At 50.5% G+C, this 71893-nt stretch overlaps 4 pseudogenes; all 4 read left to right on the plus strand.

The window, feature by feature from the left end:
• The first annotated feature begins 4926 nt into the window (after nt 1-4926).
• Nucleotides 4927-5592, plus strand: LOC132369345 (cytochrome c oxidase subunit 2-like; annotated as a pseudogene).
• A 249-nt stretch (nt 5593-5841) lies between these two features.
• On the plus strand, nt 5842-6513 carry LOC132369346 (ATP synthase subunit a-like; annotated as a pseudogene).
• A 1960-nt stretch (nt 6514-8473) lies between these two features.
• On the plus strand, nt 8474-11748 carry LOC132368843 (NADH-ubiquinone oxidoreductase chain 5-like; annotated as a pseudogene).
• Nucleotides 11749-12321: 573 nt separating this feature from the next.
• LOC132369347 (cytochrome b-like) lies at nt 12322-13453 on the plus strand (annotated as a pseudogene).
• The last annotated feature ends 58440 nt before the right edge of the window (nt 13454-71893 follow it).

Raw genomic sequence — 71893 nt, forward strand, 5'->3', positions numbered from 1 at the left:
CAAAGATGAGGTGAACTTAACCTTCAGTTACATTAGAACATCTGATAGACAGACTGGGACAACTTCTTCCGTCATGATCAGCAGTGACACGCATTGTGCATTCAATGTGCATTCGGCACAGTGCTGAGCGTTCTCCTTGCATGTTAAATAATCAAACCACCATGGGAACTGCAAGTAAACCTCAAGGAAGTATGAATAAACAAAGAGAGAGAACATTCTGGATTAACATAAAAGTCTTTCCTAAAAAGAGAAGAAAAAAAGCAGTGAGTTGGAACCTACAACCAGCAACCATACTCTCAATGTTTCTCCGACAAGGATAGCTTGGAGGATGGGAATAATTTACCTGGAAGAGATGCAGGCATGTCTGACGGCAGCTAAACAGCAGAGTCTGGACCCCAAAGGTGCCTCATCGGAGTACCATAGTCGTTACCATCAGCATGAGAGGCATGCAAACCAAGCTGACAGCACCGACACCTCGGTGAGTAAAACAAAAGATAAACTCAGACAATGGACCCAGAACAAAAAAGAATAAGAATACATTCAAACACAGGAGCGGGGTTCTGGAGAGCCCTGAGACTAGAGCCTAGAAAGCAGCGCCTTCAAAAGAAGCCAAACAGCACAGAAATCGTGGAGCCATCGTTAAAGGACATTTCTGGAACTGGAAAAACAATCAAGATTGGAAAAAGCAGAGTCACACAATCTCTATGATGCTGAGTCAGCACTGAAGATGTGATAAGATGCTTCCTTGTAAAATGTTCAACATCAGAGAGAATCTGCCAGAAGCCAAGTGCAGTGAACTGGCCCCCGGAGGCTGCCCTCGCCCACCCAGCCCACCGCTCCACACACCTTTGCTCCATGAACCCTTGTGCAGTGAGTGAGCGAACCCAGCAGAAGGTCTGCAGCTTTCTGGTGAAACAAGAGCCAAAGGTGGCGGGATGCTGTGTGTGGAGAAAGATGGTCTGCCTGCAGGGGTGTCGTTCCAAATGCCCCCCCAGATCCCCTTCCCCCTGGGAGCACCGCAAACTCCCGGGGGGGTGGCACTGCCACCGATGAGGTGATGGGCAGTGACGTCAACCACTCTGGGCAAACGACCGGGACCTCAAACCGAACGGGATGTGACGGCGCTCCACAGAGCCAGGCGAAGGTGAGGAGACAAGCACGGCTATCCGAGCGCCGGGAGAGGCGCGATGGGGAGACAGTTTCTCATGAAAAGCAGGCTGAGATATTGTGTTCCTTTTAATTAGAATCTATGTCCACAGAGAGAGAACTGAGGAAGCCTGCAGAATACTTTGTGTCCTCACCAGCAGAGTTACAAAGAGTATTTACTTTCTAAGTTCAGGCAACAAATGCAAAAACACAGAGACTCTGTAAGAATGGAGGGAAGGCAGCAGCAGGATGGGGCCAGGCAAGGATCAAAGCCCAAGCGGGGACCCTGCCCCAGGTCGGGGTGCCAGAGAAGCAGGTAGGTGACAGGACGTTGCCAAGGCCCCAGTGGCTGACGTACCCTGTGCCTGGCCCAGCCAAACCACACGGCCTCCCCCTACCCCAGCCTGGACGGGTCCCTTCACAGCAGGACTGGCCTGGGTTCACGGGGCTCATCATGCTTGGATGGACCTGAAATCCCCCGGGATTGGAAACAGGCATCATCCATGAACAACCAACAGAAGGAGAAAAGCTGAGCTCGGCCCGGGGAGTGCTGAGGGAACCCCGCGGAGGCAGCCCCATGGCTGGTCCTGATGCTGGAGACTGGCTCCCACTGGGGTGAGCCAGGATGCTTGGGCGGCCTGGGACTCAGTCCCCCAGGCGGGGCCACAGGCCTGGAAGGCAGGGAGCACGTCCTCCAGGTCAGGAGGACGGGGCCCAAGACACCTTCGCTTCCTTCCTTTCGCTATTGATATCCAGAGAGTTGCTGCCAACCTGTTTTCCAAATGCGAGAACACACTGGAAGATTTATTTTCTGCAGAAAGGCAGAAAACAAATAGGAAATATTATTTCAGAGAACTTGCACAGGGTAATTATTTATGAATGTGTTACCGACCATATGGTCTCCTACGCTGGTTTGAGGGGGTAATGATTTTTATAATTACCTGTGTTTAGAAATACCTTCATGCAAAGAAGTAAACATGCCTCCTGCTGAGAACAGAAGCAGTCTCTCCTCTTCCATAATGAGTGAGCTTTTCTTCAGCCAAAGCCTGAAATTACTTTTGGTTTCTCAGGGCCAACGTGGGACAGAGGCCCCGGGCCGGGATCCAGCCTGTGGGGCGTCAGATCTCTCCCAAGTGTCTTCCATATGCTGCCCTCTGGTGTGACAAAGGTGACCATGGGGGGGCGGGTCAGGCATAGACCTGCGCTCAGGGCACAGGTCCCCCTCCCCTGTCCACATGAGAGTCTGCCGTCCCCGCCTCTCCGGTCACCTGCCTCAGGTCTGTGTCCCGTGTCCAGAGCCATCTCCTGTCACATGTGACCCGTCACTTCCCTGACTGGAGCCCCACCCCCTGCCCCCATGGTCCATGGTGGGAAACCCCCAGAGCCAGCGGGATGAGACGCGGGCAGACCAGGACAGAGCGGTGAGGTGATGAAGAGAGCAGGATGATTTGAAAGCTCTGTCCTTTATTCTTGGATGATGTCTTTCCTACTTTTGGGGGCTAAAATCTTTTTTTATGGATCGACGGGCATTTGTGCTTTGAATAGTCATTTCTTGTCCCTTCTCCCAAAGTCTTGTGTTAGTTTTCTGAATCAGCAATGTGTGTGCATGTGTATGCGTGTGTATGTGTGTGTGTGTTGGGGGGGTGATGGGTGAGAGGGAAGTGGGAGGAGGCCTGGGGCCTGCAATTGGCTGGACTTGAACTTGGGACCACAGGCCCATCACTGGACCCCTGACTCCACGGCCACTGCCAGGCATCAGCTGTGTGGAGCAGCGGTGGGGACCCCGTGCGGCTGGGCAGGCCCCTGGATTGTCCTGTGTCCCCACGCCTTCACTGTGAAGCAGGGTGATGGTAGCGGCAGCCTCCTTGGGAGGAGGAGACCTGCGCTCGTGTCTGTAAGAGGTCTGGCCGCGGTGAGTGCTACGTGCGTGCACGCTCACACGTATGCATGTGTGCACACGTGCCCGTGCACGCCTGTGGGAGCAGGGGTGCCCTTGAGGAGGGAACTGCTGCTTTGCCTGGGAGTCCGCTCTGGATCACCTGAAGGGGAGAAAGGGGGAGGGGGGGAGCAGAGAGTTCTTGGGGCCCAGCAGCTCCAGGTTCCAGCGTCTGCCCTTCCTCTGCCTCCTGGCAACCTGGGGCTCGCAAACATTTTAGTGGCTCCTGCTAAATATTTCAGGCTCGAGCTCTGACGCTGCCTGGTGCTAAGCCACGCCCCCTGTGGTGATAGAAAGCATCTCTCCAGAATTTCCAGAAATGCCTTTCAGTTCTGGGTTGACATTTTTATTTTCCAGGAGCTGCTTGCGATGACCTGTGAGCCAGTGCCTTTGGCGCCTCCTTTGGCCACGATGCCTGGTTTCGTGCAGTTAAAACACCTGTTTTCTCTGGTTGTGCCACATAAGCTTATGAGTTTTACATGGAAATGTGACCTGCTTTCTTTAGCGAGTCTGCCCCTTAGGGGGCTCCCAGTGAACAGGTCCCCATCGGCCTGCAGCTCCCGCTGGGCAGGAAACGGGGCGCCCGCTCTGTCCTGTGCCCCGGTAAGATGTGTCGGGCTTAGCGAGACCAGTGGCTCCCAGGTTGGATTTAGAGCTCCTCACTTCTGTTGAGTGAGCCCTGTTACAGGGTCTCCCACACTTACACTCACGCTGGGAGCATCTACTGAGCGCCTACTGTGTGCCAAGCATGGTGTGAAGGGCAGTAAAGGGTGATTTCCATCAGTGCCCAGGCTCTGGCTGCAGCAGTGTGCGTGTGTGCCATATCTGCACGCATGTAAGGACCCCTGCTTCTCACTCCAGCGTGTGACCACCCAGCCCTAACCCGGCCATTCTCAGGGCTCACCGAGCAAGGCCTCCACCCGGAGCCCCAGGTCTCGGTTCTGCTACTTCTGATTCAAGGCCAGTTAACATAGAAGCTTCAGTCCAGCCCTCATATCACCACTGATGAAGCATCTGCTCGACAGGCCCTTTCCAAGACCCTGTGGTGTGACAGGCATCTGTTGGCTTCGAAAGATCCAGAATGTCCTAGACTCGACTCCTCCCTGCGAAGGACTCACTGCTTCCTGCTGGAATCGGACAAACGCAAATAACCCCAATCTAATGAGATAAGAACACAGATGGCTTAGAGCTAGGTTCGGGGTTAGGCATAATTAAGGCAGCAGATGGGGAAATTCAAGTGAAAATTCAGTAAAATTTTAATTGAAAGATGATGTATTTCCACCCTAAGATCCTTTGAAGGTGAGCTCACATTTCACGCCCCTGCCCCCATCCCCAGCAAACACACAATCCCAATCAAGCCTGTTCCAAGCTATGTGGTCGTCTCTCCTCCCCCTCAGCCTGAGGAGCTTGACCTGGTCACTCTTCCTGTAACTCTTCCCTGTTGCTGGGCCCAGGAAGAGATGCACACGTCCCTCTTAGGGTGGGCAGTGAGGGCGGGACGCAGAGGAGAGAGGAGGGTAGTTGGAGGGCGCCCGGTGCAGCAGAGGCAGGGACATGGTCTAGATAGCTACCCCTGCTCGGCCTCCCGGGTGGCCCCATACGTCCTAGGTCTCGGGCTGTCTTCCTCTTGGATGTGCTGGGCTGTCCGTCTCTGCCATCGTCTTGGGGATCTGCCCCCAGCCACCACCGGGAAGCTCTCTTCACCCTGGAGGGGGAGGTCCCCAAGGTCCTTGTCCGTAGGGGGACACCATAACCACTATGTCTTTCTCCATAAACGAGGTATTAATAAAATTTTATGTAACTTTGTCAAAGTTAAGTCACAGATGGTAATCCTGTATATCTCTATGGCATATCCTTTCTAACTAGGGTTTCAAGACGCAACATCACCCATCATGGAAGAATTACTACACTTTCACGACCACATACTAATAACTGTCTTCTTCATTAGCTCTCTGGTTCTTTATATCATTTCACTAACGCTAACAGCTAAGCTAAAACATACCAGCACAATAGACGCACAAGAAGTAGAAAGCATCTGAACCATCTTACCGGCCATTATCCTGAGTTTAATTGCCCTGCCATCGTTGCGAGTCCTCCACATGGCAGATGAAATCAACAACCCGTCTCTTACTGTAAAAACTACAGGCCACCAGTGATACTGAAGTTATAAGTACACTGACTACAAAGACTTAAATTTTGACTCCTATATAATCCCAACATCAGACTTAAAACCAGGGGAGCTACGGCTGCTAGAAGCAGATAACCAAATAGTGTTGCCCATAGAAATAACAATCCGAATAATAATCTCCTCCGAAGATGTATTACACTCAGGAGCCGTACCTTCCCTAGGCCTGAAAATGGACGCAATCCCAGGGCGCCTAGATCAAAGAGCCCTAATATCAACACGACCAGGTTTGCATTACGGACAGTGTTCAGAGATTTGTGGGTCAAACCATAGCTTCATGCCAATTGTCCTTGAGTTAGTATCCCTAAAATACTTTGAAAACTGATCCGCATCAATGTTGTAAACTCATTAAGAAGCTAGGTAGTGTTAACCTTTTAAGTTAAAGACTGAGAGCTAAGACTCTCCTTAATGGCATGCCACAATTAGATACATCAACATGATTCACTACCATTTCATCTATGTTTCTAACACTGTTTATTATATTTCAACTAAAAGTCTCAAAGTACACTTACTACCCCAACCTAGAGTCAACACACACCAAAGTGCAAAAACAGTCCACCCCTTGAGAAACAAAATGAACGAAAATCTATTTGCTTCTTTCGTAACCCCAACAATAATAGGTCTTCTGGTAGTCATTTTAATTATGTTTCCAAGTATTTTATTTCCAACATCAAAACAACTAATTAATAATCGCATAATTTCCCTTCAACAATGACTAGTCCAACTTACATCAAAATAATAAGCACCCACAATCACAAGGGACAGACTTGATCACTAATGCTAATATCATTCATTTTATTTATTGGGTCAACCAACCTTCTGAGACTACTACCCCACCCGTTTACACCCACCTCACAGCTCTCAATAAATGTGGAATAGCCGTTCCCCTATGAGCCGGCACCGTGATTACAGGTTTTTGAAACAAAACAAAAGTATCTTTAGCTCATTTCTTACCACAAGGCACACCCACCTCCCTTACCCCCATACTAGTGATTATCGAACTATCAGCCTGTTTATCTAGCCGGTAGCACTAGCTGTGCGATTAACAGCCAATATTACAGCAGGACATGTATTAATGCATCTAATCGGAGGGACAACTTTAGCACTAACAAGCATCAACACTGCCACAGCTTTTATTACATTCATCATTCTCACCCTACTCACTGTCCTCGAATTTGCCCTTGCTATAATTCCAGCCTATGTGTTTACCCTCCTAGTAAGCCTATATCTGCATGACAACACATAATGACCTACCAGACCCACGCATACTACATAGTAAACCCCAGTCCTTGACCTCTTACAGGAGCCCTTTCAGCCCTCCTCATAACATCAGGCCTAATCATGTGATTCCACTTCAACTCAATAATACTACTAATATTAGGCCTACTCACTAATACTCTAACAATATATCAGTGGTGGCGAGATGTTATTCCAGAGAGCACCTTCCAAGGCCATCACACACCAATCGTCCAAAAAGGGCTTGGATATGGGATAATCTTATTTATCATCTCAGAAGTTCTCTATTTTTTTACCGGCTTCTTTTGAGCCTTCTATCACTCAAGCCTCACCCCTACTCCTGAATTAGGCGGGTGCTGGCCACCAACAGGCATTCGTCCTCTAAATCCTCTAGAAGTGCTGCTCTTCAACACTTCCGTGCTATCAGCCTCTGGGTGTCTATCAACTGGGCCCACCACAGCCTTACGGAAGGAAATTGCAAGCACATACTCCAAGTCCTCTTTATGACAATTGCCCTGGGCGTATATTTTACACTCCTACAAGCCTTGGAGTATGTGAAGCTCCATTTACAATCTCAGATGGAGTATATGGATCAACTTTCTTCATGGCCACAGGGTTCCATGGACCGCACATAATCATTGGGTCCACCTTCCTTATTGTCTGTTTTCTACACCAATTAAAATTCCACTTCGCATCCAACCACCACTTTGGCTTTGAAGCTGCTGCTTGATACTGACATTTTGTAGATGTTGTATGGCTATTGCTTTACGTATCTATCTATTGATGAGTCTCATAATTCTTTTAGTATTAATTAATGCAACTGACTTCTAATCAGTTAGTTTCGGTACCCCCCGAAAAAGAATAATAAACTTAATACTGACCCTATTAACACATACTGCACTGGCCTCATTGCTCATACTCATCGCCTTCTGACTCCCCCAGCTAAACACGTACGCAGAGAAAACAAGCCCTTATGAATGCGGATTTGACCTTATAGGATCTGCCCGCCTGCCTTTTCCCATAAAATTTTTCCTAGTAGCAATCATATTCCTCCTTTTCCACCTAGAAATTGCCCTCCTACTGCCCCTCCCCTGAGCAACTCAAACAAGTAATCTAAAAACAATACTCACCATGGTTTTACTTTTAATCTCATTATTGGTAATTAGCCTGGCCTACCAGCGAACTCAAAAAGGACTGGAGTGGACTGAATATGGTATTTAGTTTAAAACAAAACAAATGATTTCGACTCATTAGATTATGACTAAACTCATAATTACCAAGTGTCTTCAGTGTACATAAATATTATTATAGCTTTCACAATATCCCTTGTAGGGCTGCTAATATATCGATCCCACTTAATGTCCTCACTATTATGTCTAGAAGGCATAATATTATCACTATACATCCTGGTGACCCTAATAATCCTAAACTCACACTTCACCTTAGCCAGCATAATACCCATCATCCTACTGGTGTTCACAGCCTGTAAAGCCGCACTCAGATTATCCTTGTTAGTAATAGTATCAAATACGTATGGCTCCGACTACGTACAAAACCTTAACCTCCTCCAATGCTAAAATTTATTATCCCTACGATTATACTAATACCACTGACTTGATTATCAAAAAACAATATAATCTGAATTAACGCTACAACCCATTGCCTGCTAATCAGCCTCACAAGCCTGCTTCTTCTTAACCAGTTTAATGATTATAGCCTTAATTTCTCATTAATATTTTTTTCCGACTCCCTATCTGCACCTCTACTGATCTTTACAATATACTCCTACCTCTGATATTAATAGCCAGTCAATCTCACCTGCTCAAAGAATCACTGACCCGAAAAAAGCTATGCATCACTGTACTAATCATATTACAAACATTTTTAATCATAACATTTACCGCCACGGAACTAATTCCATTTTACATCATATTCGAGGTCACACTAATTCCTACACTCATCATCACTCGATGAGGTAACCAAACAGAACGCCTCAATGCAGGGCTCTATCTTCTATTCTACACACTAGTTGGATCACTCCCGCGGCTAGTGGCATTAGTATATATCCAAAACACCACGGGCTCTCTGAATTTCCTCATACTTCAATATTGAACCCAAGCATTACCCAACTCCTGATCCAACGTTTTTATATGACTAGCCTGCACAATAGCCTTTATGGTAAAAATACCCCTCTATGGCCTCCACCTTTGACTACCAAAGCACACGTAGAAGCTCTGTAGTCCTTGCAGCCGTATTACTAAAATTCGGGGGCTACGGCATGGTATGAACTACAAAAATACTCAATCCCCTGATAGAATTCATAGCATACCCTTTTCTTATGCTCTCCTTATGAGGGATAATCATAACCAGTTCAATCTGTCTACGCCAAACAGACCTAAAATCACTTATCGCATATTCTTCCGTCAGCCACATAGCACTTGTTACTGCAGCTATCCTCATCCAGACTCCTTGACGTTACATAGGAGCCACCGCTTTAATAATTGCCCATGGCCTCACGTCATCTATATTATTCTGCCTAGCAAACTCAAACTATGATCGAGTTCATAGCCAAACTATAATTTTAGCCCGAGGCCTACAAACCCTCCTCCCACTAATAGCCACTTGATGACTACTGGCAAGCCTGACAAACTTAGCCCTACCTCCAACTGTTAATCTAATCGGAGAACTGTTCATAGTTTTTTTTTTTTTTTTTTTTTTTTTTTTTTTTTTAAATTATTTATTTATTTATTTATTTATGGCTGTGTTGGGTCTTTGTTTCTGTGCGAGGGCTTTCTCTAGTTGTGGCAAGCGGGGGCCACTCCTCATCGCGGTGCGCGGGCCTCTCACCGTCGCGGCCTCTCTTGTTGCGGAGCACAGGCTCCAGACGCGCAGGCTCAGTAATTGTGGCTCACGGGCCCAGTAGCTCCGCGGCATGTGGGATCTTCCCAGACCAGGGCTCGAACCCGTGTCCCCTGCATTGGCAGGTGGATTCTCAACCACTGCGCCACCAGGGAAGCCCCAGAACTGTTCATAGTTATATCAACCTTCTCATGATCACATTTTACCATTATCTTAATAGGAACTAACATTGTAATTACAGCCCTATATTCTATATACATATTATGACACAACTCTGTAAGTACACACACCATATTAATAATATTACACCCTCCTTCACATGAGAAAACGCCCTTGTAGCCCTCCACATTCTACCCCTCCTACTCCTGTCACTAAATCCCCAAATCATCCTGGGCCCTCTGTATTGTAAATATAGTTTAAAAAAAAACACTAGATTGTGAATCCAGTAACAGAAGACTGAGACTTCTTATTTACCGAGAGAGTACTGTAAGAACTGCTATTTCATGCCCCCATGCCTAACAGTATGGCTTTTTCAGGCTTTTAAAGGATAGTAGTTATCCATTGGTCTTAGGAGCCAAAAAACTGGTGCAATTCCAAGTAATAAACCTATTTTCCTCTTCTGCTCTGGTCACACACTAATACTAATTAACCCAATTATAATAACTAACACAGGTTTCTACAAAAGTGACAAATATCCATCATATGTAAAAAAATACTGTCTCATGTGCTTTTATTACCAGCCTAGTTCCAACGATAATATTCCTCCACACAGGCCAAGAAATAATTATCTCAAACTGACATTGAATCACTGTCCAAACCCTTAAATTAACACTTAGCTTCAAAGTAGATTACTTCTCAACAATATTCGTACCAGTAGCATTATCTGTTACGTGGTCCATTATGGAGTCCTCAAGATGGTACATACACTTAGACCCTTGCATTAATCGGTTCTCCAAGTACCTACTCCTCTTCCTCATCACCATGCTAATCCTCGTTACTGTCAGTAACTTCTTCCAGCTTTTTATTGGATGGGAAGGGGTTGGAATTATATCCTTCCTACTCATTGGGTGATGATATGGATGAGCAGACAAAAACACAGCTGCTCTTCGAGCAATCCTATACAACCGCATTGGGGATATCTGGTTCATTATATCAATAGCATGATCCCTGTTTAACTCAAACACGTGAGACCTGAAACAAATGTTTATACTAGACCTAAATCCCTCGAACCTCTCCCTTATAGGACTCGTACTAGCCGCAGCCGGAAAATCAGCCCAATTTGGACTCCACCCTTGACTCCCCTCAGCAATAGAGGGCCCCACCCCTGTATCACCCCTGCTCCACTCAAACACGACAGTTGTGGCAGGAGTCTTCCTACTTATTCGATTTTACCCTTTAACAGAAAACAAGAAACTTATTCCAGCAATAGCGCTGTGCTTAGGAGCCCTCACCACCCTATTCACAGCTTTATGCGCTCTCACCCAAAATGACATTAAAAAAATTATCACTTTCTCCACTTCAGGCCAATTAGGCTGAATAATGGTAACGATCGGCATCAACAAACCCTATCCAGCATTCTTGCACATCTGCACACATGCTTTTTTTAAGGCCATGCTATTCATATGCTCCAGATCCATTAGTCACAGGCTGAACGACGAACCAGATATTTGAAACATAGGAGGCCTATTCAAGGCTTCACCCTTCACCACAACAGCCCTCATTATCGGGTGTCTGGCATTAACAGGAATGCCTTTCCTCACCGGCTTCTATCCTAAAGACTTGATCATCGAAGCTGCTAACACGTCTTACACCAACGCCTGAGCCCTGTTAATAACTCTAATTGCCACCTCCCTCACAGCTGTCTATAGCACCCACATCACCTTCTTCGCTCTGTTAGGACAACCCCACTTCTCTCCCTGAACCCCCATCGATGAAAACGACCCCTTATTAATTAACTCCATCAAACGCCTACTCATTAGAAATGTCTTTTCTGGGTTCATTATCTCCAACAACAGTCCCCCTAATAACCATACCCTTAAATCTAGAACTAACTGCCCTTGCAGTAACCATCCTAGGCTTCGTATTGACACTCGAAATCAACCTTAACACACATTCATCCTCAAATACCCTTAAATTCTCTAGTCTCTTAGGATATTTCTCCACCATCATGTACCGTCTTCCTCCTTACCCAAACCTAAGCCAAAAGTCAGCATCTTCCCTTTTGGACTTAATCTGACTAGAAAACATTTTACCAAAACCCACATCCCTTACTCAACTAAAGTTCTCCACACTAATCTCAAGCCAAAAAGGCCTTATCAAACTATACTTCCTAACGTTCCTCATTACTCTCACCCTTACCATGTTTTTATTTAATTACCACGAGTAATCTCCATAATAACCACAACACCAATAAGCAACGACCAACGAGTAACAATCACCAACCAGGTACCATAACTATATAATGCCGTAGTCCCTATAGCCTCCTCACTAAAAAAGCCAGAGTCACCAGTATCATAAATAACTGTCTCCCAACCCATTGAACTTGATCACAACTTCCACCTCCTCATCCTTTAAAATATAAAATACCATCAAAAATTCTATTATCAACACTGAAAGAAACGCCCCCAAGACAGTCTTATTAGAAACCCAAACCTCAGAATACTGCTCAGTGGCCATAGCCGTCGTATAGCCAAACACAACTAATATCCCCCCTGAATAAACCAAAAACACTATCAAACCTAAAAATGAACCACCAAAGTTCAACACGATCCCACACCCAATACCACCGCTCACAATCAACCCAAAGCCCCCATAAATAGGCGAAGGTTTTGAAGAAACCCTCACAAAACTGATCACAAAAATAACACTTAAAATAAATACATCATCATCATTCTCACATGGATTCCAACCATGACCAATGACATGAAAAATCATCAGTCATTCAACTATAAGAACACCAATGACCAACATCCGAAAAACACACCCACTAATAAAAATCAACAATACATTTATTGACCTCCCAACCCCATCAAACATTTCATCATGATGGAATTTTGGCTCCCTACTAGGCTTTTGCCTGATCCTACAAATCCTAACAGGCTTATTCCTAGCAATACACTACACACCAGACACAATAACTGCCTTCTCATCAGTAGCACACATCTGTTGAGACGTTAACTATGGATGAATCATTCGATATATACATGCAAACGGAGCTTCCATATTCTTTATCTGCCTTTATATTCACGTAGGACGTGGCCTATATTATGGGTCCTGTGCCTTTCTAGAAACGTGAAACATTGGAATTATTCTACTGCTTACAGTCATAGCTACTGCATTCATAGGCTATGTACTACCATGAGGATAAATGTCATTCTGAGGGGCAAGAGTCATTACAAACCTGCTCTCAGCAATCCCATACATTGGCACTACTCTTGTCGAATGAATCTGAGGCGGCTTTTCTGTAGACAAAGCAACACTCATGCGATCCTTCACTTTTCATTTTATTCTCCCCTTCATCATTACAGTGCTAGCAACTGTCCACCTACTATTTTTCCACGAAACAGGATCCAACAATCCGAAAGGAATCCCGTCTGACAGACAAAATTCCATTCCACCCCTATTATACAATCAAAGACATCCTAGGTGCCCTACTACTAATCCTAGCCTCACTAATACTAGTCTTATTTTCACTCAACTTGCTAGGCGACCCCGACAACTACACCCTAGCAAACCCACTCAACACACGACCACACATTAAACCAGAGTGATACTTTCTATTCGCATATGCGATTCTACGATCAATCCCCAACAAACTAGGAGGAGTCTTAGCCCTATTGCTCTCAATCCTAATTCTAGCATTTATCCCAATACTCCACAAATCCAAACAATGAAGCAGAACATTCCTACCCCTTAGCCAGTTCTTATTTTGAGTGCTAGTGGCAGACCTACTAACACTAACATGGATTGGAGGACAACCTGTAGAACACTCCTTCATCATTATCGGACAACTCGCATCTATTTTATACTTTCTTTTAATTCTAGTGCTAATACCAGTAACTAGCATCATTGAAAACAATTTCCTGAAATGAAGAGTCTTTGTAGTATATCACATTATCCTGGTCTTGTAAACCAGAAGAGGAGAACAACACACCTCCCTAAGACTCAAGGAAGAAGCCCTAAGCTTCGCCGCCAGCACCCAAAGCTGAAATTCTACTTAAACTATTCCCTGAAATTATAAGACATTTACAAAATTATTAAGTACTATATCAGTATTAAAACAGTCCATTTTATCACAAACTACTATGTACATCATGCATACTTGTACTACCACATTAACAAGTACATATACCTTGTATGTACATATTACATTATATGTATAATTGTACATTACACTATATACCCCATGCTTATAGGCATGTACATCTTATTATTAGTACTGCATAGTACATATAGATTATTAATTGTACATAGTACATTGAGTCAAATCAATTCTAGTCAACATGCATATCCTGTCCATTAGACCATGAACTTAATCACCAGGCTGCGTGAAACCATCAACCCGCTCGGCAGGTGCCCCTCTTCTGATAAACCTCACCAGCCCTTGCTAATTCAGTCTATATACTACCATCTTCAGCGAACCCTAAAAAGGAGCAAAAGTAAGCACAACTATAACACATAAAAATGTTAGGTCAAGGTGTAACCCATGGGATGGGAAGAAATGGGCTACATTTTTTACACCAAGGACACTCTCTTACCTGCATGAAAGTTTTTATGAAGCCTAAAAACCAAAGGAGGATTTAGTAGTAAATTAAGAATAGAGTGCTTGAAAACCATAATTCAAAAAGGGTCATGTACCACAATGTTCACGGCATCTCTATTTATAATAGCCAGGACATGGAAGCAACCTAGGTGTCCATCGACAGATGAATGGATAAAGAAGATGTGGTACATATATACAATGGAATATTACTCAGCCATAAAAATAAATGAAATTGAGTTATTTGTAGTGAGGTGGATGGACATAGAGTCTGTCATACAGAGTGAAGTAAATCAGAATGAAAAACAAATACCGTATGCTAACACATATATATGGAATCTAAAGAAAAAAAAAAAGGTTCTGAAGAACCTAGGGGCAGGACAGGAATAAAGATGCAGGTGTAGATAATGGGCTTGAGGACATGGGGAGGAGGAAGGGTAAGCTGGGACAAAGTGACAGAGTGGCATGGTCTTATATATACTACCAAATATAAAATAGATAGCTAGTGGGAAGCAGCCGCATAGCACAGGGAGATCAGCTCAGTGCTTTGTGACCACCTAGAGGGGTGGGATAGGGAGGGTGGGAGGGAGAAGCAAGAGGGAGGGGATATGGGGATCTATGTATATATATAGCTGATACACTTTGTTATAAAGCAGAAACTAACACACCACTGTAAAGCAATTATACTCCAATAAGATGTTAAAAAAAGAAGAATAGAGTGCTTAATTGAATAAGGCCGTGAAACAAGCACACATCACCCGTCACCCTCCTCAGGTACTATGACAAAACCACAATTTATTAACAAATGCTAGTTAATTATATGAGAGGAGATAAGTCAGTCGTAACAAGGTAAGCATACTGGAAGATGTGCTGGGATAAACCAAAGCATAGTTTAAATAAAGCACCTAGTTTACACCTAGAAGATTTCATAGCCTATGAATGCCTTGAACTAGACCTGGCCCACACCCCTCCCACCATACTAGCATGAACCAATCAAATAAAACATTCACCTAACATCTAAAGTATAGGAGATAGAAATTTAAATACTAATGGTGCCATAGAGAAAGTACCATAAGGGAATGATGAAAGAAAAATTAAAAGTAACAAAAAGCAAAGCTTATCCCTTGTACCTTTTTTTTAAATTTATTATTTATTTATTATTTATTTTTGGCTGTGTTGGGTCTTCGTTTCTGTGCGAGGGCTTTCTCTAGTTGCGGCAAGCGGGGGCCACTCTTCATCGCGATGCACGGGCCTCTCACTATCGCGGCCTCTCTTGTTGCGGAGCAGAGGCTCCAGACGCGCAGGCTCAGTAGTTGTAGCTCACGGGCCCAGTCGCTCCGCGGCATGTGGGATCTTCCCAGACCAGGGCTCGAACCTGTGTCCCCTGCATTTGCAGGCAGATTCTCAACCACTGTGCCACCAGGGAAGCCCCCTTGTACCTTTTGCATAATGATTTAACTAGCAATATTTTAACAAAGAGAACTTAAGGTAAACTACCCAAAACCAGACGAGCTACTTATGAACAGTTACTAGAACAAACTCATCTATATGGCAAAATAGTGAGAAGATTTACAAGTAGAAGTGACAAGCCTAGCCAGCCTGGTGATAGCTGGTTGTCTAGGAAAAGAATTTCAGTTCAGCATTAAATAATACTAAGAACCTCTTGTAAGTTTCAATGTATATTTAAATGTTAGTCTAAAAAGGTACAGCTTTTTAGAAACGGGTACAACTTTAAGTAGAGAGTAAAAACAAACAGCACCATAGTTGGTTTAAAAGCAGCCACCACAGAAAGAGAAAAACAAATACAATATGCTAACACATATATATGGAATCTAAGGAGAAAAAAAAAGAAAAGGTCATGAAGAACCTAGTGGCAAGACGGGAATAAAGACACAGACCTACTAGAGAATGGACTTAAGGATATGGGGAGGGGGAAGGGTAAGCTGTGACAAAGTGAGAAAGTGGCATGGACATATATACACTACCAAACGTAAAATAGATAGCTAGTGGGAAGCAACCGCATAGCACAGGGAGATAAGCTCGGTGCTTTGTGACCACCTAGAAGGGTGGGATAGGGAGGGTGGGAGGGAGGGAGATGCAAGAGGGAAGAGATATTGGGATATATGTATATGTATAACTGATTCAGTTTATTATAAAGCAGAAACTAACACACCATTGTAAAACAATTATACTCCAATAAAGATGTTAAAAAAAATGCTAAAGAAAAAAAAAAGCAGCCACCAATTAAGAAAGAATTCAAGCTCAACAATAAATATATCTTAATTTCAATATTAAATAAATCAGCTCCTAGTCTTATTACTGGACTAATCTATAAAATTATAGAAGTGATACTGTTAATATGAGTAACAAGAAGTATTTCTCCTTGCACAAGTTTACATCAGCTACTAATAATATACTGATAGTTAACAGTAAATAAATATAACCTAACACTAGACTATTTATTAAACATACTGTTAATCCAACACAGGTGTGCACCCAAGGAAAGATTAAAAAAAGTAAAAGGAACTTGGCAAACACAAACCCCGCCTGTTTACCAAAACCATCACCTCTAGCAGCACTAGTATTAGAGGCACCGCCTGCCCAGTGACAGCTGTTAAACGGCCATGGTATCCTGACCGTGCAAAGGTAGCACAATCATTTGTTCTCTAAATAAGGACTTGTATGAATGGCCACACTAGGGTTTTACTGTCTCTTACTTTTAATCAGTGAAATTGACCTCACCGTGAAAAGGCGGGGATAACAAAATAAGACGAGAAGACCCTATGGAGCTTCAATTAATCAACCCCAAAACACACAGTCAAACCACCAAGGCGTAACAGAATTTCACACGGGTTGACAATTTTGGTTGGGGTGACCTCGGAGCACAAAAAATCCTCCGAGTGATTAAAGCTTAGACCCACTAGTCAAAGCATAATATCACTTATTGATCGAAAAACTGATCAACGGAACAAGTTACCCTAGGGATAACAGTGCAATCCTATTCTTGAGTCCATATTGACAATAGGGTTTACAACCTCGATGTTGGATCAGGACACCCCAATGGTGTAACTGCTATTAAAGTTTTGTTTGTTCAGTGATTAAAGTACTACGTGATCTGACCTCAGACCGGAGCAATCCAGGTCAGTTTCTATCTATTATGTATTTCCCCCAGTATGAAAGGACAGGAGAAATATTGCCCACTTTAAACAAGCACCCTCAAAGCAATTAATGATATAATCTCAACTTAATAAGCAAACACTAAACAACCACCCGAGACCAGGGTTCAGTTAGGGTAGCAGAGCCCGGTAATTGCATAAAACTTAAGCCTTTATACTCAGAGTTTCAAACCCTCTCCCTAACAAAATGTTTATAATCAACATCCTAATGCTTGTTATTCCTATTCTTTTAGTCGTAGCATTCTTTTTTTTTAAAATAAATTTATTTATTTAATTTATTTATTTTGGTTGCATAGGGTCTTCATTGCTGCTTGCGGGCTTTCTCTAGTTGCGGCGAGCAAGGGCTACTCTTCATTGCCGTGTGCAGGATTCTCATTGTGGTGGCTTCTCTTGTTGCAGAGCATGGGCTCTAGGCAGGTGGGTTTCAGTAGTTGTGGCACACGGGCTTAGTTGATCTGCAGCATGTGGGATCTTCCCGGCCCAGGGCTTGAACCCGTGTCCCCTGCATTGGCAGGCGGATTCTTAACCACTGAACCACAGGGAAGCCCAGCCGTAGCATTCTTAACATAAGTAGAGCAAAAGTTCCTAGGCTACATACAATTCCGAAAAGGACCAAATATTGTAGGACCACACAGCCTACTTCAACCCGTTGCCGACGCAATCAAACTATTCACTAAAGAACCTCTACGACCAGCTACATCCTTCACCTCCATATTTATTATCACACCAGTCTTAGCTCTGACTCTAGCCCTAACAATATGGATCCCCCTACCCCTGTGGGAGGGCAATGCCCGACTGATGGCACAGGGGACAGGGGAGCAGTGAGGGGCCACCTCCCCTGGGGCGGTGGTCCTCTGGGCCAAGCTTACTGGAGAGGGTGCATGAAATTGCCCCTTTGGGGTTTAGTTGCTGTTGTGTGGTCCTCTCTCCACAGGATACGGACATGAGTTCACAGAGCATCCACTCCCCTCTGTGTCTGTCCTTGCGTTTGGACCAGTCTGTGCTCCTCAGGTCTGCCCTTCACAAGGCTCCTCTGTCCCTCCTCCAGGCCAGTGTCCATCTGCCCTCAGGAACTCTTCATGCTGGGGCCTGGACAAGAGGCAAAAAGGCATGTTGAGATCAATTGATTAATCAATTGATCAGTTGATCAATCCATCCAAACATCTGTCCATCCATCCATCCATCCACTCACCCAAACTTTCTTCAACAAAGATTGGATTTATATAATACCTCAAAAAAGTGGTAGGCTGGTCAGCCATGAAATCTCTCGCCACATCTTCAAACAAAATTGTACTTTTTTTTTTAAGATCAAGGGCAACCATGTGAAATATTAGTTGCCTTTTATTGGATGACTATTGTGTGTCTCCATTATACTGAAACATTATATTCTTTTTTCATGTATTAATGATGGGTGTGTCAAGATTTGAACATGGGTCAGCTTTCTCCCCTACCCCACCGCCTGCTGGAGAAGAAATCCCAATCGGAGCACACCTTTGAATAATACGTTTGAGGAGGGTTAGCTGACACTGTAATGGTAGTGTTTGCTCTTTCAATACTTTGGCTCTGGTGGTTCCACCATGATTTTGTTGGCGGGTGATGCTGAGATGTCCCTGACCTTTTGGGGCTCTTTTCTGGTGGACACAGACACTTCCGGGAAGCTCATTAGGCAAGCTTGGTGGGACCCTCCCTCAGAGGAGAGAGGTCACCTGCAAAGCACAGGAGGGATCCTGGTTGGAAGTGGGACATGGTCCAGCTCTACTTAGATGTGTCTTTTTTAAAAATTATTTTATTAGTTATTGATTGCTGTGTAACAAATCACCACAAATATAGTGGCTAGAAACAACAGACACTTGTTTTCATGGGTCAGGAATCTGGGTACAGCTCAGCTGGGCCCTCATCTCCGGGGCTCACAGGCTACAGTCAAGGCCAGGGCTGGGGTCTTATCTGAAGACTGGACTGGGGGTGGATCTACTTCCAGGTTCCTGAGGTTGTTGGCAGCATTTTGTTCCTGTGGACTGTTGGACTGAGGGCTTTGGTTCCTTGCTGGCTGTTGGCTGGGGACTGTCCTCAGTTCCTGGCCATGTGGGCCCCCCCCCCAACTTGGAGCTTGCTCCATGGAAGCATGAAAACAGAGAAAGCAATAGAGAGAATGCTAGCAAGTGGACGTTGGTCTTATGTAGAGTAATTGCAGACATGCCAGCCATCTCCTGTGTTGTGTTCTCCTGGTTGGAAGCAAGTCATGGGTCCCCTCACACTCAAGGGGAGGGGGGCACAGAAGGACATGAACACCATGGGGGTGGGGGTCATTGGGGGTCGTCTTGGAGACTGCCAACCACATTTTTCATGTGCAAGTTTTCTTTCAATATTAATGATCTTAAACCTGTCTTTGTTATGTTTGTTGAAGATATTTTTTTCCTAGATTGCTCTTTGCATTTTTATTTAATTTAGTTTTGAAGTAATGATTTTTTGTCATTATGTAGCTGGGTTTTTTAGTGTTTCCTTTTTTGGAGTTTGTGCAAACAAAAGCTTTTCTCTCCCTTAGGTCAGGTGGCTACTCATCCACATGCTATACACGTTCACAATTAACCTCCTCATCTATCTGGGTTTATTTTGCTGTCTCTGGATCTACCTTTTTTCCCAAGTAGTAAACCAGTTTTCCCAGCACCAGGTTTGAATAAACCATCCTTTCTCCCACTGATTTAAGTTGCCAGTTTTCTAAAGAGTGAAATGTTCTTTATGTTACAGGTAGTTAAGAAGGTAGGTATTAAATATTGAAGCTAGACCTACTCTCTGAAGGACTTCCAGGAAGTGGATGGTTAAGGATGGCTGGATGATCCTTTGACCCCTCTAGTGGAGCAGTTTTTGGAGCTGCTGCTGTGGGCTTGGAGCCCTCCCCAGCCAAGGGGTGGGGCATTGGAGGGCATCTCAGAGAGCTCAAGTGCGTCCCTGCAGTTGGGGGTCAGAGTGATCCCTCCCAAGGCATATAAAGGGTAGTGAACAGGCTGGGATCAAAGGAGGAGCTGGTGCTGAGCTGGGGGACAGCCTGCAGGGGCACGTTAGGGGGTGTGGAGGATGGCTGTCTGCTGCTCCTGGGACCACTGACTGTGAGGTCCACGGACCATATGTTATCCTTAGGGTCATCCTAGGGCCTTAGGATTATCCTTAAGCCCCCTCGGTGGGCAACATCCCCAACAGAGAGAAGTTGGAGGTTCTGTGGGAATTTGAGGGCCTGAGGGACAGGGAGGGCCTCGTCAGAATAGAGACATCAAATAGCCATTCTTGACCCCCGCCTGTTCTCAGACCAGTGGTATCTGTTTCCTTGGCCCCCTAACAAATGACCACACGCCAGTGGCTCACAACAACAGAAATTTACCCTCTCCCAGCTCTGGAGGCCAGAAGTCCTCCATCAAGGTGTGGACAGGGCCGTGCTCCCTCCAGAGGCCTCCCTCCTTCCTGCCTCTTCCAGCTTCCAGGGGCCCCAAGTGTTCCTTGGCTCGTGGCCCCATCATTCTGGTCTTCTCGTGGCCTCTTCCTCATCTTGCTGTGTCTACTCTTTTGTTTTTTCTAAAGGATCTGTCCTTGGATTTAGGGCTCACCTGGGTCAGCCAGTAGGACTTCATCTTGAGACCCTTAGTTACCTCTGCAAAAACTCTTTTTGCAAACAAGGTCACATTCACAGGTTCTGGGGCTTAGGGCTTGGACACATCATCTTGGGGCCACCACTCAACCCACTACACCACCTTAGGAAGAAGTCACTCAGAGGTTTCCCTGCCCACCTCACCTTCTTCCCTGTCCACCCAGAGGGAGAGAAACGGAAGGTGGAAAATTGGGGGAGGAGGAGAAGGAGGCTTCCTGGCTGCCCCCTGGTTTCAGTGCTGCTGACGTGCTCATCTGGGACTTTATGAGACTAACATTAACACCTGGTGCTATTCACATCACTTCTATTCATCCCTCCTAGCCTGAAGTTTTGTTTCTTGGCCAATCTTGCTTGTTTATTATTTTCAAATAAAATTTGGAATTATTTTGTCAAATTCTCCCCAATATTTGATTAGAATCTTTATTGGAATAGCACCAAACGTATCCATTAATTCCGGGGGGATAGATATTTTCTCAACATTGAGCCCTCCTCTGCAGGAACCAACAAGTCTCCATTTAGTCACATGTTCTTCACGTGCTTCAGTGCAGTTTGCCTGGATTAATAGGTTCTGCTTCATTTCTGTTAGATTCGCTCCTTGTTGTTTTGCTACTTTTCAGTAATAGAAATTTGTTTTAACTTTGCTAACTAATAGTTGCTGATATACAGGAATGCCCATGATTTTTTATTTTATTTTATTTATTTTTTATTGGGGTGTAGTTTTCTACAATGTTGTGTTAGTTTCTACTGTACAGCGAAGTGGAGTTCCCTGTGCTATACAGCAGGTTCTCATTAGTTATCTCTTTTATACATATTAGTGTATATATGTCAATCCCAATCTCCCAATTCATCCCATCCCACCCCCTTCCCCCCTTGGTGTCCATACGTTTATTCTCTACGTCTGTGTCTCTATCTCTGCCTTGCAAACCAGTTCATCTGTACCATTTTTCTGTGTTCCACATATATGCGTTAATATACAATATTTGTTTTTCTCTTTCTGACTTACTTCACTCTGTATGACAGTCTCTAGATCCATCCACGTCTCTACAAATGACCCAATTTTTTTCCTTTTCATGGCTAATATTCCATTGTATATATGTACCACATCTTCTTTATCCATTAGTCTGTCGATGGACATCTAGTTTGCTTCCATGACCTGAATGCCCATGATTTTGATGTTTTTTAGTTTCTTAGTTGGCATACTTATTGGCTTTGAGAATTTTTCAATTTACTATTTGGGTTTTTTGGGGGGTTGATAATGATATCACCTGGTTCTTCTAGACAGTGATGTTGGATTTATTTCCAGCAGAGTCTTTGCCTCCTTGCTGAAGCATTGAATCCTCTGTAAGGAATTATTGGTAACATTTGTGCATTGTGCAGCCATGTTTGTAGTAAATATTTAGACTTAGACCCGTGGTCAGATGGTTTCAGTGCTTCCTAGCAGAACTTTTATTCAAAAACTTTCCACGCTCAAGTTTTAAATTGTGATTGCACTTTGAGTATGTTTGCATATGCCTCTGGAAAAGTCTATGTTTAGGAAGGATTCCTGGGTATATACTTGAAGAAATCTTGCGTATATGAGAATGCCCTTCTGTTGAATGAAAACGGCCCCTGCAGAATCCCGTAAAAGAGACTCCGCAATCCTGTCCTCACGTCCACGTTGTCTGTCCTGATGTCAGAGGCTCCTTTTTGTCCTTTGCATCTTCTGCCTTGTGGTTTCTCTTAACACAAGCCTTTTTTCCTCTTTATGTTCTCACCGTGAGGATCCCATCTCTGCTGGCTTCGTCCCTGTGGCCATGTGTCTGGGAGGCCTGGCAGGCTGTCTTTCTGTCTACTGCCTGTCCTGCGCCTCAGAGACGGGGTATCAGTGGGGCGCTGCTGAGGCACCCTCCTTCTAACTCTGAGCCACGTTGCTCTTTCAGAGACTGGTTGGCTGTGGATCAGTCCCTTTTCTCTCACTGACACAGTCGTACCTCAGTCTTTCTAGCAGAGATTCCCAGAGCGCATGGCATTCATTTCTGTGTGATGCAGGCATCCCCAGCTTCAAAATTATTTCCACTGACTCTGTGAGCTAAATACCTGCTCTTCCTATACCATTTACGTAAAAGTCACCAAGGGAAGAGTTTCGTTTTGTTTTTAATAGATTTTGTTTTTTAGAGCGTTTTTAGGTTCACAGCAGAATTGTACAGAAGGTACAGAGAGTTAGCTCCCAAGTGTCTCCACCCTCCCCCCACAGCTTCCATTATTAACAACATGCATTAGCGCAGGACATTTGTTACAACCGATGAACCAATATTGATAGCGTATTATTAACTACAGTTCCGAGTCTACTTTGAGGTTCACTCTCTGTGCCGTAAAGTTCTGTGGTTTTGACAGAGGCAGGCTGTTGTACATCCACCGTTAGAGCATCATACAGAATAGCTGCTCCTTCCTAAAAATGCCCTGTGCCACCTGTTCTTCCTCTCCCCCTGCCCTGAACCCTGGTGGCCACCGATCTTTTTCTGTCCCTGTAGTTTTGCCTTCTTTGTTTGTTGTGTAGGACGGGAGAATGTATTGTACGTATAGGATGAGGGGATACAGCCATGAGAAGAGAGCCTGGAGATGTCAGGAGAGAGAGTGTGCTTGGAGGAAGAGGCCCCTGGGAAGCCAGGAGACGCGGGGCATGAAGCAGAGGCGCGGAGGAGTCTGCAACGGAAGGGAGAAAGACTTCGTCTCAGAGACAGGAGGCTTTGGGGAGGCTGAAGGCCCCGCCGCAGCGGTGTGGAGGCACGGGATTGTCTGCGGGGGGAGGGGGAGAGTGAGAAGAAGCAGATGATGAACACGGAGACGCCGGGCTGGGCAGCAAGGGGCGCGGATTAAGGCTGGGAACCGTGGTCCACAAGTGACTGAAACCCACGGAAATTCAGAGCCGCGTTGGCAAGGCTTGTGTGACCGAAGGACAGGGGCAAGAGGGTCACGGATGCTGGTGGTCGATGGGGAGATGAGGCCTGTGAGGGGCTGGCAAAAAATAAGAAAGGACCCAGCTGGGAGCGTGGCCTCCACTTCTGAGGTCTCCAATGTCACTAATCCTGGTCACACCCGGACAACGCAGGAGAATCAGGTGCCACTTCCACTTTGGGGAAAGTGGGATTTGCTCTACGCTTCTCTAAGCTGGAGATTTTAAAGAACCAGAACTAATGTGGATGACTCCCCTCCAAGTGCTTTCAATCCCCTGAAATATGTGCTCAGGACAAATGTCTCTTTGCAAAACATCTCTTTCCAAAGAAGTCTTTAATTCTTTTTTTTTTTTTTTTTTTTTTGGTAACATTTTGTGTTTTCATAAAAGCCATATTCCATCCGTGATATTCTGTAGCACTCTTTCAGAGCCAGATCTATTTTTTAAAAAGCATTTGGCACTCTGAAGTGTTACATGTGGCTTAGTGAAAACAGCAATATGCAGAGATTCAAAAGATGTCACTCCATGTTAGGTACAAAACGTGATCAGCCTTAGTTATCACCCAGCACAAACACGGAATTCAGACGTGATGCTGTGAGCAGAGACCTCCTTCGCACATGGCCCTTAGGGCTTGAATTCTCAGCACTTCTGAACTGCTCACCAACAGAAAGAGCGAGGGACGTAAGGCCCTCTCTTGGGCACGTCCTGAGGTAAGAATAGCCTCTTAGGGCAGACCAGTTGGGGTAGGGAGGATTCCCTGAATGCAGCCTTGCATCTGCCAGACCACACCAACCAGCCACGGCACGTCTGCTGCCTCGTAGATGGTGTTGCCTTGAAGTCAGGAGTCTTGGTGGCCTCCCTCCCCCTGCCCCTCTGGCTAAGCCCTCAGACATTTGTCGCCTGACTGAATCTCTGCAACAGTCCCAGCAGAGAGTCATGTGATTGCCGCCATCTACAGATGAGTAAACTGGGTTCCAGGGGTTAGAGCTGAACTGAGGTTTTCTTCCCAGAGTCCATATGTATGTTCAGCCACATGTGGCCGCCACCACAACAATAAGGAAAATGCTAATCATCATCACGGCTGTCACCCGGCCCAGGTATGCACTAGCCCAACGCATCTCTTAGGATTTCGGGTCAAGGTCACTCACAGTTGTATCTGGGAGCTAGGTAGGCAGCCTATGATATTCTTGCGGGAAGCCTGTGTGTGAATCGGAAGAGCCTGTCCCTCTAGGGAAATACCACTGCTGTTCTGGCCACAGTAAAACATTAGCCATCAGGTCTGTATTGAAACTGAACCTAGTAGGTTAACAGCTTCCCACCAGTACACAGTGCTTCGGAAAGCCAGCCAATCAGTGGCAGCTTACCCTTCTGAAAACCAACCAATCAGTGACCGCTCACCCTTCTGAAAGCCAGCCAATCAGTGACAGCCACACGGCTATAAGCGCCAGCCCATGAAAACAGTCTCACTTTGGTAACTGAGACGCCACAGCTGCAGGTCATCCTGAATCTACCCATTGTGGGTTGGGCTCTTCGCTGGCGGGGAGGCTGCCTGTTCTTCCTTGCTTCATGCAGGTGTTTGTGCCATGCTGAGGCCCTACTGCAAAAAGCCTCCCCACCAGGCAGCAGCTCGGGCTGTGCAGTGGGGCCCGGCACTCAGGTGGACCCGGCACTCAGGTGGGGACCGAGACAGGCCACAGGGAGAGCACCTGTGTCCTGGCGCCTGTGGCTTCCTGAGAGGGTGGGGGAGGATCTGTCTGAGCACCTCCCGTGCAAGGAAATCCACCAGGTCAGGCACTCTAACTTTATCAAATCTGGCCAAGGGAGTAATTGCAGATGATGAGGGAACACTCCATCAAAGCCGAAACAACAGACACCCCCTCCACCCTCTACGCACAAATGTCCTGGAGCTTCCGGTTTGTGAAGAGTCTTCTCACGGTTGTTCGCTGCAGCAGCTCCAAAGGGTCCAGCAGCTCAGAGAGCTCAGCACAGCGAGCAGCCGGGAGAGGACCCTGAGGGACGATGCCCAGGCTGAAGCGGGTGCCGTGGCCGCCGGAGTTGCATCGTTTGGTCTGGAAGCCACAGCTGTTGACTTGAGTCTCGCTAGGACGGAGGTCCAGGAAACGGCTGAACCTCCAGCATCCCAGCCGAGTCCCCGTGCACCTGACCCACTCTTAAGGCCTTGGGTGCCCCCTGGACCAACCTCTATACTGGAGACCCCACACATCTGCTGCATCCCCCACGCCTGCGGTCTTGACCTCTGACCTGTAGCCTCACCCTTCTGTCCTCAGCCTGCTCCCAGCACCCTCTTCCTGCAGGCCCATCACCCATCCCACGGGCATACCACCACCTGTTCCACCTGCATCCCACATCCATGGTGAGGGTCCACCAGGCAGAGAGTGCAGGGTCCTCTGCAGCTGGCGATTAGCTGTACAGACATCCAGTGTCATTGAGGCTGTGACACTGACGTCCCCGCTGGGAACTGTGAGGGTGGCAGAGGGCGTGTTCTGTAACACAGGAGGAAAGCAGGCCTGGAGAGCAGCCGGGTGTGTCCAAAGGCCGAGCAGGAAGGTGACGGAACCCTGCAGACTCAGCTGCTCCGGCCCAGCCACCTCCAGTTTCCCGGCTGGCGGTCCCTGTGTGACATAAATGTACACGATGCGAGGGCCTTCAGGAATTACTTAGGTGGAACCCGCCCGCCCGGCCCAGTGCAGGGCTCCACTGTCTCAGCCCATCACTGGCTACTGATGGTTGATCCGTAAAAAGGAAAACTTAAGGGCAGCCTAAATGATTTAACTAAGCAGTCATTATTAATGCAGTTAAGGCCGAGTTGGATTCTGCGTATGTTTACGGAACACCTGTGATGCGTGAGGCCCCGCGTTGGGTTCTGAGAAAAATCCGGATATGATTACAAAGTAGTTTAGAGCAAGGTTTGAAGAAATATAAACTCCTAGGTGTGACTGATACATTGCTCACTTGTGTGTTGCCGGCACCTCTGTGTCCACCTTGAAGGAACACTTGTGCTACATGGAGGGCGGGCCCGAGGGGGCTCTGAGGGTCGGGACCCAGTGTCTGGACCACGGGAAGCAGAAGGGTGACCCATTCTGCTGACCACACAAAAGGGCAGCGTGAGGGAACCCAGGAGGGACAGGCCCCCAGGACCCTGTTTGAGCGGGAAGCAGGACGTGCCAGAGCCCTGGTTCCCTGGAAACGACACCAGGCTGTTCTTCTGTCTCCTCTGCAGCTCAAGGGCAAGGCTCAGTCGACCTGCTGATGTTGGTGTGAAAGTTAATGACTCCTGCCCTTCATCTACCCCTACAGGCCATGTCTGGGATCCCCAGCTTGGGGTCTAAATGGAAGGATCCCTAGTCTCCAGGTGGAGAGGACTTAGGACTCAGAGGAATGATGAGTGGCTTGGTATGCCGTCTTGGTCTTTATTTCTACAGCACTGATCGAGTTACTCGGAATTTGGTGGGAATTGGTGCAAATAAAACCGGGACAAGCCGTGGTTGGGTCTAGAGCCCCCGTCTCCACTGGATGCTCAGGGAACAGATACAGCAGCAAGCTTCAGGGAGACAGCCTGGGACGTAGTTATGCTGGCTGTCTCAACCCAGCTTCCTTCCCTTGGGCACAGGTTGGGGGGGGGACTCAGTTTCCCTGTCTGAAGCATGAGGTTGGTGGGATTGAGACACGCAAGGTCTGCCCCAGCTGTAAAATTCTCCTTCCATGAGTCTTTGGCAAAACAGGACCGTGGACTGTCAGGAGCCTGCCAGAAGCCAAGATCTGGACGATGATTCTGGAATGGCTCCGGAGCCAGGTGAGGCCAGCATCTCTCCAGAACCTTCCAGCATGGGGGACGGAAAGGGGGGCCAGGGCAGCTGCGCTCGCCCCTGTGGTCCAGCAGGGCCTGGCTGCCTGCTTCACTTTCTCCCTCCTCCTTGGGTTTCAGTCTCTGACTTGCTAGCAGTTGGCTCTGGACCGGCCAGCTGTATATGACAAGGAGCTGGGTATGGCCCTGCAGAGATGGAGGGAGAATGACAGGCACTGGGTACCAGCCAGGAAGCTGGCCTTTTCAGCTTCGTCTTAATTTGCCAGAAAGCGCTCCCCTTCTCACCCCAAGCATCTCACTAAGACGCTGAAAACCTGATGCCCTAATGTAGTGGATTGCAATTATTCTAAATTAGGCAAACGAGCACATTTCTGAGAGTTTTTACCCATCTGTCTAACTTGAAGATTCTGCTGTTTATAATGAGTCATTTCTTTAGCACAGAAGCCTGGCCCAAGAAGAATTTTTACATTGAATCTTTGCTCTTCCATTGTCTGGAGGCTGAGACCTTTCCTGCCCTCTCCCAGGGCCAGGGCGTTAGCTTTGAGGATGGATGCTGGCTGAGTGTGACCCAGGACTCCCGGGCCGCGGGGTCCTGCTGGGTCTCCAAGGAGCTCTGCCTGGAATGTGGGCCCTTTCTGGGCGAGTCGTGTAGTGGGGCAGGCTGGTGGAGGGAGGGAGGGGAGGTGGGTGGGTTTAAGGCATGCTGTCACCACTCCTGATGTCCTCACGTCACAGGTTTTAGGGACGTTCACAAGTGATATGGCAGCTCACGCCCATCAGGACAACTCAGTGAGGTGCCCGCTCTTCTCTCCCGGGAGTCTGGGACCATGTCACTTGCTCTGGGTCAGGGCTGGACGGTGGCGGGATGACCCTCAGGGAGCCCTGGACCCCATGATGAGGTTGACCTCAGGAGCCCACAGAAGGCCTTCTCACCTGTTCCCTTCCCCAGGAGCTGGCTGTCCATCCTTTCAGCCTGCCAGTGTAGAGACAGCTCTCCTGGGATCCTCACAAGTCACTTGACCCAGAGACGGGAGGAAACCTGGGGGGCAGGCTTCTGCCAGGTGACACCAGGAGCTGGGTCACTTGCCCTTCCTGTGACTGACTCACCCAGAAGGTGGGTTCACAGCACACATGAGATTCACCCTCATTGGCATCTATTGACATCACCCTGATTTCCCGCAGAGCCTTGGGGCACAGGTGGGGGCAGGGCAAGGACAGCTTTGGAAAGGGGAGAGGCAAAGTCTGACCGTGGTGGTTCTTCTCCCTCCGTGTGGGAAGGATGTCCCGCTCCCCCAGAACTCAAGCTCCTGGGTGCAGGCGTGCATTCTGCTCTGCCCATGGCTGCAGCCCTGGGCTGGAGCAGGGCCGGGGTGTCTGGGTGAATGCATCCCCGGGGGGGGGGGGTCTCTGAAGTTGGCCCCATTCCATCCCAGCCAGGACTAGCCCAGACGGGAGATGTGGTAGCAGGATGCCAGCCCCTGCAGAGAGGAGGGGCCGGAGCCCACCCATGGGAGGGTGGTGGGGTCTGGGTGGGCAGAGGGCCAGGCTGGGCCATTGCGGCCAGGAGCTCTGAGGGGGCACCAGGTGGGTGAAGGGACAGGTGTCCATTTTCTAGTGGGATGGCAGGAGCTGGGTTGGAGTACTGGCCAGACGGGTGCCAAGATGGGCTCCCACCTCAGACCGAAGTGGGTCTCACTGGTACCCATGCAGGAAGCCCTGGTGTGAGACTCAGGGCCATCAGTCAGCCAGCTGTGACCTTGAGGTACTGGACGCCTGTGTCAGTGAGCGTTCTCCAGAGAAATAGGACTGTACATATATATATATACACACACACACATGTTATTATATATATGTTATAATATATATATTACATACACATATATACATATATTACACACATGTATAAGATACATGATATATAATATGTGATATTTATTATAAGGAATTGGCTCATGCAACAGTGGCGTCCAAGCCCCCCGATCAGCAGTCTGCAGGCTGAACACCCAGGAGAGCCCACGGTGTAAGTTCCAGTCCAAAGGCTGGAGGTTCAAGACCATGGAAAAGCTGATAGTTCAGTTCAAGTCCAAAGGCAGGAAAAATCTGCTGTCCCAGCTGGAAGGCAGTCAGGTGGGAGTAATTCGCTCTTATTTAGGGAGGGTCAGCCCTTTCTGTTCAGGCCTTCAACTGATCGGATGAGTTCCACCACACTGGGTAGGGCAATCTGCTTTCCTCTGTCTACTGACTTAAATGTCAGTCTCACCCAAAACCCTCACAGAAACACCCAGAGTCATGTCTGGTCAACTCTCTGGGTGCCCGTGGCCTGGTTGAACTGACATGTTCAGTTAACCCTTACACCCCCATCTGTGCCCACCCCTGCTGGTCCCCTGGCCGCACCCCACTCTGGCGTGGAGCGGGGAGGTCAGGGGTGGCAGACTCATGGCGTGTTGCGCTGGAACGGCCCCAGGTGTCCACAGATCTATCCCAGAGAGGCCCGTGTCCTGCCTGAGTCCACACAGCCAGTGACCCGGAGAGCTGGTGCTGCCCGAGAGGCTCTGACTTCACTATGCCCCACTGCCCACATGGTCCCTCAGGTTGGATTTCTTTGCCAAAGAAAAGTTCTGTTAAGATGCGAGGGTTTTCTGTGTCTCAGAAGCTTGGGCTTTTCGCTAGGCAAGGCTCTTTGAGTCCTCAGAGAGCTAAGCGAATCTGATTCACCCAGAAAATCCAATACAGCCTGAGCTTCAGCCCAGGTGATTCAGTTTCGTCCCAGCAGCTGCATCCCTCGGTCTGACTTAGGAAGCAACTCCTGACAGCGTCTACAATGTGCTAACACGCAACGCTCAAGCGGTTATCGTTCAGAAACGAGATTTGCCACGTGGTAAGTACTTTGTGAGCAGCCTCGCAGGCAGTTCAGCCGTGTAAACAGGTTTAGTCTTTGCTGCTGCGCTGAATACCCATAAATGAAAACACAGATTTTACAATATTTCATACACGCACACGCACACGCACCGCAGACCTGTCGGCTCGTTCTCGGAAGGTGTCTAATCTGTATTTTAAATATTTACCCCTCATCGTGCAAACAATAGAATGAGTGTAACAGGTGACACACTGGCCTTCTGCCTTAACGTTTTTTTTGTTTAAACATCTTTATTGGAGTATAATTGGTTTACAATGGTGTGTTAGTTTCTGCTTTATAACAAAGTGCATCAGCTATACATGTACATATACCCCCATATCTCTTCCCTCTTGCGTCTCCCTCCCTCCCACCCTCCCTATCCCACCCCTCTAGGTGGTCACAAAGCACCAAGCTGATCTCCCTGTGCTATGCGGCTGCTTCCCACTAGCTATCTATTTTACATTTGGTAGTGTATATATGTCCATGCCACTCTCTCACTTCGTCCCAGCTTACCCTTCCCCCTCCCCGTGTCCTCAAGTCCATTCTCTACATCTGTGTCTTTATTCCTGTCCTGCCCCTAGATTCTTCAGAACCTTTTTTTTTTTTTTTTTTAGATTCCGTATATATGTGTTAGCATACGGTGTTTGTTTTTCTCTGTCTGACTTACTTCACTCTGTATGACACATTCTAGGTCCATCTACCTCACTACAAATGACTCAATTTCGTTTCTTTTTACGGCTGAGTAGTATTCCATTGTATATATGTGCCACATCTTCTTTATCCATTCATCTGTCGATGGACACATAGGTTGCTTCCATGTCCTGGCTATTGTAAATATTGCTGCAATGAACATTGTGGTACATGACTCTTTTTGAATTATGGTTTTCTCAGGGTATATGCCCAGTAGTGGGATTGCTGGGTCTTAACTTTTTAAGAGAAGATGTTATTGTCAAGAAGTGCTGTGGGTAGAAACCCCACCCTGGCTGTCACTGGTGCTGAAGGAGGCAACCACGGGCAGGGAAGATTCTCCAGGAGCCCAGAAAGCTGCCACCGAGCTCAAGCACTCAGCACCTTAGGCCAGGGCAACCGTCATGCTGAGGGCAGAGCTTAACAACTGTGTAAGAAAAATGGAACAGTCTACCTCTGCAAGTCTGTTTTCCTGGGCTTTTTTTCCCCCCTGGAAAGCCCCCAATTCTGCTCTTGCTTCTTGAGACAGCAAGAAGACCATGCATCTGTTTATCTGGAAGACAGCTGTCCAGAAGGGACTGGATTATCCTGGGGAGGCCCAAACCTGTGCTGTGCTGTTTCTGCCTCGTGCCGATTTCTGTGGGTTAAATACACCTCCCGTGGCTGCTTTCCAGCGGTCAATGGGAGGCCCTCACCGTGGATGTGGGAAGACATCACGTACAACCTGTTCTTGCTGGTGGTAGCGGCCAGCCCCAGCAAACCACTGCACCTCCAGCCCTGGGAAAGAAGTCCTGGCTTCTCCTAGGTGAAGCCTGCCGTCCAGTTACCTGCGATCTGAGAGGGCTTGTGTGTGAGTGACACGCAGAGGGACAGAGAGGGGAAGGGAGTCTGCTCGTGAGGGGCTGGCCGTGCAGCCCTGGGGGGCAGGGGTGGGGCTGGGTAGTCGCGACTCATCTGCACCACGGACGGCCCGTCCGTGGGGCACTGCAGTCTGCGCAGACCTGCTTACACAGGCTTGGGAGCACCCAGACCCCTCAGCGAGGACGTGGGGAGAGCCTCCTGTGTCCTACTTGTCTGCCCAAGAGGAGACCACGCAGCCCCCCCGCCTCCCTGACGGAGAGTGATGCGTCTACAAGCCGAGGAACGCCAGGGGTTGCTGGCAGGCCCAGAAGCTAGGTACGAGCACGGACGCGATTCTCTAGAAGGAACCAGCCCTGACAACACCTTGATCTCGGGCTTCTGGCCTCGAGAACTGTGAGCCAATAAATTCCTATTGTTCTAAGCCGCCCCATTTGCGGACTTTTGTTACGACAGCCCTGGGAAATTAACACAGGTTCCAACATCAACTCTGCCCCAGGCGGGCTCTGTGACCCCGGGCACCCGTTTCTGGCCCCCCAAGTGGAGTAAGGACTCCGGAGATGTGATGGCGACGAGCTGTGACGCTGGCACAGGCCCTGGAGCGGCACCTGGCCTGGCCGTGTGTGTCCCGCGTGAGCACAGGTGGAGGGGAGGCGGCACGAGCAGGTCCCAGAGGCCCAGAGCCCCGGGAGGGGCGGGAGAGCCTGGCAGAGCCAGGCAGGTGGTTTGAAGGCCCAGAAGGAGCGTTAGGGGGGAGCAGAGAGACCCTCGACACCCAAAAGAGAAGATGGCTTCAGACGGCTGCGGCTTCTCGAAGGAGCTCAGGGAATTCTGGGAAAGGTTCCCGGGTTGGTCACTTGTCTGCTGATGTCAGCCCTGCTTAGCCTGAGAAGTCAGGATGGGATGGTGAGGAAGGGGCGGGAAGGAGGCTCCTACCCTCCATGCCGGGAGAGAGGGGACCGGGCGACAGGCTGGGCCCACGGGCCTGTGACTGTGGGAAGAAAGGGGCCCCGGAGCCACGGGGAGGCCTCACGCACACACAGGAGGGCAGACACGCCTGACCTGGCTGCCCTCCTCCCTGCCCAGCTCCAGACCTCCCAGGGAGGACCGTGCCAGCCTGCGGCCCAGGACCCGCGGCAGCCTGGCCGGGTCTGGCTTCATTTCTGCCCCTCGGCCCACAGAGGTGCTCTTCAGAATGTGTCTGATTGAAACTCAGAGAAAGTGTCACGTGACGAGGTGGCCCTGGACCAGCTCTGCCTGCACGGACAGCGCGGCTGTGCCACACGCCCGGCGGGTTCTCCGTCCCCGACGCCCACTGCACGCTCTGCCGTTGTAATGTCCCCTTGCCGCCGAGTGACATGATGACACTGGATGATCTGGGCATTTTCTCCAAGCCTCAAGCCCCGCATCTTTTTTAGCAGGTGTGAAATTGCCCCTCCAGCTGCTGAATGTAATTAGCTCCATTAGCATCACAACAGCTGTAATTTTTGAGGAAAAGAAAAACATTAGTAACCACTACCAAGCTGAAAAACAAAGCCAAACAGAAAACACAGCATCCCCCCAGAGCTGAATTGGCCAACAGGGGAGAAAACGGTCCCAGGGATCAGACAGGCTCGCAGACCCCTGGGGGGGTTGGGAGGGTCTCACCCTCCCTGTAGGGTGGTGACCTCCCACCCACGCTGGGCAGAACCGGCCATCAGGGTGACCCCTTCCAGGTCGGACTGACCAGCACACCAGATGGGTCCAAGAAAGGGAAGTGGACAGAAGAAGAGGAAACCCCACAGGGCATGTGTCCTGACGCTCTGGGGATGGAGTCGAGTCGAGGGCAGAGCACGAGCAATTCCGACTGGTCATCCTTCCCGTCTACGCCTCAGGCATACTCACGCGTGCAGGCACATGTGTGCAACCCTGCAGACATGTGTACACAACACGCATACCCTCACACACGGGTGTGCACTCAGGCACACACGTCCACGTGATACACACATATACACATGGGCATAGCCCTCATATATGTGCATGCACCACGCACCTCGGACACTCAGCTGCAGACCCTCCATGCACACATACATGCATTCACATGATGCACACAGACGCACACCCTCACATGTGTGCATGGAACACACATAGGCTACCACCCTGAGACCCCTGCCCCGGGCCCCTGCCCTGGGCCTGCACCATGGTGAGGACCCTTCATGACACACATGTACAGGCATGCTTACACGCTCACACACAGGGAATGAAAGCACACTCAGCTGCCCAGGCCCCAGAGGAACGCCCTCCGTCCTGGAAACAGAAGGTGGTTGTGTCACGGCTGTGTGGTCTGTGCGCTGCGGACGGTGGGGTGGAGACACTTACACGGCCAGGAGGATCCGGGGGCTGAGGCACTTTAGTAAAATAAGGCGAATTAATGTGTCCAAGCTTCCTTCTCAGAGAGCGTGAGTGGAAGTGATTCTTGCACAACAAAGTATCATTTCCAAGTAGTGATTTAATCATCAGAAAATTAAATAATCATCAGCTTTGTTGAAATAACTTTGATGTGAAGTTTCAATATTTATTATAGGTTGCATTTGCCATTAATTTTAATAAACCATTTAAAATTTTAGATTATGTCTTTGAAAAATGCATATGGCTTTGTCTTTAATGTATATATTTGCTTAAAATATTTGATAAAACACTTGCACGTGTGCATATGTCCACACGTGTGCATTAACAGGCACGTGGGCACACAGGACCTATGTGGACACACACACACACATGCTCGCAGGGCATGGGCACAAAGGCATGTGTGTGCGCACACGCATCTGTCTTTGCCAGCCCTGCGCTGGACGACTGGCCTGGGGAATCAGGGGTGGGTGAGCCTGGTAGGTGGGGAGCAGGGAGGGAACAGAGGCGGGGGCTAAGCTGGGGTTGGAGCTGGAGAGGGCAGGGCTCTGCAGTGAGTGCTCTAAGCAGTTGGGGTGTGGGATGATTGGGAAGCAAGGGCAGGGGGCCCAGGGGGGTTGCTGTGCTGTGGTGATACCCCTCCTTCCAAAACCCTTGGGAGGAGATGTGGGTGCCACACCAGGGGGACCAGCCCCTTCCCGCCACCCTCCTGCAGGGCGGAACCTGCCTGTCCTCCTTTTGGTTCCTTTCCTTGGATTTATCTGCGGACACAGCGCCCCAGGGTGAGTCTCGGGGTCATCCCGGTCGCCTTCCTTGCATCCTATTCCTTTGGGAGAGGCAGACGTTCTCCAGGAATAAAACGCACACTCCAGGCTTCGTTCGGAATCTCCCGATCGTGTTATTTAGAAGAGCGATATCATGGTGGGGCTAAATTAGTCCCCTTCTAAATTAGCATTTTTCAGGAAAAAGAATTTTGCCTTGTGCCAACTTGCAGATTCCATAAGTTTCTGTTTGATTGTATACTAAATTTAAAAAGGATTTAATTAGCAAATCATTTCTTTATTTACATTGTGTTTCTCTTGAAATGATATTTGAAACGAATTCTATTTTTGTCCCAGGGCATGGTGTTAAGTATGATTCTGAGCAGTGATAATGGGGAAACTGTGCTGTGTGGCACCTCTCTTCACATGGACGTGTGTGTGTGAAACTGAGCTTTCTTTTATAAATGGAATCGCAGAGGCCCCTCCACACCTGCCCCGGCCTGCTGGCTCTCAGGGTGCAGGCCTCACCTGCACCTGCTTCTTTGTGCTCCCAGCTCTGCCCTGGCTCCTTCCTCATCTGCCCCCTCAGGGACATTTCCTGGTTCCCCGAGGGCTGCTTACTGCAGTGCCCTTGGTCCATGCCTTGGCTTCTCCTGGGCTGAACGTGGGTTGGCCTCTCTCTGGTCTCCCAGGCCGCAGGTGGGTATTTGTTGCCTCAGCCAACTAATCACCACTCTGGTCCATCCCACTCTCCGGCCATCTTCACTGTGAGGGCTCCTCTTAGTGGTCAGTGTGATAGGGCCGTGAGCTTGTTAGCACCTCTGGGAGCCGGACATCTGGAACACAGCCCCCCTGACCTAACCTGGGGGTCTTCCACACCCCATGCAGGAGTGGATGAGTGCAGTGTGTGTATGTGTCCACGGGTACACGAGCATACGTGTGCAGGCATGTATGTTGCACGTGTGGTTGCATGTGTGTGCAGTGGGACTCCAGCTCTGAGAGCAGCTGGGTGGTGAGGCAGGCCAGCTGCAGTGACTTTTGACCACACCCTCCTTGCTTTGGCTGACCTGCCCCTTGTTGTGTAAACATCCCTTTCCTCCTTGTTTTAATGCCCTCTGGGCTGGGGACCATCTTCTGCTCTGGGCAGGTTCCCAGGTGGGTGCAGAGGAGTGGAGTCTTGTCCTGGACGTGAGGCCAGAAGCCATCTCACAGCTATCTGATATGCTGTTCCTTTTTTTTTCCCAGTTTTTTTCTGTGTTTCATTTTGGAAAGTTCCTGTTGCTGTGTTTCAAGTTCACTAATCTTTTCCTTTGCAGTGTCTAATCTGCTGTTAATCGCATCCAGAGTATTTTTCACCTTAGTCATTGTAATTTTTTTATCTCTAAAGGTTCACTGGTTATTTATTTAGTTTTTGTATCTTTCATGTCTTTACTTAACATGCTCAATCTGTCCTCTAGCTTCTTGAGCAGCTATAATAGCTCTCTCGTTGTCCCCATCTAACTGTATCATTTGTGCTATTTCTGGGTTGGTCTCAAATGATTTTTCTCCTCATTACGGGTCATATTTTCCTGCTTCTTTGTATGTCTGGTAATTTTTGATTGGATGCTAGACGTTGTAAATTTCACCTTTTGGGTGCTGGATATTTTTGTATTCGTAGGAACATTCTTGGGCTTTGTGCTGGGATACAGTAAAGTTATTGGAAGCACTTTGACCTTTTTGTGTCTTACTCATAAACTTGGTCAGGTGGGACCAGAGCAGCATTCAGCCTAGGGTAAATTTTGCTTCACTACTGAGCACTGTACCTGATGCCCTGTGAATGGTGAGGTTTTCTACTCTGGCCAGAGGGAATGGGAGCTACTCCTGGCCCTGAGTGAGTGTTGGGCACTCTTCCCCCTAATCTTTCAGGTGGTTCTTTCTCCAATTTGGGGCAGTTCCCTCACAAGTATGCACTTATTGGTCTTCACCTGAGTATTCAAGGGGCCTCTGAAGATCTCCAGAGTTGCCTGCCTTTGTAGCTCCTTCATCTCCAGTACTCTGACGTGAGAACTGTAGCCACCTTAGTCTGCCTGGACCCTCAGTGCCTAATCTGGGGGGTCCACCAGGCTCGGTCTGTATCTCCCCACCCCCCCCCCACCCCATCCTGTGCCATGGCCTGGAGGCAACCACAGGACTCCCATCACTTGTTCCCATCTCAGAATCATTGTCCTTTGTTGCCTTATGTCCAGTGTCTTGAGAACTTGTGGTTTCTATAGTTTACCTGTTTTTTTTTAGTTGCTTCAGGCCAGAAGCAGAAGTCCTATGTGCAATTTTATGGAGTTCAGATTGTCCTGAAGATCATGGAAGCCACAGAAGTGAGTGGCTCAATCCCTTAGCCCGAGGCTGTGCTGGCAGATGCAAATAGGACATTTTCTTTCTCCTTAGAGCAGACCTGTGGTTTAGGATGTTCCACCCAAAGTGGGCAACTTCACAGCTGGGGTTCTATGGGGACCTTTACTTACGGAGGGGGGGTTAGGGCCCCAATGCATGAATTTGGGGGGACCCAGACATTCAGTCTCTGACACCTCATTTTCCCATGAGTTCTTAGGTGTTGGAGGGGCTGCCCCTGTGAGAATGACCCTGAGACCCCTCGGATCTTCAGGGGAAGTGCCTGCAGGACACTGGAGGCAGGAGAGGAGGTGGCAGGTGCTCTGTGTTGAGCAGGGGGTCGCATGGCGCCTTCGTCCTGGAGAACTTTGGTGCGTCTAGCGTGCCTTGTTGGTGACCACGGATGAGTGCGGCAGCCCCTCGAGGCTGTGCACAGCTCGGGTTCCCAGTAGGCAGAGAGATGGAGTTTGGTTTGCCGAGTATGTACTGAAGGGCTGACATCCCAGGGGTCTGGGAGGGAGGCTAGGGTGGGTGAAGGCAGAAGCCGAGCTGTGATGGAACTGGGACAGCCTTGGGAACCCTCCAGGAGCTGCAAGGAAGAACGGCTCTAGAGGCTTGGGCTGAGATGGCCCAGGTGCCAGGCCTTTACATCCCACCACTGCTGGGCACTGGATCTGGTGGTGCCGGAAAGGCCATGCCCTCGGGGGACGAGGCCACTCTGGAGGGGCCGGCGGGGGCTGGCGATGTGCCCAGTAGCTCTGCCTTGGAGTGTGACCGTGACGTGGGTGCGTGAGCGTTTGTTTCTGGGGGACGGGCTGGGGCTGACTTGGGAGAAGAGCTCCCGGCATGGGGCTGTCCCCACAAAATCCCCGCAGAGAGGATAGGAGGCTCTGGAGGGGATGAGCTTTGGGGTCCAGGAAGACACGGCACATTCGTTCTGGGAGGGCAGTGGGACAAAGGCCAGCCCCGCCGCCCTGAAGACGCCCCTAGAGGGGCCGGCTCGCAAACCCCTCCCAGCCCCGCTCATCTCCCCTCCTAGGCACTAGGGCCTTATACAGACCCAGGCCCCTCCAGTGACAGAAGAAGCAGTGTGAGACTTCTAGCCCTAGTGTCTGTACATATATTTCTTCATGTTTAAATCTTCTCCCAATAATCCTGCATCAAGGGCCTGTATCAGCCAAGGGCTCTCCAGAGAGACAGAACCAGCAGGCCACACACACACACACACACACACACACACAGACACACACACACACACACACACACACACACACGCTCGTCTGAAATCTGCATGCATGTTGCTGCTGTGGCCTTAAGGCAGAATTTCTTCTTCTCTTGGGAACCTCAGTCTTTTCTATTTGACCAAACATCCGGGCACCATGGCCTGGCCAAGCCAACACGTGGGATCAGCCATCACAGGGGTGAATGGGGTTTGGCCAATGACCCTGCCTGACCCCCTGCCCCATAGCTGTGCCCTTGGTGCCTGGGGGGCAAACCTCCTGCTTCCTGACTGGCTGGACCCTGGGGGCCTCCCTGGTGGGTGGGCTGCCTCCTCACCTTCCCACACCCAGGACACCGAGCCCGGCTGCCTGGGCAGGACAAAGGGGTGCCAGGCCTTGGGATCAGGCAGCACCGGGGCTCCATCACTGAGATGGGCAGAGAAGGAAGCCGCCGATTCCGGAAACTTCCTTGGACTCTTCTTCGTGACCTGGTGCCATGGGGCCCTCCCTCCACCCCCCTGTTCTGTTGACTCTGGGCTCGGGGGTGGAGATAACCAGGGCACCAGCACTGTCACCGTAACCCCGAGAACCTTGAAAAGCCCGGGATTCCTGATTCAGATTTAGGGCAGCGGGTGGATGCCTTGGAGTTTGAGAAACTGTTACTTCAGCTCTTAAAATTGCTGTGGATTAACAAAAGTTTCCCCTCCCTGTCTCTGCCTTTGGAACGAGACTCTGCGCTGGACCGATTTGCCTGCTTCACGGCGACCAGCGGCTCTGGTGCCGAGGCCCCTGGGGGCCCGGTGTGAGTAGCCACGCCCTCAGCGGGGATGCAGCCGCACGAGCCACCTGTCCCTGGACCTCAAGCCTGGAACTCCGTCCTCACGTCAGGGTTTGGGAATTTAAAGCTGTTTGCAATGTGCAGCTAGGGCGCAGGGTACAATTCCAGGTGGATGTTGAAAGGATCAGAGCAGTCTCTGTGCAGGAGCCCTGCCGCTGTTCCTGGAGCCTGGGGCCCGTGGGGCTGGAGCTTCCTCGCTGGGCACCACGCTCTCCAGTTCACGCCGAGCCTGGAGCTGCAGCCACAGGGCGCTATCGAGAAGCTGGGGGATGGACCTATCGGTGGGCTGGCTCCTCCTCGCCCCGCGAGGCTCGCTGGCCTGGGAGCAGACTCTCTTCCCAGCAGCAGGCAGAGGGAGATGTCTCCTGGGACGTGGAGGCCAGAGCCCCCCGAGCGAGAGCATGTCTGGAGGATGCCCCACCGCCCCCAGGCTGAGGGGCTGACTCTTCCTAGCCGCTGCTCCCGCAGCGACCACTGGGAGAACCGGGGAGACGTACACAGCCGTGCAGAGGAAGTGTTCCTTTCACATTCGGCTTCAGGTGCCACTCGGGGGGCGGGTGGGGTGAACCCTGGGACCCCGCTTCAATTGCTGCTCCTCACATCCATTCACAGGTGCCCAGGTCACGTGTTGGATGAATGTCTGGTGTGTCCTCAGTTCATCCTCAAGTCAACCTTTGCTGATGCACGGACTTGAGCAGCATCGAGTACTTCTACAGCACGAGACAAAGGCAGGTGGGCTCTGGGCAGGTGCAGGATGGGGCTGGCTCCTGGGTGGCATGCCTCCCCGTCACAGGGCGGTGAAGACTCGACACAGAAGGTGAAAACCAGAAAGCCCCAAGAGTGGGCTCACGCTGCCCCCATAACCACGGGCTCTGTTGTTTTCCTCCTGCCTTCTATTTGTAATCACCCTCAGAAGACAATGTCAGAGGTTTATGTCTTATTCCTCAGTATCTCACATCTTTTAAAGGAATAATCAGGACCCATCTGAGCGGGAGGAGGGATCGATTCTGCTCTGCCCCACGCCGCCTGTCTTGTTGTCAAGGGGAAAGCTCTACGATGGTTTTATTTAAGATGCTGCTTCCCTGTAGCCCCCGGAGATGGGCTCTCCTCTGTGTTATGCTAAATCTTTAATAGCTTTTGACTGTAACATAGGCCGAGAGGATTCTTATCAGGCTGGGCCCAGGTACTTCGTTCTCCTCTGAGTGGAGAAAACAGAGGGTGGAGGCAGCTGCTTCGTGAATGATTCGTAAAGTTGGCCTTGCTCGTGCTGGAGGAGGAGAAGAGGATCCTGGTGAAGACGCAGCTCGGAGATGAAGTCTTCTTTCTTTGCAAAGACACTGAGCTCTCTCGCGGGTGCACGCAGACTCGAGAGTTTGGACGTGAAACGAGGTTTGGGCTCCAGACCCCAGAGCCACTGCTGAGAGGTGGACTAGCCAGCTGGAAACGGCCCGAGGTACCGCTAGGGCTGCAGGAAGGTTCTGGGTCCACCTGGAATGATCCTGAAAGAAGTGAGGCCTTCTCCTAGGCAGCGAGGGGACAAGGAAAAAGGGTCATGAACTTGTGGACCAGGGACCACACCCTGATGTCCAGATTCCTTTCCCATCAGCTCCTGATAATGCACCTTGACCCACAAGGTTTCTGAAAATAGTGCAAAGCCCCAGGAGAGCCAGAAGGAAGCTTTGAGATCATCTAGTCCCACAGCCTGACTTCTGGAGAGAGAACTGAGGCTTGGAGGGCCCCATCTCTGCTTCTGGGGGTGGGGAGCAGCCCTGTGGGTGCCACGCGGCAAGCTGGTCACTCACACCTGAGGCCTGAAGCCCTGCCCTCCTTCCTGCGAGAGGCACACCGGGCGTCCCTGGTCCCCGGGGTCCACCAGGGCCAGGTCTTCCCTCCTCCACTGCCACCGCATGCTCACTCACCCTCCATCTGAACCCTTCCGCTCTCTGCCCCACGGTGGTCACTATGCCCTTTGCAAGTTCAGCGTCGTGTGCGGGAGACACTTTGTCCTGTGTCACGAGTGGAACAGAAGCCCCCAATTCCAGCGCTAGATTCCCTGCGGACCAGTGTGGAGGCCAAGGGATCAGGGACCCAGGGAGGAAACGGGAGGAGGGGGGCTCCGTCCAGCCGGCCGCCCCTGTGCCGGCGCTGCCTGGGGCGCGGCCTCAGACTGTACCTGGGGGCTGCAGGTGGGGCGGGCGCTGCGAGGGAGAGAGCGTCCCTGAGCCTCTGTGTCCCTGGGGTCTCCGCCCCCGGCCACCGCCAGCCCTGGCCGGAGCCCGGCGGTGCAGGAATGGGGTGCAGGGCGGTCCTCCAGCACGTTTCCCTCCTCTCCTCCTAAAGCCCCCAGACCCCATGCTGCCTGCTGTGCCCCCTCCGGCCTCTTCCGTGGACCACCCCGTGCCCCTCCATCGGCTTCAGGGGCCCTGCATCCTGCCCTCCTCAACAACCCCCTCGTGTCCTCTTTCTCCAGAACCGGAGGTGCTACACGGCGACCCTCCCGTGACCTCCTCACTTGGTGACCCTGTCCTCTCCGCCTCAGCCGTGCCGTCCTGTGGCCGCCTCTCGACCTCGCCATCAACTGTCCAGCACCTTCCTGTCGGCGTCTGGCTCTCCGGCCTGCACTCCCCTTCCTCCAGCTCCTGACTCCCAAGACTTCCCTTCCCCCACTGCACAGGCCCCGCCTCTTCCATCATACTGGCCACAAAACCCCACCTACTCAGCCCCACTAGCCACCGACTTCATGCCTGCACCCAGGCAGCTGAATATTTCTGCAGGAAATCTCCTTCCTGGTTGTATTTTTTTAAAACAGTTTTATTAACGTGTATAATCTGGTAAGTTTTTACCCACGCATATATCTGTGAAACCATCACTACAGTCAAGATCGTGACTGTTTACACCACTCCCCAAGCTTTCCTCACACCTCTTTGTCAACCTTCCTGCTTGCCTGGACCCCAAACTTGTGCCCAATTTGCTTTGGTGGCTGTGAAATTCAGATTAAATTCAGTTCTGTCTCATTCAGAACTAGCCACGCCAGACACTTCCACGGGCCCCATTTAAGCCACCTGACTGCAGCTACCCATGTTTCCCCTTCAGGGAGGTTTGGTCTATTTTTAAAAAATAAAAATTGTATATATTTAAGGTGTACACCACTGTACTTTGATTTGTCCGCACACTGTGAAATGATCGCCCTGGTCATGCTAAGGAACAAATCCATCTCCTCACGTAGTTACATTTCGTGTGTGGTGAAACCAGCTGAGATACAGTCTCAGGAAATCGCCAGCACACAGTGCAGTGTTATAACTACGCTGCACGTTAGATCTCTAGGACTTATTCATAGTCATCACAGAAACTTGGTGTCTTTGACCAATACACTGTTGGTGGGAAAGTAAAATAGTGCAGCCGCTATGGAAGATAGTATGGAAGGCCCTCAAAAAAAATAAATATAGAACTACCATATGATCCAGCAATCCCAGTTTTGAGTATTTATCTGAGAGAAATGAAATCTTTTCTTGAATCTGTCTTGAAAAAATGTCTGCACCCTATACTCATTGTATTGGTTTGGCCAAAAAGTGCCTTCAGTTATTAAGTAAAAATAAAAGACACATTTTTCATTTTCACCAAGAACTTTATTGAACAACATATTCACCCTTTTGTTCCACCACCTTCTGTCATTTTCCAGGCAACTTCATAATTCCATTTTCCCAAAACTTTTTATCTTTTTGAGCAAAGAACTGTTCCAGGTGCTTTTTACAGTCTTCCAGGGAATTGAAATTTTTTCCGTTAAAAGAATTTTGTAAAGACTGAAATAAATGGAAATCTGAAGGTGCAATGTCTGCTGAATACGGCAGATGAATCAGAACTTCCCAGCCAGGCTGTAACAGCTTTTGCCTGGTCATCAAAGAAACATGCAGTCTTGCGTTATCCTGATGGAAGATTATGCGTTTTCTGTTGACTAATTCTGGACGCTTTTCATCGAGTGCTGCTTTCAGTTGGTCTAACTGGGAGCAGTACTTGTTGGAATTAATCGTTTGGTTTTCCAGAAGGAGCTCATAATACTCTTTTCCAATCCCACCATAAACACAACGTCACCTTCTTTGGATGAAGACCGGCCTTTGGTGTGGTTGGTGGTGGTTTATTTCGCTTGCCCCACGATCTTTTCTGTTCCACATTATTGTACAGTATCCACTTTTTATCGCCCATCACAATTTGTTTTAAAAGTGGAACGTTTTCATTACGTTTAAGTAGAGAGTTGCATGTGGAAATACGGTCAAGAAGGTTTTTTTCACTTAACTTATGTGGAACCCAAACATCAAAGCGATGAACATAACCAAGCTGGTGCAAATGATTTTCAACACATGATTTGGATATTTCGAGTATGTCGGCTACCTCCTGCGTGGCATAACATTGATTGTTCTCAATTAATGTCTCGATTTGATCACTATCAACTTCAACTGGTCTACCCGACCGTGAAGCAGCGTCCAGCGAGAAATCACCAGCATGAAACTTCGCAAACCACTTCTGACACATTCGATCAGTCACAGCACCTTCTCCATACACTGCACAAATCTTTTTTTGCGTTTCAGTTGCATTTTTACCTTTCTTAAAATAATAAAGCATGATACACTGAAAATGTTGCTTTTTTTCTTCCATCTTTGATATTAAAATGGCTACATAAAAATTTACCAATTTTGATAAGTTTTTTTTTAAATGCACACTGATACGACAGCTGTCACATACAATCTAACAAAATTGTTTCGAATGAAGTTAAAGACAACTAAGTGCTACCAGAGCCATCGTAAGGAAAAAACTGAATGAACTTTTTGGCCTACCCAATAGAATCACTCACACAAGCCAAGATGTGGAAACAAACTAAGTGTCCATTGACAGATGCCTGGATGAAGAAGTGCTGTGTATATACAATGGAATATTATTCAGCCTTCAAAAGAAAGAGAAGGAAGTCCTGCCATTTTCAATATCATGGATGAACTTGGAGGATGTCATGCTAAGTGAAATAAGCCAGACACAGAAAGAAATACCCCATGATCTCACTTATATATGGCATCTAAAAAAGTTGAACTCAGAACCAGAGGGTAGAACAGTGGTTACCAGGGGCAGGGAGGCTGGGGAGAAGTGGGGAGAAGTCGGTCTGTTTTTAAACATCCTGAACTTGTAAGCTGCTTTGGATCATTTTGTGAATGAAGCCGGGGGAAAGGTATAAGTCAAGCATCAATCAAGAAGTAGCGTGCACCTATGAACTCGAGCACATCAGACACGGCTCCCCCAACCAATGTCGTTTTAAGGGGTTGGTTTGCTAAGTTGGGTGTGACTCCCCTTCTGCGAACCCCTCTGGGTGGGCAGCCTGCTGGGAGGTGGTCTGGAGCTGCTCAACCCTGGGAGAGACTGTGCTGCAGGCCGAGCCCGGGGCTCTGGTGTCCTGCTCTGCTTGGGGCGCTTTACGAGGGATCAGTGTCTGAGGAGACATCAGGGGGCCTCCGAGGAGAGGGACACAGCCCTCCCTGACCTGTACTCCTTGGGGAGCGGGGTGACTGACAGTGAGGGGTTGCAGAACTGGGATTGTCTCGGGAGAGCCAGTGTGCCGGGCCACTCTGCATGGGCCCCAGAACAGCCTCCGGGGGACTTTGGACACTAAAGCGTCTGCCCACCCTCCTGGGGCTTTAGCCGGGGCCCTTGTCCCCTGGTCCAGCTCTCAGCGGCCAGGGCTGGGCCGCCTCCCCAGGGTGGGGCTGGCAGAGGCGCTGGGAGTACAGGGCCCACCGAGCTCTGCTGGCCGGGCTCGGAGCTCTCGGGTAGGAGTGGACATGGCCCAGGGCCCACCTGGGTCTGGAGCCGAGGGCTGGACCGCACCTGCCTCCTGGGGCCCCACCCCCGCCCTTCCAACACCTCAGCCCTGGATGGAGCCCCCCTCCCTTCCCCCTGCTCCTGGCTCCCGTGGGCCCGGCCTGGGGTCCCGTGTCCCTTGTGGCGCCTCCCACGCTGGGTTGTGAGCTCCGAGAGCAGGGCTGCGTCCCCCTCTTTCCCAAGTCAGACGGGAGCCCAGGCGCCGGCAGCTGGTCCATCTCCCAGAGCACCGGCTGCACTGCGGAGGGGGTACCTGGGCCCTCGGGGTCCTCACCTGCGAGGCGGAGGATGCAGGCCTCGCGATGGGCCACACGGTGGGCTCCTGTGTCCCATTGCTTGGCGTTCCCAGAACTCAGGGGGTGGAGCCGGGACGGGCCACCTCACGACATCCCCCGAGTGGAGCAAGGCAAGCCATAATGGGGACTTGAACGGGCTTTTCTCTGCCCGGTGAGGCTTTTAGAGAAAAGCACTCTGGCTCCCACTTCTTAGGGACCAGAATTCCAGTTTGCCAGCCCGAGCATTCCCAGCCTTGAGAGTAAAGATACCACCTCTCCAGAGTCTCAGAAGGGGCGATTATGAATAGACGTGGGGTTCCCTGGATCACCTCACGGCCTGATGGTCATGACCCCTGCCCCTCACGTACGCGGCCCGGGCTCTGACGAGGCGCCCAGGGAGCACGCGTGAGCACGCGAGGCGGCCTTTTAAGGAGGGTGGCATGCTGTTTCTTCACTGCAGGACTTCTCAGTGCCTTTGAGAAGCTAATGTGCCCTGGGATTCTCCCAGAAGGGGTGGAGCTTGTAGGTTTCAGGAAGCAATTTCTCCAAGGAAACTTCTGTCAAGAAGCAGTTTGTGGCGTGTGGCCTGTGGAACCCAGTTTGGGAAAGGCTGCTCTACTGCCCAGTCTGCAAATAGCTGCTGAGACAGAGTCGGGGGTCCAAGTAGGACAAAGGGCTTAAGAAGGAGCAAGGCTTCCAGCTGCCCTGGGCTGTGGGTCTCCTGGGCCTGTGGGTCTGGCCGCCTGTCCTGCTTGTACCCACTCTTTACCCCTCAAGGCTCTCCCTGCCTCGAGCTTGCGTTTACCGTCTCCCCCTCCTTCCCCTGTGACCCCGAGCCACCCTAAAACCATCACCTTCCCCCTCCTTCCCTGATGGGCGCCCCAGAGGAGGCCGGCACTCCCAGTGCCCTGCTCCGGGTGCCCTGCACGTCTGTCACTTCGTAGTCATGGGGTTACGTGGGTCTGTTCTGTGTCTGCCCCTCCTGCTGGCCTGTCAGCAGGGACCTTCGGTGTCGCTGACCGCTGACCCGGGCACCTGACGTGAGCAGGCGCTTAGCTGGGCAGAACACAGAACTGCACCCGGTGCTGCGCATGTGCCAGGCCCAGGGCCCCGATCCGGCCACCCTCCAGGGCTCTGTGGGCCAGGAAGGTTGGAGGTGAGCGGCGGGGACCCCTAGATGACACCAAACAGGCGGGGCCGCAGGAGACAAGGCTGTAACGGGGAAGACACTGACGTCAGAGCCCTGCCTGTGTCCCTTGCCATCCTCATGCCAGCCTGGGGCCACAGGCAGCATCATTCTGCCTGTTTTGGAGCCAGGACTGTGGAGCTCAGAGAGGCCACACCACCCCAGTCCTGGGCCTGGCGCCCTCGTAGCTCATCCCGGTGTGGATGACGGGACGTGGGCGCAGCTGTGGCAATCCCGCGGCGGGAGGGATGGGGTCCCGGGAAAGGCCAGAAGCTCCGTCTCTGCTGGTGGCTGCTTTCGCTGGCCTTGGCACTGCTGCCATGGAGATGCGGATAATAAATAATCTTGTCGTGATGATTTAAACTGTGCACGAGCAGGATGGAAAACTCAGGTGTGGTGAGTTTGGCCGGGAGGGTCTCCTCAGAGCTGAGCCAGACCCTGCAGGGAAGGCGGGTGAGGTGGTGGGAGACACCTGGGGTGCGGCAGCCGGGGGAACGCACGTCCGCCTCCACTCACACCCCCGAGGGCCCCAGAAAGCAGCTGCTTCGCCTCTTGACATGGCCGCATGGGGACAGAGTCTCAGTCCCGTCCTGGCTGTCGCTCACTTGGGACCCTGCCTCGGCCTGTCCGTGCCTCCCCAGTGCTGGGCTCGAGGCAGTGGGCGTGAGCTGTGCGGCGCCGGCCATCCCCATGTCCCCCAGGCCTGAAGCAGGAGCCGTGGCCCAGGGCCTGGGATTGGGCCGCTGGGGTGTGTTCCTTCCTCTGTCTCACTGTTCTCACCTCAGGGACTTGATTCCAAGGTAGGCCGCTGGGAAGCAAGGGCCAGGCCAGTGCTGCCACCCCACCTCTCCCCTGTCCCTCCAGGTCACTGCGTCCCGAGGATGTAGTGCCACCTGGCAGCCGGGAGGGCACGTATGCTGGGAGCATGGCCTTCGGTCTCAGCTCCTGTCGCTGCCTCTGTGACCTCGGGGAAGTGGCTCAGTGTCGCTGGGTCTGTCCTGGCAGACAGTAGGTGCTCGTGAATGCTCCTTCCTATGAAGGCAGATCAACAGAACCCAGAACCCAGGAAGCCCTCCCACAACCACTCTGGAGCCCCTCCTCCCTGCTGTTTAGAACGTCCTGTGCACCCCGCACGTGACACAGGGACCGGCCCGCCCTCTAGTGTGGTGAGCACAAGGGTGGGTGAAAACAGCCCAAGTCCTGTTTCTGAATGACACCGGATGGCGGCTCAGGTGTGGTCTGTCCTAATCCCTGAGAGCACCTGGGGGTAGACAAGACGCAGGTCCACCCTGCAGAGAATGGAGAGAGATGGAGGGGGCTGCTGCTGAGCGTAAAACCCATGGGCAGCACGCTGGGACACGGAGACCCCTGCAAACAGTCAGGGACCCTTCCCGCCTGACCCCAGGGACCTGCGCCAACGGGCAGCCCACCTGTGTCACCTGCAGGGAGGCATCCCCAGGGTCCTCCTCCCTCCCATCTTCCTAAATCCATCAGAGCTGCCACTTCCCGGAAACCACTTGAGGAAGAACTAGAGAGGATGGTGCAGGGGATGGGATAGTCCCCCACATTGAGGTCCACCCGGAACCTCAGGCATGACCTTACTTGCAAATAGGTTCTTTGCAAACATAATCAGTTAAGGATCTCGGATGAAATCATCTTAGGTTCAGGTGGGTCTTAAAGCCAATGACTGACGTCCCTCTAGGAGGAGGAGGGGACACAGACAGAGGGGAGGGGACCATGAGAAGATGGAGGCAGAGACGGGAGGGATGCGGTCATGGGCCAAGGACTCCAGGAGCCCCCAGCAGCTGGAAGAGGCAGGGAGGATCCTCCCCTACAGCCTTAGGAGAGAGCATGAATGCTGGACTTCTAGACTCCAGAACTGTGAGAGAATAGCTTCCTGTTGTTTGAAGGCACCCAGTTGGTGGTAATTTGTTACTGTGGCCCCAGGAAACTCATACAGGGGGAAGCCATATAGAGGGTGAGGGGAGCAGATAGAGAGAAGCCTGGGGCAGGGTGGGCAGGGCTGTGCAGTTGTAAATGTGGATCCCATTCAGCAGGTGTGCCCACTGCTATGGGCAGCGAGGAGGACCCCTCTGCAGAGCCGGAAAGCTCACGGGTGGCACCCTGCTGGGAGTGCAAACTACACTGGGAAATAAATACAAGAAAGAATAAAAGACAACATCAGTGCTAAAAAGGAGACTCAAGAGAGTGGAAAATCCACCATGAGGGTACACTCAGAAGTGTAAGCAAAGACTGAAGTGGAGGAAGAGAAGGCACCAGTTCTGGGGGCAGAGAGGGAGGGGCCAGCAAGGAGCTCATCCCTGCTCATCAAGACACAGCCACATAGTATCCTGGCTGAGAGGGTGGGATGACTGGATTCTGTTCTATCACGGCTGGCTGTGTGACCTCAGGCAACTCACTTGACTTCTCTGTGCCTCTAGGGTCTCATCTGTAAAGGGATAATGATAGCTGTCCTTCAGGCTTGTTGTGAGGAGTAAATAAAATATACACGTAAGGAGCTTAGAATAGCTCCTGGCAGATGGAAACAATCAATATCAGCTGTTTATGAGAATAGGAGAAACAGAAGTCAAAGATATAATAGAAGAAAATTCCCCAGGCTGCAGAAAGGTCAAGCATGAAGATTTGAAATGCACATCCCTGGTGGAAGAGAAACACACCGAAGCATGTGTTTGAATTACAAAGAATAAAAACGAATCCGAGTATGTCTACATTATGCTATACCACAGAGCTGTAAAGATAAAGCTAAGTGCACATACTGACTTGGGAGAGACCTACAAAATATGCTGTTAATGGAATAAAACAAGCTGCAGAGAAAATGCAGCAGAGTGAGCCCATTTATAAAAATCCTTGTCCTCGTGTCTCCTGCTGGACAGGCACTGAGGGCCTCCCAAGAGGTGACGCACGTGAAGGCATAGAGCTGGGAGCAGGGAGGAAAGGGCCTCGTTCCTGCAGCATTCTGTGGCCCAGAATCACCTCATCTGATATTTGACAGCTACCTGGGAGGACGAGCGTGGCAATTTACAGCCCCTCTGTAAATGAGCAATTACCAACCTGCTCATTTGCAGAGGGGCTAAATAAGCTCCCAAACTCTCAGCTCTGGCTGGAAGCTGCCCTGGGTCCCTTCTCTGTCCCCTGTGCACTGTACCAACCCCCCCGGGAGGCCCAGAGTTCCCTGGGGTCCAGCACTGGGCAGGTGGGGGCATCCAGGGGCCAGAGCTGACTTTACAGCCAGGCAACACCAATGACTTCTAAGCTGGTTGATGACCCAGAAGAAAACAAATGCCCCATCCGATCCCATCTCTGCATCTTTGACAGGAAACATCTTTGGTTGCCAGGCAACAGCTGGGTGCCCGCACAGTCAGAAGGCAGAGCTGGCCTGGTTCCCTCCCTGGACGCTGGCTTTCCGTACACCCTCCCCCCCACCCCGAGTTGCTGACCTGGGTGACGGAGCATGGCCGTGCCCCTGGACCTCTGCCAAATGTGCAGAGGCTGCAGGCAGGGTTCATGTCTCCTGCGCTGCGAAAGTCCAACTCTGCTCTCATCACAGCTCCTCCATCAGCTGTCCCTGGGGGAGGCGTGCCGTGAATTACGCAGTTCTTATTGACCTTCCCAAACCACTTTTGCCTTTCTTTGCATTTCATGTAATGCCGTCACTTGCTGACTGGAAGGTGGCCTCCAGTGAAGGAGCAGGGGTCAGAGGGGCGCTGGGGAGCGACTGGTCCAACGCCTGTTACCAAAGGTGTTTCCTCTTTTCTTAACACTAGAACTTCCTGTGTGTGCACGTGTGTGTATGTGTATGTACCGTATTTGTGTGTGTGTGTGTGTGCGTGGAGACTTGATATATAAAGCAGACCCGGGAGGAGCTGGGTTGGCTGAGCCTGGGGAGGGCCTCATGGCCGTCCACCGGCCCCCAGGTCGCCCCCTGGTCTCGGAGGCTCCCCGGGGAGACCGTTTGGGATTCTTTGCTCTTGTTCCATCATCTCATTTCACGGATGGGGAAACTGGCCCCAGACAGGGAGGTTAACAGTCCTAACACTCATCAGGACAGAGGTGTATGGGGGTCCAGGTGTCCAGTGTGTCCTGGAGGGAGTTGGGGGTGTGTACAGCGTTCTTTCTGGGGAGAAAGAACCACCCTGACATGAGGACTCCTTCCAACACCAGGCCAGGCCCCTTCTGGGAAGAGAGTTGTGTCTGGAGAAAAAGAGGCTCCCTTATCTCTTTCACAGCTGGCATGAAGAGACAGCAGGACAAGTGGTCTGGTATGACATGGGGATCAGGAACAGCGAGATCAAGCCGACTCAGCAGCCTTTGACTATGGAAGAGTAAGAAGTTTCCTTCACTGTTTCTCCATCCCAGGGTTAGAAAGAGCTCTGGTCTGAGTGGCTGGTCACTTGGAAGCTTGGCGCTGTGTCCTGGCAACATGCCCCAGTACCTTTGCATGTGCTGTGCCCCCTGGCCTTGGAGTACCCTTCTCCTGTGCCTCCTGGGTAGCTCACTCAAGTCCTCCAGGACCTGACTCCAGTCTTCTCCCGTATCTTTCTCAGCTTCCCTGGGCAGCACCAGGTCACCAGGTGGCATCCCTCTGTCCCCCCAGCACTTCTTGAACTAGCTACTGCTCTCTGTTATTAAGGTTTTTCATATGTATACAGTTGCTTGAAGAATCTGGGCTACAGAAGTTTGCTTATTGTTTCTACATACTATAGATAATATTTTCAAACACTGGACCATATGTCCTGAAAAGTTTTCTTGGAGAGCTGGGCGGGCATAGGGAAGGCGTGGAGGGCTGGTGTACAATCTTTAGCAGCTTCAAGGCACCAACAAGTTCATGCCTCCTGCCTGCAAATGGTCTTGCCGAGGCTCTGCGGGTGAGCTCAGAGGAGCCCTGTGCCGGGGGGGACGGGGGGGGGACTATAGCATGCTTGCTCCGGCCCCTCTTCCCCTGTGCACTCTGCCCTCCGGCTGCAAGGAGGTGATTTCAGGTCCCCGAACGTGCCACGTGCCCTTTCTGCCCTCCTTAGCAAGTGGCTTCCCTCTGTCTGGAACACACCTCTCCCTCCACCCCAATCCCACCAATTCCACTCACCTTTCACCTCCCCGCTGAGCTACCCCTTCTTCCAGGGGGCCTTTCCCGAGCCCCTCTGGGTGCACCGGTCCCATCCTGTCTGTGGTTCCCAGGCACTGTGGCCAAGCCCCGGCGACTGTGAAGGCCACGAGTCCACACCGTAGAGTGGAAAGCAATGCCTGGAGGGTGAGAAGCTCTTGTTAGTACTTCCCGCAGGATAGACCAGCACGCCTCGATGATGCTTTTCTCCTGTCTGGGGGTTACGTGACTGTCCATCTTCCTGCCCAAGGCCACTCGTCCATTTTCTGGACATGCGTCTTCATTGCACTCGGGGTGGACGAGTCCCTTGGGTGAAGCTTATCATGGTCGTCTCTCTCACGTTTAGGCAAGTTCATGGCCATGACTGAAGGAATTAAGCTTGATTTGTTTCTCATCCATCCACTTGCCTGTGTGGCCAGCCAGTAACCCGGCTAGAGCTCCATGTACAAGGATGGAGAAGAGGCAGGGGGTGTGGCAAGTGTGACCCTGGACCCCGACGGCCTGAGTTCTACCCCCGCGTCTGCTACCCATCGGCCTCGTGACAAGTGACTCCACCTCTTAACCTCAGTTTTCGCAAGTGTGAAACGCGATTGCCTCTTAGGGTTGCCATGAGGACCGCACGTGTTCATCTACGTGCTTAGAACCCAGCTAAGTGCAGAGTAAACACGGACATGTTAGCTATCATTAATTTGATTGTTTTAAAAAATAATTTCAAAATGTGGTACAAAGAGGTTAATTGTTTTGCCCAGAGTCATAATCAAAAGATGCTTTTTTTATCCATGTGCTGCTTTTGAAACATGGTCTCAAAATTCGCAGATACTTTCTCCATGGAGAGGTGGGGTCTAAATTCCTTCCTCTTGAATCTGGCTCTGTGACAACTTGACCAATTAGAATAGGGGGGATGCCGTGACATTTCTGGGCCCGGCTCGTGAGAAATAGCTGCTGTCACTTCCTGTCTCTTGGGACAGTCTCTGCAGAGCCCGCCTGCCATGTTGTAAGGGAGCTCAAGCTGCCCATGGAGAGGCTCCTGGAGAGGAGGCCGGGCCCAGCGCCCAGCCCCCACCGGAGCAGCTCCCAGCCCCCTGCCGGCCCTGTGATGACGGGGGAGTCCTCCAGCCCCCGTCAAGCCGCGACACTGTGTCGAGCAGAGGTGAGTTGTCCCATGGAGCCCCTCCCACACTGGACATTTGTAAATAAAGAGATGACATGGCTGTTTGAAGCCACCATGTTTTGGGGTGGGTTTCACGCAGCAACAGTGAATAGAACGCAACCACACGTCCTGTGAGGATCGCTGAAGAGCCCAAACAGATGCGTCCAGCCTGAGCCCCCTCCCTCCCTCTTAACTGCCGGCCGCTCCCACCTCCACCCCCTGGAGGAAACGCCACTTCCAGAAACCATTGTCCCTCTAAAGTGCTACAGGCCACCACCCGCTCTGCCAGGCGGCCGGTGCTTGAACCACACTGTCCAGTCCGTCCGATGTTGGCCGAGCCCCGGTCAGCGGCCCTGGCCAGCGTCTGTTGGAATCCTGAGCCACAACCGCAGCCTGCCCGGCACATGCTCTCCCCGGGGTGATCACGGCACCTGGAGACGCCGCTCTCCCTGCCCAGAGGGAGTCCTTCAGGTTGCCCGCCTTTTCACCCCTTGCATGTCTCTTCCCTAAACCATCCTTCCTCTGCAGACTGAGGTGAGGATGATTTGGTCCTCCACATCACAGCCCAGCTGAACTCGGGCTCACGCACCATGAGATGCTCCATTTTCTATCTCACGTCCTAGACGCACATGGGGCGCATCAATGCAGTAGGTCAGTGGGAGGGCCCTGGAGGCTGAGCTGACGTCAGGACCAGCCCCTCCACTGAGAGCAGTGAGCAGACTGGTTTTTCCTCTGGAACCCCCATAATCCAGCATGAAACCTGGAAAACAGTAGGTGCTCAATAAACACACACAGCCTGATGGACTGAGCAGCTGAGTGAATGGCGATCTGGGGCCCAGCAGGCGTCTTCACGCTGGTCTTGTTCCACCAGGTGCCCCCTCCTGCCCTCCCTGAAATGAACCACACGGGCCCTTGACCCCAAGCTGTGACCTCAGAGCAGGTCAGAAGAAAGGGAAGTGGGGGTCCCTGGGGGCCTGTGGAGGAGGCTGGAGTGGGGCACCTTCTCCCCTGCCTCACTCTGGTGTGACCCTCCCATGCCACCCCACCCGGATGGGCCCGAAGCTCCCTCCCTGCTCCCCCTCCAGGCCAGCCCCTCCCCTGCACCCCCATCGACTCAGTCCTGCCTGTTGAAATGCAGATGCCCAGGCTCTGCTTTGGGGCTTCTGCAGTCTGGCTGGGACACCTGGGGCTGTGATGCAGGTGGGGGGAGGCACTGCCCTGAGCAGAGTAATTGCCCTGCCCCGTCCTGGCCCACGGGTCCCTCCGGCGTGCGCGTCACGGTGTGGTCCCTCCGGCGCGCGCGTCACGGTGTGGTGGCTTCACTACCTGCTGCTCCGGGAACCCTGTCCTATGTGTCCCTTGGACCAGAGCACCTGTGCGTCCCAGGTGGGTGCCCAGCGTGCGCTGGCTGAATGGACGCAGGGTGCACGAGGTTAAAGAGATTTTCAGCCACAGGGACAGCTTTGATGACACTGACGTGATTTCCATTTCTCACTGCAAGGCTACCTCAGGCTCTTTCTTTTTCAGAGAATCCTCAAAGTAGGTGCACTGACATCTTCTGAACACCTCCGTTCTGTCCTGAGCACAAAGCACGTGAGCGCCATCAGACCCCACGCTCCCACCCAGCTCCTGAGTCAGTATCCTACACCCACTCCTGACCCTAAGCTCTGACTTTCAGGGCAGTCTTGGGGGGCACCCCGAGCTAAACTTGGGGTGCAGAGAGGAATCCCCTGGAGAGGTTTCTATGGGGAGGAAACATGTGAGCCAGGAGGGTTCAACTGACCTGCAGGAAGCTGGATGGGCACACAGCCTCTCCTTGCAAGTCCTGGCTGGTTAGCGGGCGGCCTGCAGGCTGGGCTGGGACAGGCTGACAACTGGCCAGGCTGCAGACCGAAGGAAAGGTCTGCGCCCACGCCTTCTCGTGTTTTCTGACCCGGACGAAGCTGATCCGGCCCCTTTTCTGCTTTGAATGAGGCGTTCTTAAGTGTGGGACACCAGACAGCGGGTGAGGACAGACAAGGGGTACGCGTTGGAAGGACCGGAAGAGTATTGTTTGGGCCACAGCCCCAAATGATGACGTCATGGTCGTCGTTGCTGTGGCTGTCACCTGAGTGCACACTAGGTGCTTGTGCAAGATCGCCTTTATCCCAGAACAGCTAATGAGGTAGGCCGTTATCACCCCCATTTCACAGGTGTGGACACTGAGACTCAGACAGGCTGAGTAACGTGCCCAGGGCTGCACAGATACTAAGAGGCAGAGTCGGAACTTGAATCCAGGCAGGCCGATTCCCAAGGCTGTTACCTGCCATGCAAATGCCAGGGGTGGTGTTTCCAAAATAAGAAGGAATTTGGCGCAATGAGGAATGCGGGGACCCTGGGAGGAGAATTGCTGAGCAAGACAAAGCATCTCACAGCCGGGAAAGCATTACGGTCACCTCCATCATTTCAGTTAAATTGAAGAAGGGACTTGTGCTGGGTCCTGAGCTCCACGAGGCCCTACACAGCAAGATCCCAACTCCCCAGCAGAGGCTGCTTGGATCTGTTTGCTCACGAAAACTGCAGCGTAAGCAGCCACTGAGTTGTAATTAACTTTTCCTGGAGTAATTAAAAACGTGAACTATCCCAAATGGTTGTAGTTGCCTCGTTTGGGGTTTACGTTCAGTGTGGCGAGCCATTCCAGGGAGGATTTATTGGCAAATGCCTGCAAGGAGCAGGAGGGTCTATTCACCCAGGTCAGACCCATGTCTGCTTCTGCTTAAGGTCATCCGAGGAATCCCCCATCCCAAACCAGATTGCGCTCACCATCCTGCTTTTGTAGACTTGGCAGTGAGACCCTAGGGGCATTTCAGGAGATCCTGCCAAAGGGGCCATTCAGCCAAAGGAGAGCCCAGGCCCCCGCAGCTCACCACCTGCTAACCTTTCCTTGAGGACTTGACAATGAGCACTTGGGGGTGCGGTGGGCTGGGTGTGGGGCGGGATCCTGTCTAAGGTCGCACAGATTTCTTTGCATTATTGGAGTCCCACCCTCCCTGGGGTCCTCAAAACCAAGGGCGCAGATGGCTTCGTCCATGCAGTGTGTTGAACAGTGGCTCCCCCCAAAAGACATGTCCATATCCTAATCCCCGGAACCTGTAAACGTTATCTTATCTGCAAAAAGGTCCTTTGCAGAAGTAATTAAAGATCTTGAGATGAGATCGTCCTGAATTATCCAGCTGAGTCCTCAATCCAATGGCAAGCGTCCTTGTAAGAGAAAGCAGAGGAGATTTTGGACAGAAGAGGGAAGATAGAGGGAAGAGGAGGAGGCCCTGGACCATGGGGCAGAGATCAAAGCCATGTGGCTACAGATTCTCCCCTCGATGCCTGAACAGTGTGGCCTTCCTAGATTTCTGGTATCTGGCCTCCAGAACGGTGAGATGATAAATTTCTGTTGTTTTAAGCCATTAAGTTTGTGGTAATTTGTTACAGCAGCTGCAAGAAACGAATACAGTCCACATACTGGATGTCTGTAAATATTGCTTAGGTACGTCTCTGCTACTGAAGTTATGCCATACTTAGTTTCCTTTTAAAAACTATTTTATTTTGAGATAATTGTAGATTCACATGCAGTTGTAAGAAACAGTACAGAGAGACCCCCACACCCTTCACCCCTTTTCCCCCAAAGGTAACATCTTGGGTAACTAGGGTACAGAATCAGAATCATGAAACTGACATCAATAGAAAACACCCAGCAATGCAGATTTGCCAGTTTCAGATGCCCACCCGCCCAATGAGGATATTTAGTTCTATGAATTTAATCACACGTGTAGGTTCCTGAATCCACCAGCACAGGCTCCCTCGGGCTCCTTCTACAGCCTCACCACCTCCCTCCTGCTCCCTAACCCCCGTCACCACTATCTGCTCTCCCTTCTCTCTAATCTCATCATTGCAAGCGGGTTATACACTATTTAACCTTTTGAGATTGGCTTTTTCCACTCAGCATAATTTCCTTTGATCCATTCCTGTTGTTGAGTGTATCAGTAATTTGTTCCTTTTTATTGCTGAATAGTGTTCCATGGTGGGATGGACCACTGCTTGCTGTGTGTGTGTGTGTGTGTGTGTGTGTGTGTGTGTATGTGTGTGTGAGAGATATTTGTGGCAATTAGATTTTTTTTTAATTTAATTTTTTGGGCCACTGCTTGTTTATCCACTCACCTGTTGAAGGACATCTGGGTTATTTCCAGTTTTTGGCTATTGTGAATAAAACTGCTGTGAATACTGTACCGGATTTCATGTGAATATACGTCTTCATTTCTCTGGGATAAATGCCCAGGAGTATAATTGCTGGGCCACCTGGTGATGGTGTGTTTAGTTTGGTAAGAAACTGCCATCCTCTTTCAGAGCAGCTGCACATTGTGTGTCCCCACCAGCAACGTATGAGGTTTCTCTGCATCATGGCCAGGATTTGGTATTGTGGCTAATTTCACTTTAGCCACTCTGATAGATAGATGGGTAGTGAAATCTCACTGTAGTTTTATTATAATTAGTTTTTAAACAATTTCTCCTCCCTATTAGACTGCCGATATTTTTGAGGGAGGAACTGTGGCTACTTCATTTTTCTGGCCGTGGTATCCAGCTTCATGGCAGTTTATTCAATGTTTGTGTTTAATGTCAATGTTTAATGGTTCAGCAGGACCACTCTGGAAGAGCCCTTGGGTCCCTTAAGGCTCATCTGCAAGATCTCTGGTTCTGAGAATGTGCTCCGAGCCTTTGCCCATGCAGCTGTGAAGGAGGTGACACCAGCAGGTAGAGCTGTGAGCACATGGGGGGACAGACAGGTACCAGGCGCTTTAGGAACCATCTTTTTTTTTTTTTTTTTTTTTTAGGAACCATCTTGATTTATCCTCACAGGTGAGAAAAACGAGGCACAGAGAGATTAAATAAGCCATGGTTCGTAACCTTGACTTGCTTTCAGTCAAGTTAAGGAAAGAATAGGTAGCATCAGATGTTAAAACACGCAGCAATCACGGTGCAGGGGCTGGAACGCAGGCCGGAGCTGGCTGGAAGCCCACACCGCGTGCACAGAAGCTGTGCCCTCGCTTTGGTCTTCATCCTGGGAACTCTCCTGGTAGTTCACCTTCAAGGATAGATTTTTAGCCCACTAATTGTTAGCCCTTCCTCTTACTATACAAATTTTAGGGCCATACATTTTCTTACAAATTTAAGTACATCTGTAAGTTTTGATATGTAGCCTTTTCATAATTTTTCAGTTCTAAGAATTTTTCAATAAAAAATATTTTTTAAAGTTTAATCCAGGAGCACTGAAGTAACTATTTAGAAATGTGTTTTTAAATTTCCAAAAAAATTATATTGCTTTTATGATAGATTTCTAACGCAATTGAATTATGGTCAGAGAAAGCGTTCTTTTTGAAACTGATATTTAAGAAGTTTTTGAAACTTGACTTAGTACACGGTCAAGTCTCATAAATGTTGCATATGTACTTGAGAAGAATATATATTTTCCAGTTGTTGGGTGTAGAGTTCTATATATTTTCATCAGACTCAGCTTATTGTATTATTGAAAATTTCCATATTTGTGTTTGATTTTTCCATTACTGAGAGAGACGTGTTAAAAGTTCTTACTATGATGGTAGATTTATTATTTTCTTCAAGGGACATCTCTTAGTTTCTGTCATATATCTTAAGGTCATATTATTAGGTCCATTTTGTTTAGAATTTTCATGTCTTCCTGGTGAACTGAACTTTTACGATTATTCACCAGTGACTCCTTCTACTCTCATCATATTCTAGCGTTCAAATCTATTTTTCCATGTATGTGGCTAATATTTGTCTGATATCTCTCTTTTACAACTTATTTATATAAGTTTTAAATATTTTTAGACAAAATATAACTGAATTAAAAGTCTAATCTGACCATTTTTTAGCTGTTGAATTTTGTCCATTTGTTTATTTTTCATGGCTGCTGATAAATGTTGCATTGTTTTGTGATTTCTCTTTGTTCCACGTTTCTCATGTCCCTTCCAGCCATCTTTTGAATTGATTACATATTTAAAATCCATGTTCCCTTTTCTGTGTTTTTGAACTCTACAAAACTACAATCTTTTTTATCCCTCTGTTGGTTACCTTTAGAATTTTAACATACAAACTTAACTCAGAACCTAGCCTCAACGGAAACATCTTCCCTCCTTCTGAACAATCCAAAAAACTTAGACTATTTTAAATTTAATTGTATTGCCAACAGCATTATTGAGGTTCATATTTCATTCTATCTTCTACTCAGTTAGGATTTATTTTCATGATTTTAATGTCAGTGTTTATTTAGATTTGCCTACATTTTAGTCTTTCCTCACCCCTTCTCCTTGCCACCCAGGACCTTTACTCTGGCACATTTTCCTTGACAGCTTCTCCAGGGATTTGTCTGTGGGTGGTAGACTCCTGCAGTTTCTGGCTGTTCTGAGATTCTGGAGCTCAGGACGTGACCTGGTGTCAGAAGCCTCTGACAAGCCGTGTAGACGAAAGATGTCCCTCCCAAACGACTGTCGCCCCGAGGATGCCCTAAATATTCAAGGCACCATGAACACGTGAAAGAAGGTCGGAGGTGGTCCCCTTCCCTTGAACTCTCTGTGTGGCTTGACCAGCCAACAGAGGACTACTGGGTACCAGTCTCTACCACCCTCCCATAAGTGGACGGGGCTGGCTGCAGGAAGAAAAGGCTGTGACCTGGCTGTCCCATGGAGTGGAGCCCTCTCCACCCCCCCGTGAGCTCAGTGGATTTGTCTCTCGAGGTCTCCACCCTGGGGCTGGCCCCTTCCATCCAGTCTCCCCTGTGGGTCCAGCCTCCGAGTTTGTCAGTTTCTCCAGCAGGAAGGAGCAGACGGGTCCGACGCTCATCCGGAGGGGACTTTGGGTGCCAGCATGGGATGGGAGGAAATGGGCTTGTGGTGCAGGCCGGACCTCCTACCACCTGCGGGCCCACACTGTTACCTCCTCTCTCTCACCCTCATCTCCTCCCACTCCTGGTGGTGAAACCCTGCAAGCTGACCCTGCGTTTCCATCATGTTTGTCCTCTTGAAGACTTCAGCAAATACGAGGCCGACACCAAAGCAAAGAGCTGCTTGCATTGTTTGAGATCCGGATAAACTAATTGTCTTCCCCAGAAGCAGACTGTCACTTTCTCTTACTTAAAGAGGGTTGAGTGATGGAATATAAATTGGAAAAGAAGTTTATCTCTGATGAATGAGGTTTGGCTGGTGTGAATAATTGCTGCATAGGAAAAGGATTTCAACCTCCTTTGTGTCTCCTGGCAAATCCTGCTGATTTAAGAAGATGAAGGAGAATTTAGAGATAATTGGGTGCATGGAAAATGGACTTGGTCAGCACAACAGGCTGGAAGTCAAGAACTGAGGTGTATTCTTGGCCTCACCACGAACTCTCTGGGGTCATGAGTTCGTAATTTCTATTACCGCTCTGAGGCTCTCATGAGCCACAAGAAATGCCTCTCTCAAAATAGCTCTGTGGGTAGTGAGAACCCAGCCATAGCTACCTGGGCCCTTGGTCCAATTTTAGGCAAGAGGGCTTCGCTCTGGTGCAGAGGAGCAGGAGCCTGAATGTGCCCTTAGAAACCTGCTTTTGAGACCCAGGGCTGCTCCAGCTTCAGGGACACAGTGAAGCCACTCACAGTCTGAATACATCTGAAAAATACCCATTTGTAACAGAAACACTTTCATTTTATGATACATTAAAATTTCTTGTTTGGAGTAAACTGAGACGGATAAATTGTGAAATGGATAAAGGAATATGCTCTCTGCAGGACAACTTAATGGACACGGTACTTGGTGATTTTTAGTGTAGATACTTCTAATTGGAGTATAACGGAAAAGCGCTCACATCCCTGTATCAGATCAACGTGTAATCACACGATGGATATCTCTGTGTAGCCACCAGCTGCATGGAGAAAGAGGTCACTGCCAGGGGTCACTGCCAGGGGTCACTGCCAGGGTCACTGCCAGGGCCCAGAGTCTCCATACCCCTTCCCAGGTCCCTCCCACACAGCCCCTCAAAGGTAACCACTGTCTTGCCTTTAAACATTTTTACTGGCTGTATAATTAACATCATACACTATGTACGTATAACTGATATCATACGCTATGTATTCCCTTGACTCTGGTGCTCTGTAAGTAGCATTTTGTTGCTGAGATGTACTTGTGCTGTGTGGAGCAGTGGTTTGCCCACTGCACTTTTCTGTAAAGTGGACGCAGTAGCCCTCACAGGTGGGTTCCGGGGAGGATGGGACACGGTGGGCCACGGAGGCCCTGAGAGGAGGGCGCATGGGGACACATGCATCCATGGAGTCTCCACCCTAAATCACAGGGACCTGGGATTAAAGGTTTGGTATTTAGGATTCTAAAACTCAACCCACTCCTTGCGCTCCAACTGGTTTGTCAGTAAATTCAGAGCCAACTTTGCCAACGTCCCCAGAAGACTCTGGGGAAACGTTCAGGACCCCTTGACCAGCAGAGCTTTCAGAGCCTCTGGTCAGGCTGCTCCTTCCCGACTGCCGCTTGCCCACAGAGGTCAACGCCTCTCGATGAGCTCCATGCACGCTTCACTCCTCCCTCCCTCCCAGAACCCTTGGGAAAGAAAGCGCAGAGAGGGATCCCTGTGGGCTCCGCCAACCCCGAGCCCCGGGGGGACATGAACCAATCACTCTGAATGTGGTGCTAAGCCTGGTGGGGACCGACCACGTCTCACCCCAAATTCCAGAGGAGAACCGGAGGGAGGCCGGGTCTGTCTGCAGCCTGGGGTTCTCGGCCGCTACCTCTGCTGCAGAGGATGCAGCAGAAGACTTCGCTCCTTTTCAAGTGGGCAAGCCTGGAGCGTCTGGCAGGGCCATACATTTCCCCCCCCTTCCCATCGCAGCAGGCCTGCTCTGGTATGTGTCCAGCGGGAATTCTTTTCATTATCTTCCCTCTCAACTTAATTAATCCACATTCCATAATGAACCTTGAAATTCCTATTAAGCACATCATTACCAATCAGCACAGAGCTGGTGGCGGCTTCTTATGGCCGTCAGGGTGCTTGGCGGTGCCGGCTGCCTTGTTTGACTTGGGGCCTGGGCGCCGGTCCCCAGGCCGGCTGGGGCTCAGGAGCGGTCCTGGGACCCCACCTCTTCTCGGGAAGGTCAAGGGTGACCCGTGTGGTGGTTCCCGTGGGGTTGTCACCGCCCTGGGCGTGATGCTCGCTGGCCCTTCCTACGGGGCTGGCAGCTCCATCTCACCGAGGCCTCGTGCCGGGCTCCGGGGTGGGGGGCAGGCAGGGTGACCCACGGGCCTCGCCCTCCGTCTCAGGAAGATGCTGTCACGTCATGGCTGGGCTGGATGACGTGACAAAGAGCGAAGGTGGGTCCCCACAGCGACCCCTCTGAGGCTCAATTCCTCTGAGTAACAGAACAAATTTGCGTTTACACCTCGCCCCGCTCTTTCCCACGAGGGCTCCCATTGACACCCTGTGATTCCTGCAGGCGGGACTTCCCAAGCCCGGGTCTCGTTCCACGCGGATGGGACAGGTGGGCGCCACGTTAGGCTCGCCCACGCAACTCAGGCTGTGCCTGGGCCGCTCAGCCCCGCTCCGCCCCCCGCCCGGGCCGCTCAGCCCCGCGCCGCCCCCCGCCTGGGCCCCAGCTGTGCCCCAGCTGTGCCCCAGCTGTGACCTGCAGCCCATGAACAGCCGCTCAAGGCCCTTCCACTCCTCACTCTTCTTCTCCGGATCGCACCTCCTGATGAAACCCGACCCGAGAGAGACCAGCTCGTCCCCTTCTCCTGGTGTAGCTGAAGCTACAGTTGTGACCCTAACCCTCAGAGGGCACCCCCTCCGGGTCCTGCTCATCCTTGGCCTGTGGGGGCCCGTTTTCTTCTCTCTCTTCCCTCCTCCCACTCCACTCCCTCAGTTTCCTCTCCCAGAGGGAGTGGAAGCTTCCGGAGGCTCCTTCACGCTCCTCCTCCTGACCTGGGACCCGCCTGCCCACCTTCCCTCTCGTGGAGCCTCCACTGTCCCTGGAACCTGTGCCTCTCACGTCCTCAGGGGCATGGCCTGTCTCCCGTCTTACGGGGTCCTCCCCACCCCCGCACACGCCATCCTGCTCTCTGCTGGGAAAATGCTCTCATCCCATCTCGTCTTCTGTCTCCTTGCCTCCCCTTCTGTGTCCAGCCCTCCTCACTGCGGCCTCTGTCCCGCCCGCACGGAAGCGGCTGTGCCCGGGAATGCCCCTGACCTGCACGGACGAAAGCCAGCACCTTCCTGCCCACGGCTTGGCCTCTCCAGCGCATCCTCCAGAGCCTGCCCTGCGTCCCCGGCCCCGGTTGTCCTACTCACCGACCACTCCGGAGCTGCCCCCGCAGTCTGGGCAGAGCCGGCCTCCCTCCCAGCCAGAGCAGGGACCCCATCGACCCTCTGCCTGGACGCGTCCTGGCGCAGCCTGCAGCTCCGAGGAAGCCGTCCCTGATGCTGTGGTCCCCACAGGGCCCCTTCTCAGAATGTGGCCGAGAGCGGGGCGCCAGCTGGGTTCTTGGTCAGGTTTCAGGCCCCTGCGGTGGAAGACAGACTTGCTCTGTCGTTGTTCTCCTGGAACGTCACTTGCTGCAAAGGCTAAGCTGTCAAAGGACACAAGCCTTGCTCTGCTTCTTCCTCACCTCCCTCTTCCAGGCCCCCCGTCCGTGCTCCCACTTTCAGTTTAAGCGTCAAGATGTTGTGTGTGATTCGTCTGATGGTGAAAATCCTCTAAGGAGACAAATGGGCGGCAGCTGCTGGAGAGTCTGGGGCAGGGCCTGATGCAGGTGGATGCCGGCTCCCTGGAGGGCAGTTGGAGTGACCGAAGGCCCTGGCCTCCTTCGTCACAGAGAAGAGCCGGGCAGCTCCTTGTAGCCAGTTGCTGGCAACCTGTGTCTTCCTGCAGTCAGCAGTTAAGTGCCTCTAAAAGAACCGAGTCTCACTGGGCTAAAATCCAGGTGTCGGCGGGGCTGCCTTCATTTTGGAGGCTCCAGGGGAGAAGCCTTTTCCTCGCCTTCTCCAGCTTCTAGGAGCTGCCTACAATCCTCGGCTTGTCATCCCTTCCTCCTTCTCCAGCCAGCAGGGTTCCCTCTTCAACTCGCTCTCTCTCACCTCTGCTTCCACTGTCACACCTCTTTCTCTGACTCTGACCCTCCTGCCCGCCTCTTCCCCGTAAGGATGCCTGTGATGACATTGGACCCAGCAGGACAATGCCGGGTAACCTCCCATCTCAGACACTTCAGCTCAACCTCCTCTGCGAAGCCCCTTTGCTTCGTAAGGTCGCGTGTTCACAGGCTCCAGAGATCGAGATGCGTACCTCTTCGGGGGACCATCGCTCTGCCGGCCACACACAGTGGGCAGGAGAGACAGTCCCGCCTGTGTTCAGCGCTGGAAGCCAGGTGTAAGAACCACCTCAGAGGGGGAGCACAGACAAGGCTCCTGTCTGGGGGGGTCCCGCAATTCCTGCATCTGACCAGAGCTGAAAATATACCTCCTCCTCTCTCCGCGTCTCAACTCTCCTTCCCCAGCGATCACACACTCAGGCTCTGCATGAGGCGGTGGCAGCTGGCAACTGGGGACCATAGCCCTCTCTCCTAAAGTTCAGAGGAGCCCCTGACCCTTGCCAGACGCTTGGCCCCGTCAACACGCTATAGCAGCACCCTATCCACTTGGAGACTGGAGCGGCTACTGATTCCTTTCTGCACGTCTTCGCAAAACAGCGGGATGTTCTGGGTCAGAATGCACCTGTCACTCCCAGCTCTCACCGTCTTCTCTCTCTGGTTGTCTCAAGAGATGGGCTGGACTCTGTTGGTCTCTAGTTGACCAGTCGGGAAGGGGTCTTCCCTCCCCGAGAGGTTAAAACACCCCTCCTGTGGCCACGGAGAACAGAGGCTGATCAGTCCGGGGACCAGCCACTGCAGAAGGAGGTCCACTGGCCTCCGTCTGAATCAGGCAGCCACCATTTTACAAGATGGCACTGAAGACAAACGGTGATTTTATAAAAGTCTCTGAGTAAAGGCCGTGAGCTGGTGAGCAGGCAAAACCCTCTCCCAGAGGTAGAAAATTTGTTACAAACTAAAAAGTTTCCAAAGAATCTTGCAGATGACTCAGCCTACCCTTTGCACTTTCTTCAAAAACGTGGATGAGAGGACCCCAGGAGAGAGCAGGACCCTGGTGCAGTCTTGTGCAAACAGGCCAGTTCGTTTAACCTGCTAAATGCTGTAGCTTGAATCCCATCTCAGTGAACACACACACACACACACACATGCGCGCGTGGAGGCCAGGAAATGCTTTCATAGATCATGAGACTGATAAACTCTTAAGGTCCAAAGTCCAGTGTTCTGAATTAAACCTCGACAAAGAGTGTCCACGAGCTCTCCTGAGAGTTAAAGCCAAGGGCGCGTCTCCCTCTTTGGAAGGATATTCAGGCCCCTGCCCACCCCGGACACTGCATCCCTTTGTGTCTCAGGCAGTCATCACAGGCTCAAGAGGAAAACAAAGTACCAGGGTTGTTGACTGAGGACGTGCATACTGTCAAGGACGCCTCTTCAGTGGATGGGTCGCCTCTGTTGTTTCTTTAGAGAACATGAAAGATACGGGTTTTTTTCCCACGATGAAGGACGTCACCGCTGGTTTGTTTCTGTGACTGTGAAGATGAACAAAGGGAGCACGGGCATCACCGCCTGTGATTTGTTCCATGTTTGTCCTGTCAAGCAGCTGAGCGCCGACTTCAGCACCACGTCCGTGAACGCGTGGGCCGTGCGTCTAGGATCACAGACCCACCGACCCTCGCAGCGTCGGGGACGGGACCCAGCTTGTCTTCACTTTCTAATAAAGAAGCACACAGCTGTCACTCGGGGTGAAAATCTCCTCCTGTGTTTTATATTGAAATTTTATGTCAGCTAACATATTTATTTTAGCAAACTACCACAATAATTAATACGTTTGGGGGAGCTGTTAATTTTATGTACATTATCCAGAACTTTAAAATGTTAAATGAATAGAAAACTAGATTGACTGTTATTATGAGCATGTCGGTAGAGAGTGCATTGTCTAGATAACTTTGGAAAAAAACACCAGGACTTTTCCAAATGAACATTTCAATAATAATACCAGGCAGAAAAATGGGCAGCAGATACCATTATAATTCTAGTCCTTGTAGGTTTTTTTGGGGGATGCTATCTTTTACAAAACTAAACAAAATAACCTTTAAAAACTGTATCTACTTTTCAGTCTTTTAAGCAAAGCTCATTGGTATTCTTTGCATTTTATGAAGCTGAATTAAAAACAAAATGTCAATCTTGCCTCCTCATATCTTGAGGAAGAAAATCCAAAATCATCTCTGTCAATATCAGTGATGAATCATCTTTCGTCTAGACGTTACAGAGATTATGAGGAGATGGGAGGAGAGGGTCTCAGAGAAGGAGACGCCCAGAGATGAACTGAACGCATTTCTACGTGGGATGGGAGTGTGGTATCACAGCATGTGGGTTGGGACCAGAGCTGCAATCTAGCTGCAAATGGTACTCAGAAAGGTTCGTATCTGCCCCAAAGTCAGCTCTTCAGGGCTGGTTCCTGTTGGTTCACCAAAGTACTGAAGCATCCGAAGCAGTGCCAGGAACCTGACGGGCTTCCACCAATTATTTGTTGCATGAGTGGAAACTATTTTTGCGCCACAATGGCAAGCTTTGGAAATATTCCGTTATAGTGTATTGAATATCTAACAATAATAATTGCTGCTACTACTACCAAAACCACTTCTGAGAAGTTTCCCGAGTCAGCCTGTGTCCGGGAGGTTACTCTGGCTCAAGATGGGTTCAAGTCCTGGCCATCAGCCCCAGGCCCATTTGGGTGCTCTGGGCACCTCTGGCTTTTAGGACCCTGCCTCTAGCTGTTAAGTGAGCCATCTGTACGGCTTTGACTTTCTCGGGCCACTTTCCCCTTCTAGGGCTCCGCTTCCTTGTCTGACACCTGAGCAGCGGATCTAGATGTTTCTGGGGCCCCTCCATGGGAGTTCAGGACCTCTGAGTGCAAAGGGTTGGACTTCCCTCCTACCAAAGCCATACTGTGTTGAGGTTTTGGTCTGAGCTCCTCAGACTTGGCTGCATTTTGTTACTAGTGCCATCTCTTACTCCCAAGAGCAATAGAGGGACCACTTCCTCCCTTCCCCCCTCCCTCCCTCCCTCTTCCCTTTCCTCCATCCAGGTTCCATGGGAGCCTCCTCTGTCCCAGGCCCCGTGATCAGGGCTGGGAACACAAGCATCAAACGTGAGCTCCATGTGGACCCTGCCCACCCGGAATCCCAGTCGGAAGGGGAGAGCTGCAGTGCAGACACGTGCTTTCAGGATGGTGCAGCGAGAGCTTCCTGGGGCCTGGGGATGAGCTGGGAGTCTCCCCTCTGGGCAGGATTATGGGGGGAGCTGACAAGGGCTCTGGGCCTGGAAGCAGAGATGGGCAGAGCGGTTTGGGCAGGGGAGCAGCATTAGGAAAGTGTAGCACAGGGGACGCTTGCTGTGTCTGGGGATGGGGGTGAGCTGGTGAGGGGTGATGAAGGCACAGAGAGGGACACGTGTGCCGGCCCGCAGCCCAGCAACAGAGGGGACGAATCGAACCTTATTTCCTCCATCTCCTTTTGGTTTCTTGCTTGGACTGGACGGGCAAAGTCGTTGGGAGTTTGTGTGAGCAGATTTCCAGGTCGTAAGTACTGCCCCACCCATGACCCAGCTGGTGCAAAGGCTCTGGGACCAGGGCTGTGCTTTTCCTCTCCTTTGGAATTTTACAGTCCTAACCTGCACTCGGCAGACACCTGACCACATGCTGGGTCCCACTGACCGGCCATCCCAGAATGCGGACTCGGCAAGGCTGACAGCACTCTGCTTTGAAGTTTCACATGGAAACGCTGGTTATGGAAGGACATCCCGCGGTGTCCCAGACCACTTGGAAGCAGCCCCATATCTTTGGCAACCCTAGGGAGCGCCGAGCCTTTTCAGCAGATGGTTCACCATTTCAGTGTCGCATGGGGCAGGGTCAAGCCTGGCCTTCGATGCATCCTTGTGCCTTAATGGGCTCCAGACTTTCTTTGTCATCCTTCCTGAGCTGAGGCAGGTTTAGAACATTTTCCAAATGACTGTGTTGTGTGACTCCTGGCTGATTAAGCAGCCATCAGCATCAGCCAGGAGAAAAACTGGGCACTTCCCTCCATCCCTATGGATGGCGGTGACCTGAGGCTACCTTGTGACAGTCGGGCTCCAATGTCCATCCAGTTATTTACAAAAGCTGGGTCACACACTCCTTGGCATACGCCAAGTGGGGACGTTTGCCATATTGTGTAACTGGTTGTGCCCCAAGGATGCCCACACCCTGTACTTCTTTCTCATGGAAATGGTGTGAGGTCCTTCGAAAGACACCCTGAAAAAATAAATAACTTCTTTTAAATGAAGTCAAGCAAAACAGCGAAATGCAATATGAGATCCTGGAACAGAAAAAGGACACTTGTGGAAAACAGATGACGCCCAAAAACTGTTTGTGATTTAGCGAATCGTATGGTACTAATGTTAATTTCTCAGTTTTGCTCATTGTGCCCTGGGTGACGGAAGATGCCGACATGAGGCTGAGCTGGGTGGAAGGTATACAGGAGCTCTCTGTGTTAGTTTTTGCAACTTTTTCATACGTTTAAAATTATTTAAAAATAGAAAGATTTTTTTTAAAAGTCTTGTTACTGATATTTACGACACAAGGAGCTTTCTCATTTGACCCTCATGCAGCCCCATGAGGCAGCCACGGTTCCCATTTTTATCACCGAGGAAACGAGCCTGCAGTGACCAGGCAGGTTAGCGATGGGGACGCAGGTCCGGGGGAGTCCAAAGCTGGCCACTGGCAGCTCCATCTGTCCCAGGAGGTGATGGGGGCTCGTTCCCCAGTGGGGGCTTGGCTCAGAGCTGAGACCTGGATCCTCCGGGGAGAGCCTCCACGGGCGGCGGGCCTGTGGGTGCCCCCAGCTCCCTTTCGTCTGTTTTAAATGAACCCTCAGCCACCTCCTCCAACTCCTTATCTTGCCGCTGCAGTGCTATTATTATTTATTACGATTATTTAAAATTTCCGTCTGGTCCACGTCTCACCAAGTATCTCCGAGAGCAAGGTGCGTGCATCCAGAGAACGGCTCCCAAGGATCCCTCGCTGTCTCGGACGGGGACCTCCCTGAAGGCCCAGCCCGGGCCTCACGCCCTCTGCGACCCTCACCCCGGCTTCCCCGTCCCCAGGCCCAGAGGGAGGGCGGGGAAATTGCTCCCCTTGTGGGTTTCTTTCATCCCCACTGTGGTTATTTTGGATTCTGCTCCCGGGTGGGAACCACCACACAGACCAGAGAAAGGTGAACATCCCCTGGGTCTGCCCTTATGCGGCAACATCCCGGCAGGACCCTCGGGGCCCTGCTCTTGGTGGAACAATGGCCCCTCCGGAGCCCAGAAGCCCCCCCAACTAGGCACCTCTTGACCTTCGTGAATCTCTGCAGGGGGCGTGTGAGGGAGGAGGTTCCCGATAGCCCGGAGGAGAGGGCGTCACCACAGGCTTGGACCTCCTTCCAACACCCGGCCGAGGGCCAGGCCGGCCGTGGGATATCCCCTCATGGGTGGGTGGTCCTGGGCCGGGTCCTGAGACTCGCAGGTGCCATCAGGCAGCAGGGGGACATCAAAGGATTGACTCAGGGACGTAAGTCCAGGGCTGAGTCCCAGGGGCACGGATGGGTGTAGGGAGGGCTGTAAAAATATTAAGAATAAAACAGCAGGAGCCACGTGCGCGGTTGTTCATAGCAGAACAAAGTCTAACTCAAAAGGTAGAGTCGTGGGCCTTCCCTGTCCGGGCTGGATCAACGAGCTACAGGATTGAAACCCTGGGGGCCCGCCCAGGGATAGACCGACAGGCAGATCCATCAGTTGGGAAGCCCAGAAACAAACCCAGGATCCTTAAGAATTTTCTCAATTATTAAGGGAATATTTCAAGTCGTGGCACAACGATTGATTTGTCAATAAGTGAAAGTGGGACTTCTACCTGAGCCTTTGGGAAAAGATGAAGTTAGATTCTCTACAGCTTATACCCTATACGTTCCAGATGCGTTAAAGCACTAAGTCTAAATGTTTAACATTCACATAATCTTGGGAATGCAGGAAAACCTTCAAAGGAGTCAACAGAGGCAAAACCTGTGACACAGGCTAACAGCTTTGATGACACAGTGCTGGCCAGGGTGGGCGCCCGGGTGCAGCGTCTGGCGTGGAGATGAGCTGACAGGACGTTTACTCGGGGGCCTCTGGGGACCACAGCGGGTAGGGAGGGGGAGGCCAGGCCTGGGCAGAGGGGGAAGGTGGATCCCGCCGCAGGATCCGCGGAAGCCCTTTCAAGCCCAGAGAGAGGTCTGAGCAGGTGGTCCCTCCACGGTGCCCTGAATTGGGCTGGGAGCTGGACATCATGTCCCTACACCCACTGGTCATTGGAAGAGCCAGGAAGCGGGCACCACAGCAGGTCACCACCCCCCACACTGCACTCCGGAGACAGTGGAAATTCTGGGACAATAGGTTCAAAATGCACCAGAGAAAGAAAGAAATCTTTAATAAGTAGAGAGTTCACAAAATACGTGACAAATCACTAAGAGAAAATGTGATCATCCCGACAGAAGCATGGGCAACAGACACGAACAGGAAGCTCATTAACGAAGCAGGACAAATGTACAGTAAAGAGATGAAAACGTGCCCGGCCTCACAAACCACGAAAAAGTTGTGATTTGTTATTTGTCAAGGTAAAAATTTTAAAAACTGACATTATGTGGTGATGATTAGCAATTTAGCAGGTTGTAAGTTTGCACAGCTTTTCCCGAAGACCATGTGCTCAAATGCACGCAATATTTTAAATGTCTGCATAGAAGTGGGCTCTGCCCCATTTATGAAAGAAAAACCCTTTTCCTCCCACATTGACTGTGTGTGCGTGTGCGTGTGCATGTGTCTATTGCTGGACCCTACTCTGTACACTGGGCCTGTCTGTCCTTGGCCAGTATCACACTTTCTCAGTTACTACAGCATAAGCTTTGTTCCTTTTTCAAGATTACCTGGGACTAATCCGAGTTTTTGAGTCAGCTTATGAATTTCTGCAAAAGTTATCTGCCGGGATTTCAGTTGGGCTCCACTGAATTTATAGATTGATTTGGGGAGAAATGTCCTCACCAAGGCAAGGCTTTCCATTTATTTAGGACATTAAAATTTTCTCTCAATACCATTTTGCAGGTTTCTGTGAAGAGCTTCTGTACATCTTTTGTTAGAACTTCTTCAATTTCTCTCAATTATGTTTTGTAGATTTCTGCTAAAGGTTCTGTGCCTCTTTTGTTAGATTTATTCCAGGATAAATACTCTCTTCTGTAAATTTCTTTTTCTGTCTGTGTGCTACTCACATGGAAATACAGTTGGTTTCTGTACACTGATTTTACAACGGGCAAGTTTACCAAATTCACTTATTAATTATAATAGTTTGTCATTCAATTCTTTTAGATATATAAGTATGGGAGTGTTTTAAATT

The sequence above is a fragment of the Balaenoptera ricei genome, chromosome 7 (genome assembly GCF_028023285.1).
Source record: "Balaenoptera ricei isolate mBalRic1 chromosome 7, mBalRic1.hap2, whole genome shotgun sequence".
In the NCBI taxonomy this organism is placed as follows: Eukaryota; Metazoa; Chordata; class Mammalia; order Artiodactyla; family Balaenopteridae; genus Balaenoptera; species Balaenoptera ricei.